A 70566-nucleotide genomic window follows, 5' to 3' on the forward strand; every position below is an offset into this window, starting at 1 on the left:
CCTCCTCCAACTAGGACCCAAGGCCTTTGGCTTCTCCAACTCCAGTCCGTGGCGCTTTTGCTCCAAGCAGCCCGGTCAGAGGCGCCCTCTATCCCTGGAGAAGGCGCATTGGGCGGGTTCCCTTCCCCCGGGGCACGTTACTAAGGGGGACAGGCACTGCATGCTCGTTCCAGCGCCCTCTGGGACTGGGTTCGGTACCTCCAGCCCCAGGGCCCTGACATTTGCACCTAGTTAGAAGACCTGCCCACCTCCCAGAGCTGGGGCTACTGGGTACTCCTGACCTCACCACCTCCTTCCCTTTGAGCCCAAGGCAGAGAGCTGGAGCTGTTGCCATCTATAGACGGGGTCAGGTGTGGCTGGGGGTAGGTCTGGATAGCTGCCTGTTAGGCCAAGCCCTCTGAGATTTGATGAGGGGGCCAGATAGACTCTTCAGAAAGTTGGAAGTACTAAGGCACCAGCCCCCCGCCCCCCGCCCCCCCTGCATCTTCCTAAAGACCGCCCTCAGAGAACCCTGGGGGCCTGAACATCCCAGGCTAAAGTGGTGGGCTGGGCAGAAGGGGAAGGGGGCTGTAACAACACCAATTAGGGAACCAAAGTTGCACTCTCTGGGCCCAAAATGTCTGGTTGGCAAGAGCAAAGTTTCCGTTGATGAAGACAAATGTCCCATAAAACCCGAGTTTTCTGTGCTACATGTGCAATATTTGTTATGAATGTTATCACAAGTCATTCATCAAACTATCTTTATAATCATTGTAGCTAGATGTTTCATGTCCATTCAAGTGACTTTTATTCCGAGTGCAATATTTCAATAGCCTTGTAGTGATAACTAGTGTTGCTTTTGTTTTAGACGATCTATGTGCAGGGCAATGCAATGAAGTTGAAAACCCTTGTAAATAGGAGAGGTTGCAAACCAAATCAAGATTATTTATTACTATTATTAGGCCTGCCTTTAATTTTCAGTGTGTTTCAGTATTCTGCATTCTGCCTCAGTATTGATCTTGTGTTCTTTGTGCCAATACGGAAAGGAGCGCGTTGGTTCTTTCCTTTATTGTTGAATGCTCCCATTTAATGCTTTACAGCTTTTACTGTATTTTTTAGACTCCCGTCTGCACAAAATGCAATAAAAATAATTTTATTATACCCTTCACAGCCTGAGGTGTGTTGTTTGGACACTCGAGGGGAAAGGGTGAGTAGGTGGGAAGAGGGGTGGCTCTTCAGGAGCCTCGCCACCTCATCAAACCCTGTCACTGGCAGAAGGGGGCTGGGCTGGTCCTCAAGGTTTGGCCGCGTGGGCTGTGTTCCGGCAGCTGTGGGGCCCTGTCGTGGACAGCGCTGCCATCATCCTGAGAACAAGCACTCAACAGGTCAGGCTCAGCGCTGTCCCCAGCCCACTGGAGGCCTCGTGCCAGTCACTTCGCCGCACCCGCCTGGCGGGTCTGGCTATTCAACGCTCCTCCAGGCTCCCACAGCTTCTATGACTCTGTGGTTCTGCCAGCTCCTCACATAACGGGGCAGAACAGAGGGTGGCAACGGGGACGAAATCAAAACAGAAGAGTGCCCCACTCCCCTGGCTAGTGGCCAGCAATGACTCCTCAGGGTCCCGGTTTCTTTCCCTCGAGTAAGAGGGTAAGCCTGCCGCCACACTGAGTACCGCGAACACGGATGTGTAACACGGCATCCTGAGCCGGCGCTCTGAAGCTCTGCACTGTTATCACAGCTCCTAAGCAGGTGGGATGCATGAGGAAAGCCCAGGGTTAGGTCTTCAGGCCTGACCACAGGAGGACAAGAGGGGGCAGACCTCACGGCAGTCCGAAAGCAGTCAAGGCTCCATCAGGGACCCTCACCTTCTGACCTTGGGAGGGGACGCCCCTGCAGACACTCACACCCCAGAAAGACAACACAGGTTTTACTTTTTCATTTTAATTAAAAAGTAATCATCTCATCTTATTAACAACACAGAATTCCAAAGAGGAAAAAAAACACTCTATAACACAAACAGGTCAGAACATAAAACGCTGCCGCCTGGGGACCTTGAATTTTTGAAATCATTGTTTGCTCAGCCACTGGCAGGGACTCAGCCAAGTCACTGCGCTCCCTCGTCCCTGCCAGCGGCCCCTTGAGACTGCGATCCACAGGGCTCTAACGAGCACCATCCCTAGGGAGAGGGCAGCTTCCTTTGGCTCCATTTAGAGCAGCAGCCAGAAGTCCTCCCTCTAATAATTTCACTCTGGCTCAAAAGTTATCAACAGCCACCTGTATCAAGGATATGTCCAGCTACCAGAAGTCTGACATCAAAATGGTCCCTACCTCCTGCTTCTCAGAAAACAGAGTAAGAATCCAGATGAAAATAACCTGATTTCTGAGCCAAAAGCTCAAAACAATCACTGAAAGAAATGGGTGTCCCGTGCCAGAGTCTGGAGCTGCCTTCTCAGAGCCTCCATGAAACTGGCCTGGAGAGGGAGAGGCTGACAGAAATGTTAAGGGGGTGAGAGTGGTCAGGGTCCAGATTCACAGTTCTTGTTGAACTGCTGGTGACTGGAGCTGTTCAGCCCATTGGAGATCCTCCAATGAAATGAAGAAAAAAAAAAAGAAAAAAAAGAAAAGAAAAGAAAGCCCTAAACCAACAATCCTGGATGCTGCAGAAAAGTGCATGCTTCTGTGGCTGCCACGGATACTTCTCGACAACTCCAGAGCAGCTGATCTATGAATCCTCAAGCAGATGCCATACATGTGGGATGGGAGGCACGACGACGGCACCGTGCTGGCCAAGCCCACGCTGGTCCTCTGCAACCCTAGGCAGGAGCTGCAGACCGGAGCTTGAGCGAAGCTGGAACACCTTGGTAGATTCACAATGAACAAAGGCGGTGGCGAATGACACGAAAGTGCCGTTCCAAACTCAGCCGATCGGGCTTGGCTTCCTCCTGCCCCCCCCCACCCCCAGATCCAGCGGACAGAGAGACCAGAGAAACCCGTGACATATAAATTGAGCCCAGACACCTATACTGCCCAAGTGACCCCAGAGATATTTATTTCCTACAAAACAAAAACCAGAAACAACAGAAAAAGATACACCCCCAAATGCAGTATAAATTCTGACTCTGGAAGGAATAAGCAACACAGCCTCGGGCAGAAGAGAGAGCAGGTGGTAGAAACATTCGATGTAGACCTGGAGAGGCGCAGAGAACATCTTCCAAATAACTCTATCTGAACGCAGTAGGTGGGAGGCCAGGGGATGACGGGACTGGGGACAGTTGAGAGACTGAGCCTCAGTAATGCCTCTGATAAGATCCCATCGGGGCCGGGGGCCGCCCCACCTGTGCTGTGGTTTGGCTAACCAGGTGGGAGAGAGCAGGGCCACTCTGGATCAGGGTGTCCAGAGCCTTCTGTACACTTGGATTGTCAAAGTTGATACCTGTGGAAGACACAGGCCTCTGGCTAACCATGTTGCTGGCAGATGCCAGGCGACTGGAAGGTTGGCCAAAGAGCCCTTGGGAAGGAGCCCCAGGCCTGGGGCCCATGTTCCGAGCAGATCCCGCCTGTCCCAAAATGTTTGGAGGCTGATTGCCAGAGGCCTGTGATCTTTGCTGAGGCTGGCTGTTCGGTGCTGTGGAAAAATTCTGGTTCTGGGTGTTTCCGGCAACAACTGAGGGGGACGCAGAGCTGCTATTGGCCATAACCGTACCACTATTGAAGAGGCTGAGGATTTTGGCCTGAAGCTCTTGCTGGGAGGTGGGGGGTGCAGCTGGATTGGGTGTAGCAGAGGGGAGCACTTGGCCGCTCTGGAGCGGTTGGGAGCTTGGCTGTGTCTTCAGCGAGGCACCCGAGGTCGCCCCGAGTGGTTGGCGGGAAATCGGGCCTAAAAGACAGAAGGCGGAGGTATGCAGTTGAAAGTACCCTCCGTGGGCAGGCGGCTTAGCAGCCAGGGAAGAACAACAATCACTGATCACATCAATCACATAATGCACAGACTATAACATCAATCTCCCAGGGAGCTACTTCACGGTATGTGCTGTCTCCAGGAAACAGCTTGGGTGCCCCAGAGAACAACTTAAGGACAAAAGGGCATCATCCATCTGCGTTACCAGGTGGCCAGCAACCCCAGCCCACCCATCACCACGTTCGCTACAGGGACTGGAAATCAGTACCCAAATCTTAAGTTATCATTACATCAGCAAGGACAGCCCGTGGGAGAACCCAGGGCGTGGGCTCGCTCCCCTTACCCCTCAAAGAGCCTGGGCCTGCCACCCTCCCAACAGAGCCTGGGGGTTAGAGAAATGCAGAGTCAGAACTTCACCTCGGCCCTGCCACGTAGCTCACCAGGCAGAGAGTCGGCGCTGCTCCTCATGAGGCGCTCCTTCCGCTCTCGCAGGTAGTCGATGATCTTGTCGGTCTCCTCGGCAGTGAGGTACCTATTATCTGCCAGGAGGTTGAGGAGGCTTTGGATGGCCGGAGGGTGCCCCCCGCGCACCCCTTCCTCGGGGCCTCCGCGCTCCCTTTCTTGCAGGATGGCTTCATCGGCCATCTTGGCTGCCTGTCTGGCAATCTCCTCACGTTCCTTCTCCCGACACTCGTTCTTGTAGCGCTCATAATTTCGGGCCACCAGCACCATGGCGTCTGCCTGGGGCATGTTGCGATGCTCTACAGGAGAGAACGACAGGAGTTATTTTCTCCCCTGACACACCGGAGTGCCCACCTGCTGGACTCTACCAGGCCTTTCCTATCCTCAAACCCACAAGAAAACCATTTTGGTGACAAAAAGCCTTGGGATGGGGGGGGGCGGAGATGAAGGCTGGGAAGATAAGTGAATAGATTTCTTTGGTGGGGAACACACACCTCTCACAGAGCTGGTTCTTTGGGGGAATTCCTAGATCACAGACTTGTAGCAAAAATCAAAGAAACATGATAGTCTCCCACAGATTCAAAAAGACCACATAGGGAATAACCATGGGAGGCAGGCCGCAGGGGGCCAAAAAAGGCCTTCTGTAAAGCCTGGCTCTCCACTGGGATGCTGGGGATAGAGCCGGCCTACTGTTTGTGAATTCACCAGTTCGAAGGTCATGGACTAAGATCAAATGTAACCCTAAATAACCTCCTCTCCTCGCTTGTGGGCAACATGACTTATGGGGGGTGAGAAGCCTCAGAACTTTACATAAATGTCCTCACACATCCTGAGAACTATTCCTCAGAAAGACAAACGACCAAATGACCTGGCGGAAAGCCTCATGTAGCTTATGATTATGGGTCCAACTGTCAGGCAAAGAGATTCCGTGTGTGGCGGGAAAAGGGAAAAGTCTGCACCGGAGGAGCAACGACCAGGACATCAGTTGGCCGAGTCCCAACATTCTGAGTGCGAAGTGCTAAAAGCGACTCCAGGGAAGGGCTTCGAGGACTTCCAGGGCCTCCTCCCTGCTCTCCTGCCCCTTCTACTTCTCTAGCACACTTGCAGATAGTATCCTCATCGCCTGCCGTGTTCTCTGTCCCTTATCACGAAGTCTGGCGAGAGCCAGGACTACACTGCACTCAGGGCAGTGCACCCCAGAGATGCGCCAGCACCTGTTTTCAGGGCGAGAGCCGATGGTGGCCTCTCTTCTGAAGTGACTTCATGCTGGTGGCTTGAAATAGGACACAGTGGGAGCATTTACACCATGGCGATCAGCAAATGCTGTAAACCACACTGCCTCCTGCCCCCTCCCCAGAACTAGTTGTTCAATATCCGCCAGCATCCCACTGTCTCTACCTACGGGCTAAACACGTCTTCTATACAGCAGGCCCAGAACCGTACCCACTGAAAGTATCGGACAAGAAAGTGACCGTGCAAATCTCCTCCAGTGTGCTTAGAAAAGGGCCCTGCCATTTTTGAGCTGACCAATAAGTCATTTGCCCAAACCTGCTTCTTCTGAGTAAGGCATGAAAAGAATTAATGGGGGGCATCTGGGTGGCTCAGCTGGTTAAGCGTCTGCTTTCGGCTCAGGTCATGATCCTGGGGTTCTGGGATCGAGCCCCACATCGGGCTCCCTGCTCATTGGGGAGACTGCTTCTCCCTCTGCCCCTCCCCCTACTTGTGCGTGGGCGTGCGTGCTCTCTCTCTCTCTCGCTTTGCATTCTCTCTGTCAAATAAAGAAATAAAATCTTTAAGAAAAGAAAGAAAGAAAGAATTAATGACTGCCTCTGGAAATCTGACCCACTCAGGCCTCTGTACCTTGTGGGGTTCCAAACATGATGTTGACTGTGCAGGAACGGTGAATCTGGTGCTGCTGGGTGATGACGATAGCAAAAGGAGATCCACCCCTGCTAACATCCTCCAAGGCTTGTGACAGTGACACCTCTGTGTTGAGGAAGATCAAGTCTACTACCATGCCTAGGTCTCGTACCTTCCGCCCCACAGATTCAGCATAATCTCTGTAAAACAAACAGTATCCAGGTAGTACTCCCTGACCAACACTCAGTCTGTACATTGCTGCACTCCAGCTACAGTGTGTGCTCCTAAGGGGAGTTCAAATCTTAGTGTATCCAGTGTCTCCCTAGTGCTCTCTTCAGACTCCAAGAATCTAGACCAATACCTTCTCTTTTACTAGTTCAGAATGGTTATGACTAGCTCAGAATGGTCACACATAAGTTGCCAACAGCACAGTACTTAGTACCCAGGTCCTTCTCTTGGTCCTGTAGTCCAGTGGTCCTTCCTTAGACACCATCCTGCTGCCTAAGACTTTGGCATGTATCTGTCTTTGGGGCGGCTGCATAATATAATGGAAAAAAACCATGGGCTTTAATGCTACAGAGATAAGTCTGGATACCAGCCTTATCATTTACTTACAAATCTGTGAAGATTTAAGCAAATTCCTTAACCTCTTACAAACTTGTTTCTTTACCAATAGAACAGGAAGATATGGCTCAGTTCATGTCATTCCCTTGACCTTCTCTCCAACCTAAATTAGATCCTTGATGTATTTCTTCTCCTAGGGCTCATCACCAATACATCCATTTTTGTCATCTGCCTGACTAGGCTGTAAGCTCCACGAAAGGAAGGGGCCCTGCGTGCATACTCACAATTACAGCCCCAGTACCTAGCTTCGCCATATGTAAAAGAGATGAACTGAATGAATATACACGTAACATGATGAGTGTGAGATTAAAAATAATTTAAGTAAAGTGCCTAGCAAAGGGTGGTAGAGTAGGTGCTCAGAGAACGACAGCTATTCTCACGTGTCAGGAAAAAAAAGCTATCTACAGTTAAAGCAGTATCTATTTCTAAACAAGGCAGCCCAGAGCCTGGGAACTCTGCCTGCTGCTTGGTGTCTCAACACCTATTTCCCTAGTCTCTGCCTTGAAATTAGCTCTTTAACCCCAAACTGCTAGAAAACACATGAAGTTATTTGCTAACCACCTGGGGAAAGGGAACACAGCTAGTGCCAAGCCTGCATGCTGCTATGATCCCTTCAGCCTTTCCGCTCAGTCTTCAGGAAAGGTGAAAACAGGCGCGCAAAAAGGTACTGTGAACTCTGGATTGGCCAGAATGGTCTCTTAACAGTTCTGCAAGATCATGCACCTTCACAAAGAAGGCTTGGCTGACAAATGCAGAGACACGTGCCTCCCAAAGCACTGGGGACTTGGGGTTTTTCCATTAAGGGGGATCTACTGCTCTACATGACCACCATATAGTCCCTCTTCCATCTTCCTTCGGGAAAGCACCCTTCTACGCAGTCCACATGATTCCACAGGCCTCATTCCACCTTTAGCTCTAGGAATGGGTACATAACCCAGCCCTCGTCAGTCAACACAATGCTGCTGGCTCAGGGATCAGTCCAGCGAGAAATAATTCCAGGCCTTTAGGTGGAAGGACTGGGAAAGAAGCTTCTGCTAAGATAAACATCTAGGGTTAGTGCCCTTCTGCCTTTTCAAGTAGAAAGCACGCCTGAGAATGAAGGTGACACAGAGACCAAGTCTTGATGACATGGTTTGACCCAGGATGTGGCCATACCCAAAGTTCCCAGTCAAGCAAACTGAAAATTTCCCTTTGGGGCCTAAGCCAGTTTGCAAGAGCTTTTTTGTCAAGCCACAACTGACAAAACTCTGGCTAAACACAGGAGAGCAATGCTAGAACACACAGCCCAAATTCAGTGGGTAGAGCTGCCAAAGGAAGTCTTAATTTCTCTTCTAAACTTTCTCCTTACTCAGGAGAAATAGCCAAAGGATTCTTACTTAGTCTGCTTGTTGACCACAATCACTGAACAATCAACAGGCCTCTCAGCGTCAAAACGTCTCTGGATTTCCTCAAAATATTGACGATAAAGTTCTTCTCTACGCCGTTCCTCACGTTTCAAACGCTCTGTAAGACACCAACAAGGAAAACTGAAATATGGACTGTGACTTTCTATAAAAATAAGTCACATTTATTTTGTGACTATTGTGAATCCCAAACTACTTGTAGGCCAAGGTCATAACATACACATACTCTCTCTCTGAATTACTCTTCTGGACTACCTCCTAAAAATAGCCAGTATTATTGTTTCTTACTATTATAAATTCACTGAAATGGAATGGTTGGATTAGAGGGCATGGGCACTTTAGTGTGTCATCTGATACACACTACACCGAGGCTGTTACTCTAGAGAGGCTGTTCCTGACTTATTCCTTCACAGGGGTGGATCACCCAGTGCTATTTCTCCACATCTTAGTCAACACTGGGTATTCTCATTTTTGAAAATTCCTGCCAAATTGGTAGGTAAAAGATGGTATTTTGTTATTATTCTAATTTATACTTTGAGGACAACTATTGAAGACCCTTATTGACAGGTATTTGTAATTTGTTCTGAAAAAAAAAGAAATCATTCAGTAAAGTTTTATTACAAATTAAAAATGAGATTCTTCATTCAACTATGAAATAATTTAAGAAGTCTTTAAAGATGTACCGAGAAAAATGAGGCTTTGAAAAAAATGTTCGTCTTTATCTAAAAAAGAGATACTGTTAGATGAAAATTCTATATAAAACAGAAAACCCACATGATGCACAGACAGTGTAAACAGTTGTAGTTATTTTGTTAACAGGCAAAAAGCAAGCACTTAACCCTCTTTAGCTCCAATCTTTTGTTCATTTCTTACTGCTGGAATCTCATAATCATTTCTTCTTGTTACATGACTAAACCAGATGACGGTATTAATTTGCATTTTATAAATAATTTTCAAGCTGAATTTCCCTACATATTAGCAGGGTATTTGTATTTCTTCTTTTTGTGGACTGCTTCATCAAGACATTAGTCCCTTTCCAGTTGGTTTTATGTTTTCTGTTTCATTTGTCAAGTCTTTCACTAGTAACAGAAATAAACTGCTGCTTTACCTTTTGCACGAGACTGAGTTTCTGGGCCTGGAGGGCCTCGTCCATCAAAGCTATCTCTGTAGCGGTCAAAGTAAGCGTCCTCCTTCCTCCTGCAATAGTCATCCATTCGCAGGTATCGGTCATAAGAGCTTTCTCTCCTGAAAAGTGAAAGAGATTCGCACAAAGTTGAAACTCACTTATGCTGCAAAACTCAGATACAGAGAATTCTTCAACACCCACTCCTCTGTGAGGAAGCAGCACAGTAAGGCAGGACTTTGGAATTAGACAAATGAGGTTTGTTTCTGAGATTCACCGCTTAGCAGCTCTGTGGCTGTGGCGATGTTAGCCTGCTTCGCAAAATGACTGGGGGGATGTGCAGAAAGCTCTCTGAACAGTCCTTGGCTTAAAGTAAATGCAAAATAACTGATCGTAACTACTGATATTAATTTTGATGCTTCCCCATCTCCTTTGCCTGTGTTTTTTAAAAAAACTATGGTTTAAAATACATACATACATATAAATACTTCATTTAAATACACAAATAAATTTCTCATCACCTTGAATGGAACACCCAAAACAGAAACTCTGTACCCTTCAAGCAGGAACTCTTCACTTCCCTCCCTGTAACCGCTAATCTATTTTCTGTCTCCATGAATTTGCCTTCTCTAGATATTTCATGTCAGTGGAATTATACAGTATTTGTTCTTTTGAGTCTGTCTGGGTTATTTCATTTAGCATTATGTTTTCAAAGTCCATCCTTGGTGTAGCAGGTGTCAGAATTACCTTCCATTTTATGGCTGAATAACAGTCTACTGTGTGGATGTATCACTTTTTTTATTCATTCATCTTTTGATGGACATTTGGATTTTGTCCACCTTTCAGCTACTGTGAAGAGTGCTGCTATGCACATTTACATACAAGTATCTGTTTGAGTCCCTCTTTTCAGTTCTCTTGGGTGTATACCGGGGAGTGGAACTGATGGGTCCGAGTAATTCTGCTGCATTTAATGTTTTGAGGAACCTCCCACCAACCATTCTTCACAGCAGCCACAATATTTTACATGACTACCAACAATGTATGAGGGTTCTTTCTCTCCATACCTTGCCAATACTTGTTACTTTCTTTTGTTGTTTTCCTTAATAAATGATTACAGCCAACCTAGCAGGTATGACGGGGTAGCCCACTGGGGCTTTGATTTGCATTTTCCTTTTGACTAGTGATGCCGAGTGTTTTTTCCGGACCTACTGGCCATGTGTACATTTTCCCTGTTTCTGCACTGCCAAAACAATTCCATCTTTTTTTCCCATTTGCACAATGCTGCCTTTCACAGGTCACATGGAGAGATCCAGATTCATTCGCTAAGCATAATTCATCAAACATTCACACATGCAGCAAATATTTATTGAGTAGCACATCTGCCACTTGCTAGACATCGGACATATAAGGCTGATAAAGTCACTGCCCTTACAGAGCCTTCAATTAGTTCAGCAGAACACCCATAAAAAAGACTGTCATAAAAAAACCAACAAAAATCCAAGCAGATAGCTGTATATGTACCTGTACATGGGCTCTCGGGAATCTCTCATATCTCTGTATCTGTCGTACATGGGGTCCCGGTGATCTCGAAAATCCCTAGAGTCTCTTAGATCACGAAAGTCTCTAAGGTCTCTCATGTCCCGAGCATCACGCATACTTCTGCTGTCTCTGTGATCCCGAATGTCTCTGCTATCTCTGTGGTCCCGCAAGTCTCGGGGGTCTCGCATGGCTCTGCTATCACGGGCATCCCGGCCATTTCTGCCATCCCTGGGCTCTCTCCTTGGACTTCCTCGGATTGGGGATCTATCACGTCTTGTATCTCGACCGTCTCCAAAGCCATATGGATCTCTGTGGGAGGTAGCAAGGAGGAGCTAAGACAAAGAAATTGAAGGTAGCCAACCCTTCAGCTCTTTATTGGAGGAAGTCCCCACCCTCTCCAAGCATTTTTCCCTAAACCACGGCAGCCAAACAGTGAGAACATGACTAAAATTTTAGACAGTCATCCATCTGGTCAGCAAATAAAGACTAGTAGGTTCCAGGATCCCAAAAGATTAGGACATCAAAAGAAGAATGTATGACCCAAAGCCAAAGGTTTTGACTGGGGTCACAGTATTTGTCAGGGAGTAACGGTATTCTTCACGCATGCCACGCTATCATCTCAATCTCCACAGGTTTTCAAAGTGGAAGTATCTTTCCCCTAGAACCTGTTTTCTCCCACCAAACATGTTTGAAAGAGATTTTAAAAGGGGGGAAAGTTGGAGGGACCAGTAAGGGACAAGACTCATGAAGAAAAAAAAGGAGCAAATGCACAATCTCATACAAAGTAACAGTGATCATCGTTGTTCCGAAGTACAGAAAACCTCACTTAAAATATCTAGCAGGATTATCAAATTAAGGGAAAAAAAAGAAAAAGTACAATATGACACACACAGTAAAGTATAAGAACACTCAGCCTCTCTGTCTTCTCAACCTAGTTATTGAGTAGTGGTCTTTCTCAATCCGAGTTTAATGCAGAACCCGTTTTTCTTTTTTTTTGAACAGACAAGTTTGGGCTGCTTTCATTCAATATTCTTCATGAAATATTCCATCCCATTGGAAACTAAACCTCAACATATCTAAAATTAAACTTATTCAACCCACTTTTTAGTCCCATTCCTGACTTTTTCACTTCTGCCGAAAATCATCTTCCTAGTTGCCAAGGTTTAAGTTCTTGAAAGCTAACGTTGATTCTTCCTTTCCTTTCCCCATTAAGTCACTTGAATCCTGTTCACTTTTCTTTTTCATTCCTACTGGATTCACAAGTTTAATCCAAACCCTTATTTTTATGCTTGATACCAACAAATTTCCAAAACAAAGCAAAACCAAACCAAACCAAAAACCAATCTTCCACATTTCAATTCATTCAACACATAAACATTAACCATTCAAATTTCCACCTGTTACCAATTGCAGCTTGACAATCACATTTCTAGGTACCCCTCCCTAACAAATCTGGACCCTTCCCAACTACTACTGCTCCCCCATTCCTTGATCTTATGACTTAACTCACATGATCCTATCTGCTTCAGGATTTCTGTTCACAGGGTTTTTCAACTTAGAATATTTTTCCTGCACTAATGCAAGTATCACCCAATCCTCATAGGAAAGTTCATGTCCCAAATCTTCAAAGAGATCTTCTCTAATATCCCTAATAACTGTTGATCTTTCCTGCTGCTCAGCTCCTAGAGCACTTACTGTTTCTATTACTCATCTCTATCTGATATTTACCTTTTCACAACAGTGTCTTCTTGTTTGACCTACTTTAAGGATTACCACCTCCATAAAATCTGCCCTGAACTCTTGAACTTCCCCAACAAATATGCTCCTCCTCCAGCCCTTTCCATCTCAATAAATGGCACACCTACCTACTCAGTTGCTCAAGCCAGGAAAGTGAATGTCATCTTTTCCAAAGCCCCATCCGCTCTTCAATCACATTTTCAAATTCTGTTCATTCTTTCTCTGTAATTAGTATCACTTCTGTCCATGGTTCTTTATTTCCGTTAGTACTGCTGAAGGCCAACCCATAATGACCTTTCCCTAAAACCACAGCAAGAGACTTCTACCATGGGGAAAGACTTCCCCCGTTTCTGCTCTCGCCTCTTTTCTAATCTTTCTCCGTATTATTCTAATCTCTCACATACATATAAAAAAATCTTTCACTGGTTTCCCACAGTTTTCAGAATTCAATCCAAAATCTCCAGTAAGGCTAGTCAGGTGCTGCATGGTCCTGTCTTCTCCAACCTCACCCCCTCCCCTCTGAAGTTCACCACTATCTTGCCACGCTGGCCTTTCCGCTGTAACTAGCCGAGGCTTTTCCTGATGCCTCTACTTGAGCAGCAAGAACAGATCCATACTCATTCTCTATGTCTCAGCATATGTGTCTCTTACCCCTGATTCTAAGAGTCTAAAAGTTTATTTTCTGCCCTTAAATCCTGGCCACATTTTCTCACAGCCCTGTTTTTACTTGTCATTTATCACAATTTGCCATACCTATTTACTTGTGTATAACATCTGTCTGCTCTACTAGACTGTGAGCCTATGAGGACAAGGACTGTCAGCTTGACTCTCCACTATAAACCCACCATGTAGGTTTATAATGTCTGGCATGCAGCAGATGCTCCTGCATCTGTACGTATTTCTATCACTGCACTTATCACACAGTTCCGTAATTATCTCTTTACATGGCTTCTCTACTCAAGAGTAAGCTCTCCTGAAGTCTTTGGATCCCTAGGACAACAGCATGGAGTTCAGTAAATGTTTAATGAATCGAATTATTCAACCAAACTATAAGCCTCTTATGAGCAGGTGTCATATCTTGCTTAAACTTTTATCATCTACCATGATTACCCATATTAGGCGGCCATCACAATGCCATCAAGCCTGGGGGAAAGCCTCAATTTTACTTCATCCACATGGGCACAGCAAAAATAATTTAAATGCCAATTCTGCATCTATGAAAAGTCCCTGTCATATATTTTAAGGCTCACAAGTACTCTTGATTTGTGGGAGCAATCATATGGGAGATCAGAGAGTTTAAATGAGGAGGCGCTAAACATTTTTCCTATTAAAGTGCAGACTAGCCAAGATTCTTTGTTTTTTCTTATTATGTCATATAATCTTCCTCACATGTGTAACATTTGATACAGTATATAATGTGGGCAAGCAGTCAGGATCCTATGGGAAGAGACAACTCTAAGTATTTTTGGACTAATGACTGGCAGATAAACCTGCCTTGGGGAGAAGTCAGAAGTAGTCGTTAGAGGTAGAATCAGATTTCAAGTGTTCTTGGCAGTCAGGGATGAGAGATACCATGAACCTGATAAGACCACAGACCACACACAAAGCCTTCGGGTGGTGGAAATGAGGGATGGGGATATGGCTAAGAACACCGAGTCACAGCGCGTTATTCACAGCCTCAGGATGATTACGAATGCCATATTGTTCTCATTCTTTTGAATCCACTGAAATACCTTACTTACCTGTTAAGAGTCCATCCCTGGAGGCTGACCATAACCCTAGATTCCCAAAGTCTCGGTTCATGCTTCCAGTGTGAGAAGGCAAGCATTCCCTTTCCCTCAATGAATCTAAAGTCCATGTGCAACAAAACTACCAATTCCCTCAATTGCCTTCTGGGTAAAATGTAGAAAAGGTGATATTCACAAGGGGGAAAGACCAAAGGAACGGTGGAAGTAGGAACAGAGAAGATAATAATATGAAAAGGCAAAGCTTGTCTCCTTTCTCCAAAAGATGAGCAGTATGGCAGAAGCTGTTCTTCTAGAGACAAAAACAAAAAACCTTTTAGGTTCACTTTAGGACCCAAACAAAGATCTCCTCAGAACAGAAGGGCTCCTGCTGCTGGCCCCAACATCTTTCTCAAAACAAGAACCAGCTAACAAAAGGGAGGTACAGGGTGCAGGATTCAGAGTGCACAAGGAGGAAGACTCTGAATGAGATGCTTGACCTTAGGTAACAAGTGGGTTAAAAGCAAGTTTCTGGAGCATAATACGGTTCACAATTTCATCCCATGGCACGAGAGTGTTTTACGGGAGACCCAATGCAGTGTACCCTCAGGTACCAGGTCACTAGAAGTTAAAAAGAAACTGAACCTTTTAAACTGAACCAGTTAAATAAATTTCAGCACTGGAGTCCACAAACGGAAGGCAGATGACAAACATCACTAGAATTGTTATAAATTTCTCATCTATTCAGCTGGGGGGAAAAAGCCAAATGCTCTTTGCCTTGAGAGAAATACAGTCATATCATTTGGAAACATTTGAGAGGTAAGAGAAGGGTGGGTGAAGGGAAAAGCCACGGCTCAGGTGGTAAGTGATGTGCTTCTGGCAGAACAGCTTCTCTTCCGGGGACCAGACATGTGCAGAGCACGAGGCGTTTGAGAGCCTACAGAGTAAGAACTGACAGATGATCGTCTTGGAAGTCTGTGATGGACTTTGAGCTCCTCCTCCTCCAGAGACTGAAACTTCAAGCCCAGGATGGTGTTCTTTGGCCTTGGCTCTACAGAATGTCAGGCAGGAAGGCCTCTGTCCTTTTTTGTCAGCATCTCCTTTCCATTCACTGGAATATTTTCCTTGGAAGGGCCAGCTTTCCCCCCCCCTCCTGAAAAAAAAATCTTCAATAGCTGTTGGTACTTCTGTTCTGTCACAGATACTGTCCACAAATATCATGATCTAAAGTGGCTGGCTGCTGTGTGATGTTGATCCCCCACCATGATGGCTCCATGTGCTACTGTGAGAAACAGAGACAACAGACTTGTGCAGAATTTTGCCATTAGGTGCTGGTAGGATATGGGGTGCAATGAGGTATCACACTTCACAGATCCAAATTTTGTAAGTGTCCATGCTTCTCCCTAGGAAGCACGCTGATGATTTTCTCAAGCACAAATAGGACTTTTCTGTTGGTAGAGGTGGCACTTTTGAGAACCGACGGCTGTTCTTCAAGTGTTAGTGTGGAGGTAATCACAGCCTGGAATCTTAACTTGTGAGGCCCACCTAGAGCTAGCGCTGTCTCATACCCGAGGAACAGTGGTTATCAAAGGAATTAGTACCGGTAGATAGAAGTGATCTTGAGCCACATAAGAAACTTGTCTACAGCTAGGATATTTCTGATGAGTCAATCCCCAGTGACTTTCACCAAAGAGGCACCAAGCCTAACATCTTTAACAAATACACGGGGAAAATTCTCTGCAGAGCTTTTGATGTAGACAAATTAGTTCTATTTGCTCTTTTTAATGTCAGACAGGAAGGTGTAGGAAATAGAGTTTCACTTGGAGGCCACATCTGTGTAGGGGTATGCTCCAAGATCCGGATTGCCAGGGTGTTGAGCTGAAGATAGAAACTGAGAACATCTGAGGTACAACCAGAATCACGGTCCAGTCTCTGAAGAAGGTAAGGTCCAGTGCCTAGCACCAATGCTAGACAACTTACATGGCAACTAAGCGATGTACTCAAGAGTCCAATGAAGTGGTCCAAGGGTTAAATGATGAGAGTTCAGGCCGAAATTTGATCCAGAGCAGGGATCCCTGATGTAGAGTTCTGTGCTTGGCTGGACCAATATTGTCAGAATTACACACTGACAGCTGGAGTCATTAGGGAGGCACATTACTGAACAGAGAGCAATGCCAGCAGAACTGTGGCTTACAGAGACATCTGAAGAGGTGATAATCCTGTGAAAACTCCCAAAGATACTTAGGCGTTTTGACACTCAAGGTTAACGTCCAGCAAAACAAAGTGTTACAAAGGTCTTGCCAGCACGCTTAGAAACAATTTAATTAAAAGGAGCAGCAGTGAAGACATAAAAGTACAACTTAAGGAAAATATTTGCCACAAATACACTCCCCCCCGCCCATGAACAATGCATTCCCTATGGCTGGGGACACATAACTGATTAGGGTTGCCAAATGAAGGCAGTTTGGCAGTTGTCAACAGACTGGTATATTTGGAATTACTTCAAGGCTCTGACTGGAAGTATGTACTCAAAGAGTGATATCCAGTGCTCACCCTTAGAAAAATGATTAGCCTCTTCCAGGCTAACTATTCATCCATCTTGCCTACTTATTCCATTTTCCTTCTGCCCTATTGGTATACCATAAGAGACAATACATGATCAGTGTGATGATCAGAATGTTAAGTGTTCTGTTTTGAATATAATATTCAAATTGGTCTGGCTTTAGAGTTTTTAAATTTTTACTCTTAAAGGTAAAAAACTGGGACTCTGCTCAGGTTAGATGGGGCTCAGAACAGATCTTACTAAACGTGAACATCCTTCTTCCCTGAACCTTATTAAGCATAACTGTACGACACTTCATCACGTTAAATAACATGCTGAGGAACCCAGTTAGGGACACAGCACCAACGGGGAAGAATGATTCTTGATGGAAATTAAATTAGCCCAAACTGTGCCTCCTATTATTGTAAAAAAAAGCAGGAAGCTAGTGCCCTATCCACATCCCAAACAACCTCACTTTAGAAATGGTTTCTGAGGAAGGTGATATTTAACTTTTTAAGAAAAGATTTTATTGAGAGAGCGCGAGAGCGTGCATGTGAGCACGAGCAGGGTGGAGGGGCAGAGGGAGCGGGAGAAGCAGACTCCCTGCTGACTACGGAGCCTGACTAGACTGGGGGTCCTCGGGGTCGATCCCAGGACCCTGGGATCATGACCTGAGCCAAAGGCAGGTGCTTAACAGACTGAGCCACCCAGGCGCCCTGGGGAAGGTGATATTTCAAAAGGTATATAAAAGTGACATATTTGTATTTATGTCTCTGGTAGGGAGAACATTTTAAAAGCCCCCTCCAACATTGTTTGTATGCTTTTTTCAAGGGGGGTCTACTATTAAAAAAAAAGAAGAAAAGCATACAGCTATTTCTTCCATTACAGATGTAATTATAGAGTTGCATTTTAAGTTGGGATGAAATTAATCTTTTTAATTAAATGTCCTGGCAATAAGTATATTGGATTTCAAGCAGGGGAGATGGTTATTTCCTCAACATGGCCAATGTCTGTTGAATACCTATCATCAATTGGAAATGTTAAAAGCATTTAGCTAAGTATCATTAATAAGATGACATAAATCAAGAGAACAGGAACTACTCTGTATTCTGCAATGTGCCTTGTTTTTTGTTGTCTTTTAATTTTTTTTGGGGGGGAGGTGCCTGCAAAAACACACAGACATTATCCAGAGATTATAAGCATCATGGGGACAAGAGAGGGGAGAGGATTTTACTAGGGGAGCCAATGTCATTATAGTTACAAATTCCATACTCCTCCTGGTAAGTTACCTAGTTCAGAAACACACGCATTAGAGCTCCACGGGTACTGGATACACACTGTACCTCCTTCCAAGCCACTTGGAAACCGCAGCTTCCAATGGACGCCCTCTAATTCTGACCATTAGATGTAAACTTTTAGCCCTCAGTATTCCATGTGTACTGGGGCAATGAGAAGCAACACAGATGGGACTTCCCAACATTTACAACATGGTTTGATGCAGCATAATGGAAGCAGACATTATATGGAACTGCTGAAGTTCTGCAGGATTCATTTAAGCTCTTCAGGATACTCACACATACCCACAAAATCAACACAGTATTTACCTGTAAGCTACAGGCATTCCTTATGGTGTTAAGAGAGGACAGACAGAATACCAATGTATATGGTCACTTCTGCAGCGAGACCAATGGACAGCCAGGGCATCCACCCGACAGCTGTAGTGTAGCTGTAGTCGTGGCGTCAGATTGAGCTCCTCTGCACCGGCAGAGTGCTCAAAGAACCCCACTGAAATCACCACCTTGCTGCTACAGACTGCCTGAACTCTGCAGAGCAGTCAGCTCTCGTCTATTCCTGGTAGCTCAGAAATACGCACTCCTCACATCCAAGTGCGGGCAACATATACCAGACATACAGCAGCCATTCTTTCCTATAAGTGGGGAACAAAATATAGGTGTTTTTGTCTCGAAAGACAGCTGTATGTTACGTGTAAGTTAGTTGGGTATATCCCAGGTGACCTGCGGAGCTACCAGTACAGACCAGGATTCATTGTACTCAGCAGTGTTCAGTTCATTGTAGGAAACGTAGTCTACCACGGTACGTAGTTTAGGTATGTAGTTTATTGTGGAAAAGTGATATTTTTACTTAGAGGCAAAAGCAAAATCCATACTGAGTATCCATTTGGGCCACGAAGAGACACCAGATATGAAATAGATCATATCTGTCTGCATTCCACACAAAAGTGCACACACTGCATCCACTTGTGTACTGTTAGGGGCTGGTTTGGATACCGCATCTTTAGTGTAAATGGTAACATTAATAAGGCTCTTCATTGAGAGAAGGGGCCAACTTAATGCATGTCTCATGGGTATACACCAGGACTATCTCTTTTGTAGATACTGGAAGAAAGAATATATTAGGGAAATGCCTTTTGTTTCCAGAAAAGCTAAGAAAAAGGGAGACTTTTGAGAGCTGGAGTGTTTTTGCCCTTTTTATTTCCCCTCAAACGGTAACCCAAGCATGCGAGCAAACAGGGGATCTGCAGCACAGGCACGGCAGCAATCTCTCAAGCAGCACTTTCCATAAACCTGGTTAACATCTGGACCGGCAGCCATTTGGAATGAAGAGTCGAATCTCTGCTGCCCACTGCAGTGCGGCATGGCACATGCCAACGACCCTGGGGCACTCCTCCTGCTCTGGAGGCTCCCAGGGACACGTGAGCTGGGGACAGACAGAGGTTTATCCTCTTCCAATCGCCTGCAACTCATGTTGCAAGCTGAACTTGCTGGGTTTGTCAACGAAAACGCAAAGCTTCTCTGCATCTCCTGATGTACGTTTTAAAAAAAAGCAGCAAGGCCCTTCACACAAAGTTCATGTTCTTATTGTTTGCTTGAGCGTTTCTGATTTGTTGGGGGAAGAAAAGACCCTTGATGTACGAAGTTGGGCTTAACTCCCCAGAGCCCAACTCTCCCAAGGTAACTCACTGCTTCAGGGTACTTTACCTTCGTGTGGGGCTGGGTCTTGATGGAGCCGTATTCATATTTCTTCTTTCCGCTGCCTTATTAATATCTGAAAAGAATAATCAACCCATCTGTTCAATGCTACGGAATAAAAACAAAATCATCAGCACATTTCAAATGAAAGCAACAACAAAAAAACTACAATGACAGCCAGATGGTGTAAGAAAATCCATTCGGCAGACACACTGTCACTTGGGCAATTTTTATTAAGTTACGGCAGTACATTGTCATGGCTTGGTAAGGAATGTCCCTCAGTTTTCTACAACAACTGCCCCCTCCAAAAGTAGACAAGGTTGCCTTCTAAACTCTTGGAGTGCCAGCTGTAAGATTCTTTTTTGAGGGCAGGAGAGTGGGAGAAAGGAGATACAGAGTTTAAAAAAAAAAAAAAGAGCAAAGGCAAATAATTCCATCTTATGTTACAAAGAACAGCTGGGCTCTGTTGTCTTAAAATGTCCAATATGCCATGAAGCAGGCCCTACTTTTAATGTGCTTTGTGTTGCATTCCATTGGATAGAATGTTCCAGAATGAGACGTAGGAAAGAAATTTTTTTTTTCTAAACAAAGTATATTACATGTTAGCAACTATAATCCTCACAGTTAAGTACTTAAGAATAAGAATTGGCATTTGATTAGGTAGTAAAACACTCCACATAAGTTTTCATTAGAGAAGCATGGCATTTACAACTAGGTACGGGAGAACAGTGGAATCACACAAACTTATGGAAAAGCCAACTTGTGCAATTAAAGCCTGCTTGCTAAAAACAAAACAAATCTGCATTGCAAAAACTGAAGTGAATAATAAAAACACTGTGTATAAGTGAGAACTGATGAAATACCTAAAGAAATGTACTAATCTATGTCCAAAGATAACACAGGACAATTTTTATATGATTTGAAGATTAATAAATGTGAATGAAGAAATGAAACTGTCCTGCTGCACTGTAGTTTTGTTCCCCAGTTCCATATTAAGAAATTAGTAGTGTATCTAATGACATTAAATGGTATTAAGCATTCATATAATTAGAGTGTTTTAAAATAGTAATTATGTATTTTAAAAATTCCAACCGGAGTCCTATGGTGTGAGAGATCACAGTAATAACAAAAAACTTAAGAGGTCTGGCACAGACTTTACGCTGCTATGTTGTCAACTTTTGAGTTCCTATTCAACTGACGATGATCTTCAGTTCCATTTTAAGTCAGAGTTTCTATTGCATCCAGAAGAATGACTTTTGATAAACTAAAGGTAACATAAATCTAAACAGTTGGAGAAGCATATTTCACCCTAAGTTGCCTCTCACATTTTCAGTTAAGTAGACACAATGCTATCATCCCTCTATTTTAAAAAATTCAGAAAATAAGGTCTATACAGGACTTGGCCAGTAATATCTGACCATGGCTTTGGTATGGCAAGTAGCACTTTCACTTACAACCCTAAAAGTTCAGCAACATCTGAACTGCACATTATATAATGATAAGCCTTATAGGTAATAAATTCTTTTACATGTTATTGTGAAGAATATCAGTTCAGGTTTAGAAGGGCCTACTGACCTAGTCTACTCACTGTGTACTGCTCTCTAATATGGGGTGACTATGATTCAGAAAGAAATGTCATCTCTTTGAATGTTTAAGTAGTTTTCAAAGTATCTCTGGAATACACTAAGGGTGGTAGAGGTGCGAAGATTTCTTTAAATAAGCACCATTTCTCCCAGCAGGATTCCATATATTATTGAATGGTCTTGTGAATAAAGAAATCTTCTCTAAACATTGACTTGACCCGAACATTTAGATTAGAGTACAGAACATATGGTACCATTTTAGTTGGCAAGTTTCTATTAATGTTATATAATTCACTCATATGACACGAAAAGGACTATTACACTACCTAATTATATCCATTTCTGTGAGCACCTACATATAGGACTGGGGAGACCAAAGCAGTCATGTATTACACACCTTGGGGGCAAAGCTGGTTCCAGTTAGAATGAAGGAGGTAAATATTTTACTTTGAAGTCAGTGAAATTTTTTTGCAATTATTTGAAAGATTATTTAAAATTCAAGATTATTTTATCTTTAAGTCATTTTTATTATAATTTGCCTCCTGACATCTATTTTCATTAAATAGTCTACAGCAATTATATTTGGATGGTATGGCTTATGTTTCTTCTTTAAAATTTAAAGAGAACTCTCAGACCATTTTAATTTTTTTCTTAAATGCCAAGTATTTGTTTATTCACCTCTATTTAAGAGTTCCTTATACCTCCATCTTAGGTGAGATATGGAGAAAATGAGACCTGGAAATTTTTGATAGTTTCATTGCCACCCCAGAGGGCTGCTCAGGTTAGAGGAGGGTTGGGGGTGGGTGTCAATGAGAGTTATGAACACAAAACTGTCATCACCACCAATCCTGATACACAAAAAAATCCTAACACATGGTCACACAGAACTTGTGGAAAACCTATGAGTTCAGAAATACAGGAAGAACAGAGAAGCTACCAAAAGTACAAATAACTTCAGGGAACTAATCACAAAGTATAATAAAGAGTTAAAGAGTCAAGGGGAAAAAACCCTTGCCCTGTCCCAATTTTTTGTTTGTTTGTTTGGTTTTGGTCACGTAATTTAATAACCCATCAACTGGGAGGTTGGAGGTTTGTTTGAAAATAAAAATATTGTGACTGGTAAAAGGGGCTTTTGTATTAATTAGTTAAATTGGATTTTTTCCTTCTTAAATCCTTACAGAGATATATAATCTATGCCAAGGAAATAGAAATAATGTTAATGTAAAGGAAAAGAAAAAAAAGATGGAAAGACAATTTGGGCACCTTTCTGGACATCACGTAGGGAGCCATAATTGGAGAGAATTTAACCAACAAGAGGGTAGTGGGAGCTCTAATGTTTCTTTCCCCTCCTGCTCTATCTCATCCTGGCCAAATGCCCTTAAGACCTGAAGTCAGTCTCTCAGTGTCTCTTTCACCTCTGCTTGGATGGTACCTCCATACTTTGTTAGCTACATTAGCAATGTGAATGCCATTCAAAATCATCATCACTACAGGGTACCTTGGCCTGAATATCTTCTAAGTGGTCTTCTGAAAATAGTTAAAAGTACTTTTCAGGTTAAGGATTTTTAGACAAGAAAAATAAACCAACTGATGGGATCTATATAAAAGGAAAAAGACCAGAAAATAATCTAGAAAACATGATGTCACACAGGAAGTGGCAGAGCTGTTTTAAGTCACAAGAGATTGGGGTAAAGACATTTCAAAGAATGACACAATGCCTAATGTACAATTTTATTTTAGACTAATATGCTAGACAGGGTTCACACAATGGTCTTTGTATAATGCTATAAATAAAAATGCATGTTTCATTCATAGTACCAAGAACTGCTTTGTTCTATTTTTTAATTGTACCATCATAAAAACTCTTTTCACCTTAAAATCAATTTTTATCACAAGCTATCACAATGGAAAACCGTAAGGACTATTCTAAACAAAGTGCAGCATCGCTGCACTTAGTGACAGTACCACTGGTGGACTGGTGGTTGTTGAAAGAATCCAGAAGCCTATACAATTTCGATGTGATTATAAATGAAATAAAATTCTCCAAAGGCTTAGTTGAGAACCAACTAACGATCAGTAATTACTAAATTGGAAATATGTGATGATAAAGATAAGGCCACTTGAGAAACCGTACTGACAAGAGATTATCACACATTAAACTCCCCAAATTAGGAGGGAAAAGGATTGGACTTCTCAAACTATATGAAGATAACCTTAATGGTAATACTGTAACATCAGGGATATGTAATGAGTTATACTGTAATGAGTCAGGGATAAGAGAATGCTCTGCTTGTGGTTTCTAAATCAATCCTTTAAGCTTACTTTAAAAACTATGCATTCCCTCATATTGGATTATCTCTTTCATTCTCTAATTAAAATAACGATTATATCTTTAACTGTATTAGATTATTATCCCTAGGTACAGGAATAGGGGAAACAATGATAACTTAGATTTACAGAATGCTTACTCTGTCCCAGAGCCTGTACTAAGGACATTATGTGCATTATCTCACTCAATTCTTTCTTCAACTCTTGGAGTTACGTACTATTATGATCTCTATTTTGCGAATAAGGAAATTTGAGACTTAGAGAAATTAAATGACTTATTTTAGGTAACATGATGGTCGAGGCAGAGCTAGGATTCAAATCCAGATCTGTCTGACACCAAAGTGCTTCACTATTATGCTATACTGCCCCAACAGGGAATGGAAAAACATGGTTTCCATTATGAACGCTTGCTAAAGACTCCGTGATCAAAATGACTGAACCTGGTAAAGGCCCAGTCTATGTCAGTCACACCAGTGTTTAGGTGCCCCAGACACCCAGCAGGGCAGAGCCTACTTATTCAATTACCACTTCAATTTCTATCATCTCAAACTACGTTGACCCTTGAACAATGCAGGGGTTAGGAGTGCTGCTCCCACACAGCCAAAAAACTTGACTACCTAAAAACTTAACAATAGCCTACTGTGCACAGGAAGCCTTACTGATAACATGAACAGCTGATTAACACATTTTTGTATGTTATATGTATTATATACTGTATTCTTACAATAAAGTAAGCTAGAGAAAAGAAAATGTTAGGATTTCACAGTACTTTAAAAAAAATTCACATATGAGGGGACTTGTGCAGTTCAAACCCACGTTGTTCAAGGGTCAACTGTACAATGTTTCTGGCTTTGCTACTGATATTCTATTCAACACTTCAAACAAAAATTCTCTATCAACATTTAATTTCCTGCCTTTTTTACTTCTTTCGAGGAAAGAGAGGTTGCCTGATCAGCGTATCTGAGTTCTAGTCCTAATGGGGGCAGGGGATGGTTAGTCAAGTCATTTGAGTCCTCTGAACCTGAAGAAATGGATATTCTACCTGTGTTGGTTATGCTGATTCAAGGAGAACATCAGCTAAGAAAAAAACTCACTAATTCGGATTCACAACGATGGAGCTCATCTAAACTAGTAAAACAGCCCAAGCTACAAAAAATGTAAAATACAGGTTTCTTTAACACAGGTAAAATTTCAACTAAACTGTACAAGTAGAGATCCTTACAGAACTAAATTAACACACTTGAAAGGTTAGTTTACAATCAGCTCATCAGATGCCTCTAGGCCTACTATGTGTCACGCTTTGTACTACACCTTAGACATACGGAAACAAGGCTAAAGTCTCTGCTTTAAAGGAGTTCACTGTTTAATAAAAGAGAGCGGGACATACACACGGAAAATCACAATCTGAAGTGGGTTTACGGCAGAGATAATGAAGGCCTAATTGTGTATGTATGTGTGACAGGGGAGAGGAACAGGACAGAGAGGAGACTGGAAAGAATAAGGGGTAGGAGGGACATGGAGGAGGCAGGGATGGCCTAAAAGAAACAATCCTGAAGGACGAATAGTTTACCAGAAAGACAGAAGTCATTCCAGCACATGTAAAGGTGAAAGAATGGTGAGAAGAACATAATTAAAGATACTATAGGGAGTTTAGTGTAGGGAATAGGGGGAGAGGAAGAAGAGAGGAATTACAGATGCAAGCCACAGGTAGAAAAAGGTCACAAAAAACTTTGCTACTGAAAAGGAAAAAACTGGTGGCAAGAGGGCCTGTATAACTGAGCTACCATAATAGAGCCTCAGTGAAGCTAAATTAATGAAGCCTTCCTGTATGTATATTATCCAAAACAGCGGGGCAGGAGTATTTAAACCTGAGACATTCAAAACATTAACTACAGTAATGTTTTTCGAGGATCACTGGTTTGATAATGAAGGGAACAGGAATGAGAAAAATATTTAAAAGGTTATGACTTTACCTTCAGTAAAGGAATATAAAATAAACTTAGGGCCAGAATCAGTAATAACCAACAGTATTAGTTTAACCCACTGTTCAGGAAGAAAATAGACAACCAAGCACCCTTCCTTAGTTTTTCCTAATATCTTTTTAAAAAAGATTAGTGTGATAAAAAGACGCATAACATACAATTTATCATATTAACTATTATTTTTTTAAAGTAAGCTCTATACCTAACAGTCTTGAACTCACGACCCAGAGATCAAGAGTAGCATACTTTACTGACTGAACCAGCCAGGTGCCCCTCATACAAACTATTTTTAAGTGGACAGTTTAGTACATTGAGTATATTCACACTGTTGTACAACAGATCTTCAGAACTTTTTCATCTTGCAAAACTAAAATTCTTTATACCCATTAAACAGTTTCCCATGTCCCCTCTCCTCATTTATATATATATGCATTTTTCATTCTTCACGTCGCATTCCTTTAATGAAGATATATCAGCACCACCCAAGAAGATGGTTAAACGTTATTCTCAGACCCCATCTCAAACTTTAAGAATCTGAGTATGAAGCCTAGGAATCTGTATTTTAACAAGCTTCTCAGGTGTTTCTTGGCAAGTATTTGAGAACTGAATTATCCATTTATCCCTTTAGCTTATGCACAACATATACTTAGATCCTCCATTTAGAAACCTCTTTAAACTCCTGTATTCAAGGAGTAATAAGCCATAAACATAATGTTACAAAGAAAATGCCATGACCATGGCAAAAATCTGTCAAAGTATAACCCCTGAAAACAGTATAGAAAACATAATCACACAGCTACCTCCAAAGGAAATGGAATCATCAACCCAAGTTTCCATTGTACTAAAGCTAATAATAATATCCAATTATAAGGTCAGGGCCCCGCCCCCAAGGAGGAATGTGCACCAACAACTTCTCTTCAATTTCATCTGATCATTTAAAAAGTATCCTGAAAACTTAAGATTCTTTTCCCAATTACCTAGTTTTAAAATAGCAAGAAAAACATTAACCACTGAGCTTGTCACTTTTTGATAGCATATTATCCACTTCTTTGGCTAATAAATGGCAAGCTGCCAACTAAAGTTCTCTGAATTCTGCCAACCAGACTTGTTGATATTGTTTTGCTGGCAGGGGCTAAAACTCCTGCTTTTTCTGAGGCATTTAGTTTTCTTATCTAAATGCGTCTCTTTGCAAGAAGAGAAAAATGGTCACAATACCATTTCACATCCATGCCACTAAAAGCAAAGTGGAGGAAATCTACATTTAATAAGCAGACCATGGAATTTTGGTAGGTCTGCTTTCTTTGTTCTCAAGAAGGTAAAAGCATCCTATGGATGTGAATGGAAGGAATTAAAATACTGAAAACTCTACAGATATTCTAACTATTGCTACTACCTCTAGTTCAAACTATGAAGCCAAAGAACATTTTATAAATTACAGTTTTGCTTAAAATGTATACCCAACCATAAACCAGAGTTGCCAATTCCTATTAGTAATCTAGGATATGAGTAGATTAGTACTAGAATCTGCTTCAATCTTCTATTTCCAGTGAAAACTCATTTTTCAAAGTCTAAATCAGGGGTTCTCAAAACTTTAATGTACATAAAAACTGCAGGGCTTGCTTCTAAAAGGCAGATTCCCCAGCCCCTACCTCCAGAGACTGGTCAGATGGAAGGGCTGGGGAGCTGTATACAGATTTGTATTTTCAACAAGCTGTTCTAGTGACTGATGCTGTCTGAAAGTAAGTTTTCCAAAGAAAGGCTCAGTTTATAATCTTAAGTTTTTGTACTGAAAGAAATCATATTTTTCCTATTTTTTTTCTTTTGGGTATCAAGAATAGTTTTTGAGGAGACATTTAAAAATAAATTTCTTGTATCATCTCTGATAGTAAATACATGTTATTACTATCTCAATCTCCAATTGCATAATTAAGTATACTCACTTAAAGCCAAATTACTCATAATGTAAAGTTTTCCAAAGCTTGCTCACTACCTGCAGGATCAACCTAATCTTTAGTAATTCAATCATTCTAGATCCAAACCAGGGGACCACTTAAGATAGTTAAGTTAAAGTTACAGGACATTCTGCTTTATAAATGTTCTCCAATGCAACTCAACTTGCCCTGATCCTTGCCTAAAGTTGTCGGTCTTTACGTAGGTCAACAACAATAAATGTTGTTGTTTTGAATAGGAAATAAATGGAAAAGAGTCTTACGGTCTGCAAAAGTTCTGATTCTTTGAGGGGAATTATTTTCTTAACATAAAAGAAATTGATAATGAACACTGGGTGTTTTGTACAACTGATGAATCACTGCACTCTACCTCTGAAACTAATAATACATTGTATGTTCATTAATTGAATTTAAATTAAAAAGAAGAAAAAAATTGGTCCAGTTGACCTATTATCTCTTGTTTTTTGTTTTGGTTTTTTTTTAGTGATAGGATAAAGAATGAAAATGACCATCCCTATAAATATTCATATCTGTGGTAATAAAACCACCATTTAAAAAGCAGCAGGCATGCTGGTATTATATATTTAGCTGTCAGTATACTTCATATTTCTCTAATGTGCTGCTGCTTCAGACATTGGCCTTACCCTGATCCTTTCATTACTGCTTCTCATTAATACAAGTAGCATAGAGGGTGATTTTCTGTTGGTCACTGCCCTTTTTAACTTCTTGATAGTTTAACTCTGCTTAAGCCAATAGTTTAGACAAATGTGTATGCTATTCACAGGACAAATCTTCTGGCACACACAAAAACGCTGAGCTTTAAAAGCACTTGTCTCAAGACACATGGTAATCATTAATAAACCACAAGGTATAGACAGGAAACAGAGTGTAGCAGAAAGAGTAGTCAGTTTGGGAAAACACTAGGACCTAAACATGTATATAGGAGGATAGCAAGAGAAAGATACCAATGATATCTTCCTCTCTTGGACCTCTACAGTGCACATGTTTAGCCTATCAAAGTTCTGGAATGAGGACACCTCTTTATCTCATTATTTCCCAATTCTGCTTGACCACAAAATCTTTCTATCTTCAATAGTATCTTGAATATGTTCTACTAAGTATATGATTAAAGCAAAAAAAAAATCTAACTTCTCTATGCCATTATTTCCTCATAAGCAAAAAAGATTTAATAATATCAGCCTACCTATCTCATAAGATGACTGGAGGGAGCAAATGAGTTGGTACTGTAAACTTGCTTTGTAAATCATATGCAATGATGGTTGTATGTTATCATTACCATTAAGAGTAATAGTGAGTTTAGAAATAGACATTTCATCCTTTATGTGGGGACTCAAAAACAAAGAAACAATGATAGTTGAAGGGAGTAAAATATTAAATACATTTCCTCCACAGGTTTCTCATTCTTAAAAGCACAACTGAATTCCAATACTTCTCACAGTAGTAACAAGCCATACAAAGGCACTGCCATCTGCAGGCCATAGGGATGGAATGCTTGCAATGGTTATTGAGAATGAAGTTTCAAACCACGAGGCACTTTTTTTTTTTTTTTTTTTTATCACACTTCTAAAACCTCTCCAAAGGACTTAGCTGTTGAGCACTGGTAGACTGAAGCTCCATTTGCTGAAGTTCTGAAACAGACCTGAGTAAAAAATTCTCATTTCTTCTCTAAACGGACTGATGCTGAGAAATGTGAAGAAAATTACCTTAGCCTTATGTAAGTTCTACACTTTGCTCTTACCAAGGTAACCCCAAGGAATGTGGATTTTTTTTTTTTTAAACAGCTTTTTAGGAAACACCTGAATGGCCTGAGCAGACTTTTCTGAGTTTCCTTTCAATGAATTAAAATAAATCTACTCTCTCACAAACAAAAACAGTTTATGAACGGACTACAAACAGAACAGACTGTTTACATAAATAAGTTAATCTGTCAATGCCTCCCTTTCTTTTTGAAAGACCTAATTAGTTTTATTCAACAATTCACCAACTGGCAGCATCTGATCTAGCAAGGAGAAAGGAGCTCCTAATGCTTTCTTTAAATGTGTGGTGTGCACCGGCATGCGATATTGAATAACCTGCACCTAGAAAAATTCCTTCCTGGGCCTTGAAATATGGTTTCTCCAGCACATTCCACAAGGAAAACCACAGTTTCTATGTTTTAGGTTAAAAGAACATGTCAGAGGTTTCAAAGAGTACCTGGAGGGTGACAGATGAGCTAAAAGAAAGGCAAAGAAACTAGAATATAAGAAACAGATGTTAAATAGCCAAGTGATCTCCAATACCCACAATGCAAAAGCTTGGGCTTTACTGGTTGGAAAAAGGCAACATGAAAGTTAGTCTTCACACCCAGACTGACTCACACAGAAAACATTAAATCTAGAGTTGTCAAAAACCAAAACTGCTCCATCGTCGTATGCAGAAACTGTCAGGTGGTTACCATGCCACAACGCAACAAGAAAACTGAGGCGGCACACCGGGCGCACTTGAGCTGACAGTTCCTGCAGTTCCCTGGGACTATTGCTTGTAAGTCAATAATGAGAACAGTTTACAACGAAGAAGCCTTATAATATCATCATCCCCGAAGATCCTGGGGCATTTCTTGGAATCCGCTATGCCTCAGGGAAAAATTCTGTGCACAGAGCGAAAGCCAGGACGACAATTAACCCCATACTCCTAGGGCAGCGTTTCCCAAAGCGTGGAACGCAGAATAACTTCAGGAGGAACAAGGACGCACTGTTTATTTTAATAGACAGGTATTTATTTTTTATGAGCATTAGAAAAATAACTGGCTTTCCATTATACGGCTTATGATTTACGTTTCCACCTTAAACAAATGTATTTAAGAAGGAAAAAGAAGTCACTTTAAAGAAAAAAAATTAACATTTGGTAAATAAATAACAGCACAGAAGGTACACAGACAGAAAGGTGCAACGCGAGAGACTGAAATTTGGGAAACGCCGTCCTAAAAAAAGCCCCCGGCCGGTCGTCGGGAGCGCCGAGTGCTCTGGGTCAGGAGACAGAAGAGCCAGCAGGTTGGGGCGCTGGCTCTGACGCTAGTTTCCGCGGTAACCTCGGACACAGTTTCTTTCCCCATCCTCGGGGCCTGGGGTCCGCGTTATAAAATGAGTGGGGGTATCACGCGACAAGGAGACAGACGCCTCGAAGATGCTGTCAAGGGGCCGCGGGGCGGCGGCGACGGGGGGAGGCAGCGCTCGGTTCGCCGCACGGCGCTGCACGCCCAGTAGAACGCCCAGAGAGGGCGGGACGCCTCGCTCCGAGTTCGAATCCGCCTGCGCCACCGACTCGCTGGGGACCCGCGGGCGAGCGACTTCACCATTTAGAGAAAGGGACGCGGGTGTGCAGGCCTACCCTACAGACAAGCTTGGAGGACTATTGTCGGCGGTTCGCGCACAGACAGGCGGCCGCGGTCTGGCGCCGCCCGGACTCGAGCCCACCCCGGGCCGCCCCAGCTGGCCGGGCCTGGGCTTGACGGGAGCCAGAGGCCGCGCCCCGCACCGGGCATGCGCAGCTCCGCGCGCACCCAGCGAGGAGCCGAGGCCGCGGTTACAGCCGCGCGTCGAGCGGGCCCTCCCGCCTCAGCCTCCCCATCCGGCCCGGGCCCCCTCAACCGCCTGCCGTGAGCCCCACTCCTCGGCGGACGGCCACCGCTTCCCGGCACTCACCGCTACCAGCGCGGCGGGCTCCCGGCCGCTCCTTCGCCTCAGGCCCGCCCCTGCCGCCTCCGCCTCAGCCCACTTGCCCGCCGTAGGACAAAGGCGCCACCAACCGACCGGCGCGGGCACGAGGCAATGGCGGCCGGGGCGGAGAGTGGGGGCAGAGGGCGCGCACGCAGCGGCAGGCGCGGCAATGTCGCAAGAGCGCGTGGGTTTACGGCAGGGCTGAGTTGGGCGTCGATCTCCTTAGCAATGAGGGCGGGGAAGTGGCTCCCAGGCGGCCGTTGAGGACGCTAGGGGTTGCCTAGTAACGGCGTCCGCGGCTAAGGATGGGTTCTGGCTTGGTCCCCCCACCCCAAAGGCTTCGCCTTTCTTCTGATTTTCGGAGCGCCTTCCTTCCATTCAAACTGTGGAAATAGATCATTCAAATCCTAAAATACTTTTATTTAGTTTTTCATAAAACGCAACAGAAAACAAAACACCTTTGGATGTGTGTGTGTTGGAGAATAGTGTATATATTCCTGTAACTTCCGGATCCCAAGGAACAAAGAGAGCAGAGAGGTAGAAAAAACGTTTTATTTAAATTTACATTTAAATAGGCTGTGTGCCCTATTCGTTTCGCTGACAAGGGGCAAAAGGCTTCTGGTGATATAGTCACAGGTTCTTTTCGAGTTATTTCTTCCTGGAATGTTTATTCAATGTCAGAAATAAATTTCGCAGAATGTAACTGTTGATTATGAAGCATGCAAAATGCTGTATTGTTCATTTAATCTCTAGAATAATTTGTCAGAGGGAATGGAATTTGCTCACACAATTGTAAATACACTTTATTAATCACAGCTATCGCTATATGAATCAGGTAGGCTTTTTTATTAGTTAGGAAATGCCTCAGACCCGGCGGGAGTCTAGCTTTTCTCCTTGTGAATAGTGCATGCCAAGAAAAAATGGTGGCTGTGGAATCGGAATGCATGGGAAGTCAGATTTCTTTGACAACCACTCATTTGCTCACCCCTTCACTCATTTGCTCACCCCTTCACTCATTTGCTCACTGAATGTTTATTATACACCTACTAGGTGGCCCTATGATTTATACACCTACTTTCCAAGCACTGTCATGAGCAAATGCAGACCCATCTCTGTTATCTTGGAGATTACTTTCTAGTGGAGAGAGAGAATTAGGTGAATAATCACACTTGAGTGTGGAATTACAAACAGGGAAATACTTGAAGGAAAGAAACAGAGACACACAGTATTGTTTGGTTTGTCTCACCTGTGATGAGTGCAGGGTGTGCCTGATGCCTGTGGACAAATATGCATGGCTTTCAGGTCCTTAATAATTTATAATTCATCATGGCACCTGTGAAAATGGAAGCCGGGTGGTTTCTCCCACCTCTGCTGAGAGCTCCCAGAGGCAGATAGGGACGTCTACGCCCAGGGATTTTTTTCTTTACTTTTCCCCAGTTAATTAATTCTCTTAATTAAATTTCTGGTATCTTTTAACTTATTTTTATTATTATTTTTTTTCTGGTTAGATATGCAGGGACAGAGATTTTGTGGCCCAACTTCATCTTTCTATCTTTTCCCACCCAGAAAGTTTCACATTATATCAGTTGTTGTTCACTCCCATCCATGAGATATAGATGCTATGTAATTTGAACTTCAACAATTCCTTAACATTTCAAACATACATTAAAAGTACATAAAATAATATAATACATACCCTCCTACTCGCTGCTAAAACTCTCTTCCCATTTCCTTCCTCTCCCTTCCCAGAGGTAATCACTCTCCTGAAATACATTCCCACATATATTTTGTACTTTTATTTTAAAGGTATATCTGTATCTCAATATCTCTCCAATTTGTATACTATTGTTTAATGTATCTAGATATATATTTTATGTATCCTTTCCCAACTTGCTTTTATCTTTTTAACTCTGCTAGGTTTTCAAAATTTAACTGTGCTGAAACTTACAACTACTTTTGTGGTCCCTGGACCAGCAAGCAGTGTCAGTAACACCGGAGAACTTGTTAGAAATGCAGAATTTCAGCCCTATGCAAGACTCATTGAATCAGAAACTCCGAGGGTAGACCCAGCCATTTGTCCTTTCCCAAGCCCTCCTTGGTGATTCTGATACATGCTAAAGTCTGAGAACTACTGCTCTAATGTAATCATTTTATTTGCTGTATAGTGTCTTATTGTTTTAATCAGCCACAGTTTGTGTCTCTGTACTAAGAAATAGATTTTCTTTCTACTACAGAGTGGCCTGCACTGAACATTAGTACATATCTCCTTGGGTACACATCTAGGATACACATTTAGGAGTGGAATTGCTGACTTTCTAGTATATATCACATCTCGAACTTTAGGAGGTTAGCCAGACTGCTCTCCAAAGAAGTATGTATGATGTATTGATGTATACTTCCACCAGCAATGTATAAGTACCATTTCTAGATACCCTTATCAACTTTGGATATTTTCAGACTTTATTCATCTACTTATTTTTTGCTTATGACTATAGGTATGCAACAATATCTCTGTTGTTTTAGTTTGAATTCTCCTGAATTGGTAATATTGAGCATCTTTTCTTACAGGCCATTCAAGTTTCTTCCTTTATGAACTGCTTGTTGATATTTCTAGACCATTTTCTCATTGGGTTTACTTTTGTTTTTCTTATCGATCCGTAGGCGTTGTTTACATATTCTGGGTACTGATCTCATGTTAGGGTTAGGTCTTCTCTCTGCAGTTGGTCGTTTTCCTTTGTTAATGGTGTCTTGTCATTCACAAGTTTTACAGTTTAATGTAGTCATATGTTTCAACCTTCCCCTGTATGATTTGTGGTGGTCTGTGAATCCCTTCTCCTTCCTAATGTCATATAGATAGTCTCCTTGGTAAATACTGTTATTTTGTCGGTTTTACAGGCGAGCCAGTGAGGCAGAGAGCTTATATAGCTTGCCTAAGGTCACAGAGCACTGGAGGTGAACTACTTGGGCTCTTGAACTCCGAGCTGCACTGCCCTCCATGGTTTAGGAACTTCTTGACGTCTTGCTCTGCTAGTTGTCTCATGAGAATGCTTCTCAGCCTTTCTGTAGACACAAAGGGCGTGCAGAGCTCAGATGTGCTGCCAGTTAAGGCAATTCTCATTCACTACATAATGAAGCACTGTGGCTCTAGACGTCAAGATTTCTAAAAATATTTTTTAAATGTTCAAATAATTTCAGATATACAGAAAAGTTGCAAAAAAATAGTACAAAGAGTTCCTGAATGTCCTTTCCCCAGATTCCCCAAATATTGAACATTTTACCTTGTTTGCTCTGTCACTGTCTCTGTGTTTGTTTCTCTTCCTCTGTGTTATCTCTGTGTCATCTAATCCACAGGCCTAATTTGAATTTCACCAGTTGTTCCACTAATGTTCTTGAGAGCAAAAGAAACAATTTGTTTTCTGGTGGGGGACCCAGTTTAGGGTTACATGTTGCCTTTGTTTTCATCTTTTGGGTTTCCTTTGATCTGTGACAGTCCTTCAGTCTGTCTTTGTCCTTCATGACCTTGACATTTCTGAAGAGTACAGGCCACTTATTTTATAGAATGGCCCTCACTGGGGCTTGTCTGATGTTTCTCCATTGTTAGATCCAGGTTCTACATTTTTGGCAGGAAGACACAGAAGTGATGCTGTGTCCTTCTCAGCCAGCAATTTTCTTTTGACTAGAACCCTCTGCAAAATTATGTACATAAATGAATTTTCCAGGCAAAGCGATTAATATCTCTTCTTTCCAGTTCCCAAAGGGTTCACATGACCTAACAGAGGCCAAGAAATTCATTTCTCCATGCTGGTCTTGGAGGGATGCCTTGCCAATAGGAGACAGGGGAGGAGAGAGGCATTGAGAGTGGGGGTGACTCCAGCCTGCCTGGGACCTGCCTGTTCGGCCCTGGGCATCGTCCTGGTGCACCATGAACACAGACCTCCAACGCTCCAGCTTTCTTGGTTCAAGCCTATTGAGAGAACTTACAATGTATGAAATCTCCGTAGATTAGAACATAGGCTGTAGAATCAGACCTGCCTATGTTCACAACTCTGCTCTACCACTAGAGCTGGCAGATTTGGGCCTGTTCTTTAACCTCCCATGACTCCTCTTCTTCATCTGTAAAATGGGAATGAGAATAGTATGTGCCTCATAAGGTCAATATGAAGTAAGTTAAATGAGGTAGCACGTATCACGCATAAAGCATTTAGAATCAGGCCTGACTCATCATGCAGGCTCAATGGCTCGTAGATGCCTTATGACACCATGGTTTGTGTCTTTCTATAGATTTGTTTGTGCTGGGGCGCCTGGGTGGCACAGTGGTTAAGTGTCTGCCTTCGGCTCAGGGCGTGATCCCAGCGTTCTGGGATCGAGCCCCACATCGGGCTCCTCTGCTGGGAGCCTGCTTCTTCCTCTCCCACTCCCCCTGCTTGTGTTCCCTCTCTCGCTGGCTGTCTCTATCTCTGTCGAATAAATAAAATCTTAAAAAAAAAAAAAAGATTTGTTTGTGCTCACAGTTTGTTAGACATCCCTAGAAGACAGAGGCCGTTGGGTTTTCACGGTCTACTTGGTTCACAAGTGGAATAACAGAATAAACATCGGTGGGAGTTGATCAATAAATCCTTGTTCCGGGGCGCCTGCGTGGCACAGCGGTTAAGCGTCTGCCTTCGGCTCAGGGCGTGATCCCGGCGTTATGGGATCGAGCCCCACATCAGGCTCTTCTGCTATGAGCCTGCTTCTTCCTCTCCCACTCTCCCTGCTTGTGTTCCCTCTCTCGCTGGCTGTCTCTATCTCTGTCAAATAAATAAATAAAATCTTTAAAAAAAAATTAAAAAAAAAATCCTTGTTCCCCAGGACATTGGGGTGGGGGTGGAAGGGACTTTGTTGTGATATTAAGTTCCTGGTGAACCCCCACTGAATTAATGGCTCCTCAGAGTAAGATCCTGCCAACAAGGTGGGTCAGAACGGGACGGCTCCCACTTGGCAGGTTCTGTTGTATGTTGAAAGGAGTGGCTCAGGGAACTGCAGAATGGCCGCCCTAAAATCCCACCCCGCCGTCAGGGAGACCAGCCTTTATGACACACCCATCGGTGTCAGTATAGTCTGTACTACTGTGGAAGTCAGAGTAATGACCTCCTAAAGATATCCATATCCTAACCTCTAGAACCCGTGAATATATCACCTTACAATGGGAGCTTTGCAAATGTCATTAGGTTAAGGATCTCGAGATGGGGAGATAATCCTGGATTGTCATTAGGTTAAGGATCTCGAGATGGGGAGATAATCCTGGATTGTCCAGTGGGCCCAATGTAATGTAATCCCTAGGGTCCTTATAAGAGGGGGTTTGGGAGGGTCAGCGTCAGACAAGGAGATGTGATAATGGAAGTGGGGGTTGGGAGTAGGGTGGGAGGTGGCGGGGAGAGGGAGAGGGAGATAGTGGAAGATATTAATACATGGCTGGCTTTGAAGGTAGAGGATGGGGCCATGAGCCAAGGAACACAGGAGGTCTCTAGAAGCTGGAAAAGGCAGGAAAACAGATTTTCCTGTAGAGCCTCTAGAAGAAATACAGCTTTGCTGACTCATTTTTAACGTTTGAGTTTCTACCCTCCAGAAAACTTAATAAATATACATTTTCCTTTTCTAATGTTACCATGGCTTACTTTTCCCCTTTCAATAACTGACTGTTTAATTCAATTAATATTGATTTTGATGTATGATGTCACAGGTAGGAACAATTAGATTCCCTCTTCCAAGAAGCCATTTCAACACCAAATAACACCCCCAAACCATTTTTGTATCTCTTCTTTATCATATAATATGCTTTTTTATAGGAGGATTAAATTTAGGGCTTTTCATTAATTTTGTACCATTTCCTATTTTTTAAAATTTGTTTTTTTAGAAAATAAAAACCCATCATGGGGCTTAAACTCATGGCCCTGAGATCAAGAGTTACTCACTACTCTGACTGAGCCATCCAGGTGCCCTACTCTTTATTGATTCTATAATATCTCTTTCTTTTTGGGGCAATTCACATTGTTTCAATTATTATTACTCTAGATGGAACATATTGTTTTATTTCCAGAGCTATGTGAAATATACTTATGAAAATGTTTAAAGAGAATTACCTTTGATGCAGGTAAGTAAATCTTATCTGTGCTACTCAGCTCACCAACGCAATCTGATTAATACCTCACTTCCCTTGAAATTCTCAAAGGATCCATCTCCAAATTTGCCTACATATGTTGGGGTATAGAAATAGAATATAAGTATAATCATCATAAAAATGGTTAAAGATGGTGTCAGAGAGTAGGACAGGTGAGCCAATTCCTGGGTCACCCTTTCCTGGTGATTCTGATTCAGCGAGTCTAGGGTAGGACTTGAGAATATTAAAAAAACAAAAAAACAAAAAAACCTCTCCTCCCAGGTTGACAAACCTCTGGACTTGATGATTACAGAGATAACATACCTAAAAGTCATTTACCATGTTTCAGGATCTCTCACAAATTACCCAAACTGAGAATGTTAAATCTCTTCCCTGAGGGTTGGAACTGGAAAACTGGCCAAGTCAGTAGAGACAGAATCTGAAGGATGAATGTTCCAGATTCAAAACTTAGTGATGTGAAGCAAGCATTTTATTCTTGTTCATGGTTTCTGGGAACCAGGAACCCGGGAAGGGTTTGGTTGGGCATTTCTGGCTCGAGGTTCGTCAGACAGTGGCTGCAGCTGGAACAGCAGGGGGCTGGAGCAGCTGGAGGCTGACTGGACATCTTTCTGTCATCACATGGCCTCTCTGCACGGGCTAGTCTGGGCTTCCTCACAGCATGGTGGCTTCAGAGCAGTTGCGCTGCTTACATGGAGCTCCGGGCCCTGGGAGAGCGGCTGCAAGAACCAGGCAGGAGCTCTATTATCCTCTCTGACTTAGCCATGGAAGTGATATGCCTAAGGCTAGCCAGATTCCAGGCCCCCTCTCAACAGGAGGAATGGCAAGGGCTCACTGACTGTGGATGAGACAAAGCTGTGGCCATGGCCACCTGTGGGGAATACAGTCGGCCGCAGAGTTCTCCCTAGTCCCCATATCTGGTAAACTAGATCCTTCCCCCTAATATTTCTCAAATCGGTCCTCCCTGGCCACCACCTAGTCCAAGCTATTGTCACCCCTAGCTTGCACTGCTTTGCTTGTCTCCAAACCAGGCTCTTTGCTTTCACCTTTTCTTCTCACCTGTCCTTTTTCTTCTATAGAATGATGTTTTTGTATAACAGATCTGATTGTCACTCCCCAAGGTCCTTGGGATAATGATCGAGCTACCTTCAAGTCCCTGTGAGATCTGGAATTTTGCCATCCAGACTTAACATTTTGCTACTGTCCCCCTTGCTCTCCAATCTGCAGCCCCATTGGTATCATTTCGGGCCCTACATTCACCACATTCTTTCCAGCTCAGGGCCTTTATACCTCCTGTGCCCTCTGCTTAAATACTCTCCTAACCCTTTTCCTTCATCTCCATCCCCCCCTTCCTTTCTCTGCCCCCTCTTTAGTTAAGTCCTATTCATCCTTAAGGTTGTGAAAGTTCATAAAGGGAAACCTCACTTAGGGTGGAGTCGGGAAGCCCCGAAGGGGAAGTTCTCACCCACAAACTTTCCAGTGCAGCTTGTTTCACATTCCTAGGCAGGAAGAAGTTCACTTGACTACCCAGCAGATGGAAGGCAGATTTTCTCCTCGCCTAGCAACAGCCCAGCCCATGAAAAACTGCCATAATTCAGCCAATAAGGAGCCACCACCACCCTGAGCTCCCGCTTTCCTCCAAGGGACTTTCGTTCAGAGTGGCCCCTTCCAACTTTCTCCTTTTTCTCCATAGAGTAATGCTCCTCTGCTTTGTGCTTCAGACTTGCCTGTGGTTTGCCATAGCCCGCATGTCTCAGATGGCAATTATTCCTCAATTCCCAAATAAACTCATTTTGTTGGTAAAATACCTGGGTATTTTACATTTAAGCTTAACAAGATGTTCTTTTAAATCTGACTCCCCATCCTCACTCGGAATAGAAAGATAGCATAGCCTGGTAGCTAGGAGCACAGACCATGGATTCAGACTACCTGAGTACAAATTCTGGCTCCACTATTTACTCACAGTGTGACTTTGGGCATGTCACCTAACCTCTCTGTGCCTTATTTTTCTCCTCTGTAAAACAGGCATAGTAATAGGGCCTCTCTGAAAGGATTATTGTGAATGTTGCTGAGTTAACATCTATAAAACACTTAGACCACTTAGTGCCTACCGTGTACTGCCCAGTAAGCATTAGCTAGCTGGTAGTGGTTTGTCAGCCTGGCACACACTTTTGTGGGACTATGCTCTTCCATCTTGAAATTACTCTTCCAATCAAAGGCCATTTAATGGAATGTGAGGGGAATCTTGGGGGTACCCCCTAATCTGTCACTTTGGATCCACAGCTGAGGATAAAGGGGTGCTAAATATTTTCTTAAGCAGAGGGATTTAACCCGGGGTTCATGAACTTGGATGGGAAAAACTTGCTTCCTTATTCTCATTTACCTCTCACTGAAATTAAGGATTTCTTTCCATTATGAACGTAAGCAACAGTGGTATTAGCAGAGCCTGCTACATTGTCTCCAGTAGAAATCATGGATATTTCATATCACATTACAGTTATTGCGGATGTCTTGAATTACCGTTTACACTCAACATTACTTTGAAATTATGGAAATCTTAGACTTGCCACTAGATCTTATTATGTAATCCATTAATGAAGAAACACATAGAGCGCTACAGCACCCAGTTGTCTTTTTACCATTTTGATGACTGTATTTCCATATAATTGGTTTTCTTTGTACCTCTATCATATTCTATGTATTCACAAATATTTTTCTAAGAAGGGTCCAAAGGCTTCTATGTATGGTCAGAGGACTTGGCAACACACACACACACACACACACACACACACACACACACACTTAAGAATCCTGCTCTAAAGAAAGTGTTAATGCCTGGGATGAGAAGCTCTCCTTAGGACAAACTAAAAGGTGAATGCTTTCTTGGAGTCAGTCACTCTCCGAGGACTTTATATATACATCCTTATTTAATCCTCCCAACACCCTAAGAGGTAGGCATTATTATTGTCCCCAGTATGTAGGCAAGAACATTGAAGCTCAGAGAGGTTGGGTAAATTACCCAAGGTCACAGAGCAGTACTCTAGTTGTAGAGTTAGTGCTTCTTTTTTTTTTTTTAAGATTTTATTTATTTATTTGACAGTGAGAAAGGGAACACAAGCAGGGGGAGTGGGAGAGGGAGAAGCAGGCTTCCCGCTGAGCAGGGAGCCTGATGCGGGGCTCAATCCCAGGACCCTGGGATCATGACCTGAGCCAAAGGCAGACGCTTAACGACTGAGCCACCCAGGCGCCCTGAGTTCGTGATTTTAATGCCAACATCCTGCTTTCCATATAAATCTAGTCCTTCCACTATCCTGCAAAGTAATTATCCCATTCCACCATTTTGCAGATGTGGAAACTGAGTCTCAAAGAGGGTAGGTTATTTTTCCTCACAGTTAAGCAACATAGAATTCAAACTGACATCTGTCAGCCTCCAGAGCCCCCCGGGTCCCCCTGTGCCCTGCAGAGTTAACTAAGGTGCCGTGGAAATCTAGCCTGGCTGAGCTGATGGTTTACCAGATCTCTGACTCAGGCAGACCTTTCCATGCCATCTGTCAGGATTAGACGGTTTGGAAAGAAATGACTGCTTTTACTGCTCTTGTTGTGGGGTTACAGAGTAGTGTGGGGTGCGTCTTCATGGATGTGAAATACACACTGGCATTTGGAAAACTCCATTAGTCATTATTGTCTAGACAGAGAGTTAAAGAGGGAAGCAGGAGATGTAAGAATACACGAGTAGGAAGTTCTGTGCCGGGCTCACACTAAAGCGGAAAGAACCATTATTCTGAAGCCATTAAAGATGAAGTTGGTAAGGATCAGCGTGGTCTTGTGACCTGTAAATCTAATGAGATGAAAATGAGGTAATGGTATGTTTTATAACTATTGAGGGTCTGAGAAGCTGGAAATTATCTCAGCGTGAATACTATAAGGGAACAGGGAACAATGGAAGCCATCTAGAAAAGGATCTTTATTCAGCTTTATTTATAGCAGGTATTCGTCTTGTCTTTCAACACCGGGACCACAAAAGAGCTTGTTTCACCTTGCTGGATGTATGAAAATACAACCGTTGTCACAGTCCCTGTGCTTCCTGCCATAGAACCCAGCATGTTCAAAGGAGGGAAAGGTGGAGGGTGCTACAAAGGGGGTGCTGACTAGCTGGTGCTGGGAGACGGGGCGGGAGGCAAGGGAGGAGAGGAGGAGAGAAGAAGAGAACTTAAGAGATTCTTCTCATCGTTGCCCAACCCCCGTTCTCCAGACCTGAGCTATGTAACTAGCTGTGTGTGACTATTTACATGTATCAAGAGTAAATGAAATAAAAAACCCACTTCCTTGGTTGCACTGACCATATTCCAAGTGCTTAATTGGCCCATGTAGTTTAGCTAGTGGTCCTCACATAGCTAGATATAGAGTGCTTCCATCAGCACAGGAAGTTCTGTTGGACAGCATTACTAAATACCCAATTCCTCCTGTAAGTCTAGGGGTATTCAAAGTCCAGGACAAGTGGAACCCGATGACTGTAACAACTCTGGCCCATGGGAACAGAGAGGGTTAGGGTCTTCTGAAATGACACATGAGTCCCACGTTCCTGTGTGACCTTAGGTGAGCTACTTGTACTCTCTAGGAGGCCGTGTTCTTATATTTCTAATATTAATGATTAATATAATTTTCTACTGGATATTATGAGGAAATGACTTAATTAATGTAATCCTTATAATTACCATGTGAGCTATTAGGCCTATTTTAGAGAGGAGGAACCAGAGATTAAGAATGCACTCAAGACCACAGTCGGGAGGAGAACCAGGCTTCGGATCCAGACCTCTGACTTCAGAGGCCACGTTCTTACCCATCAAGCTACACCACTTCCACTGCTGGTTCCGCATCTGCAAACCAAAGGGGCTTAGTTGAAGTCTCGCAGAAACAGAAATTGAGAGGATTTGAGTGCAAGTGGTTAATTTGGAAGATAACCCCACGAGTCATCTCAGCTCCAGTGGGGAAGTGAAACAGGGAGGGAAGGAAGCCATTGCGGGGTGGGTTCGTATGCTGGTGACATGGTGGACAACTGAGGCTTCCTCTTGAGGGGGGAGATAGTATAGAACACACACCTCTGAGTTATCCCACCTAAGGGAGGAGGGAACTGGGGTATTCACTCACCAGCTCTTTGTCTGTCATTGGTAGAAGGCCACTCTCAGGGACATTCCCCCGGGCACTTCTGTCTTGCACCCCTCAAAGGCTAATTATGCTCTTGTGGCCATAAAAGGCCCTTCAGGAGAAGGTCACATGTGCTTGAAGGAGGGACAGAAACAGTGAATACGAGGGTATAAAAGTGGGGTACCAGCAAGGTGCTCTTTCTGTTCTAACAAACTAATGGCTAGTGGTGCTTAGTATTAGGTATTTTACATCATAAAATCTGAAACTATAAAGATTAGCAGTCTTCTAGAGCACGGGTATGGGGGGAGCCTGGAGGTACAATTAGACATCTGAGCTGATTTCCAAGATGGGTGACATAGTAAAGGGTTAATTTGAAACCATACAAAGAGCTCTTCATTAGGGTTGGAACTTGTGTGGTTCAATACTATAACCCTAACAGGTGACCTATAGTGAAATGCTTGATGAATATTTGTTGAAAGAATACATGGATGAATGAAAAAGATAGGAAAAAGACATTTGGTAAAACAATGGACAAAGGATATACACAGTTAGTTCATGAAAGAGGAAACCCAAATGGTTAATAAGCATTTGAGAGGATGCTCGATTAATTGGGAAATAATTGAGAAGATATAAATTAAAGCAATGAGCTATCTCTCTTCACCCATTAACTGTCTGATATTAAAATGGATGATAACATCTAATGATAGAGTGCAAAGTAAAGGTCCCTTCATACATGTGAATTTCCCAAGTCTTTTGTAATTACTGTTCCCATTTACCATATATGTACCTACATATTCCACTTCTAGAAATCTACTCTATAGAAACTGAAGCACAAATGCCTAAGCATATGGGTACAAGTATGTGTTGTTACAGCATGCTGTGCAGTGGTAAAACCTGGATGCAGCCTGAATGTGTATCAACAGAAGAACCATTGAATCAGTTGTGACAAGCCCACATCATGGAACATTACACAGCTACTAAAAAAGGAATGTGTCAGATCTGCTAACCTGGAATGATTTCCATGATAGAGTTAAATGAGAAAAGGGCAGAAAAATGACAAAGGTTCCTTTTCTTATGAAATGAACAAACATATTCTTTTTTAAAAAATATTTTGTTTATTTATTTGAGAGAGAGAGAGAGAATGCTAGAGAAAGAGAGAGAGAGTGTGCGTGCCTGTGCATGACCCGGGGGAGGGGCAGGGGGAGGGGCAGGGGGAGGGGGAAAAGCAGGCTTCCCCTGAGGAGGCAGCCCGATAGGACACGGGGCTCAACCCCAGGACCCTGGGGTCATGACCTGGGCCAAAGGCAGATGCTTAACCAACCGTGCCACCCAGATGCCCCTGAACAAACATATTTTTAAATATGTAGAAGGATCCCGACTGAGCTGTGATTAGGAGGGGAGTATAAAGAGAAAGAAAAAAAATGGATATTTACAAAAGTGGAAATAATACATAGGATTTAATGTTACAGCAAAACATAAAACAGGAAATCTCTCTAGGATATACTCAGGAAAGAAAAATCTGAAGGTACATATAGACAACGATGATAAAGTGACACGTACAAATAAAACATTGATTTAATTTTGGGATGGACCACGGCTAAATTTTTGGTCTGTTTTAAAGTATCTGTTTCATACATATATCTTGAGCGGGAAAGCTTTGATTATTCATTGGGCTTTGGCTATACGAAAAGACGCAGAACTGTATCTTTTGATCCTGATTCCCAAATTTTCTTTTCTTTTTCCCCCTTAATCCACTGAAAGGAGTTTGCCCTGAGGTTTCCTCAGGGTCTGGCACTCTTAAAGCACTCAGACTTTTGACTTTTGAGGATATTTCCCCTATACTATTGGGCCAAGAGAGTATCTGCTTTCTTTAGTTCTGGGGCCTTGCCGTGTGCCCAAAATTAAGAGGAGGAGGGAAAAGGAGAAAAAGGCCATCCTGCACAGAGAACTATGACTAGTGGTAATGTTGTGATGGAACATTGCACTACAGACGGATTGCTTGGACCGTTTAGCATATGAGCATCCCTCCTACTTGACAAGAATGGTGGGGGGCAGGACCCACCAGGGGCCAGGAAGGCACAGATAGTTCTTCCTATCCCCTGTCAGCCAGAATATGGGGTGTGAGCCAAGCATGGCCACTCTGAGGTCCTTTCCCAAGATCCTGCACCTGGAGGGAACGGTGCTCGAGTTCAGGGTCACTTACTGATTGTATTGTTGTGTGTTATATTTTGCTGTGTAAGAAATTACCCTAAAACTTAGTGACTTGAAATAACAAAACATTTATGAGCTCACAAGACAGCAGTCAAGGTGTCAGCTGGGTTGCACTTAGCTGAGGCTTGACTGGGGCTGGAGGGTCCACTCCTCTTACATGGCCAATGGCCAGAAGCTTCGGATCCTCGCCAGGTGGGTTTTTCTATAGACTGCTGAAGTGTTCTCCTGACAGGACAGCTGGCTTCCCCAGTGGGCCTGACAAGAGAAGGAAGAAGAGAGGGGAGGGGAAGGGAGAGAGGGAGGGAGAGAGGGAGGGAAACAGGAAAGGGGGAAGGTGAGGGAGAGAGAGAATATTCTACAGAACACGCAGGCCTGAAATCTCAGTTTTATGACCTGATCTTGGAAGTGACAGGCCATTGCTTCTCCTTGATTCTATTGGTTATGCAGACCAACGATGGTACAGTGACTGGGGGGGGGGGAGGAACCACAGGAAGGTATATAGACCAAGAGGTGGGGTCACTGGGGGTCACCTTGGGGGTTGGCTAACACAGAGCTGGTTGGTAAGACCTGTTCTGTAGCAGAGTCTTGACTATGTCCTGCTTCCTGTGGTTGCTGCTGGAGTTGGGTCCTTCAGCCTTTCCATCATTTCTATGACCCACCTGACACCCTCCAACAATGTTCTCTTATTAAGTTCACCAGCTCTGTCTTGTCTTGCTTGCAATGACGACCCTGACTAGAACAGGTGCCGTGAGAAAGGGCAGCAGCGGGGAAGGCGGGTTGCAGCAGAGGAACTCACTTTAGATAAAGTTATTAGAGAAGGCCTCACTGAGGAAGTGCCATTTGCCCAGAGACCTGAACCGTGAGGAAGAGTCAACAGAGGAAGAGTGGGAGAAGGGGCCTCTCAGGAAGTGGGAGCAGCACAGACAAAGGCTCTGAGGTGCGAACTGAGAGGCCTGGATGACTGGGGTATAGGCAGCAAGTGGGTGAGTGGAGGGAGTGGTCAGCAGAAGCCAGATCATGCAAGATCTTGAGGCCATGGTAAAGAATTTGGATCCCCTCCCCCAACCAAAGCCATCTCTTGTTTCAGACATCAGAGCCTGAGATGGCTGAGGACCAGACCCAAGGTCTAGGAATCAGGATCAGCCAAATCAGTAAGCGGCTTTGACCAGATCATGGTAAAGAATGTCTACACTGTGTTAACTCACCCATCTATTTTGCTGGCTCTTGGATTTTCTTAATTTATGTTTGGGGTTCTTTTCTGAGTTTCTTAGCTCCTTTGATAAACCCCAACCCAACTATGCTGAGCTGAGAGAAGAGATTTTTGTTTACAGTTGGGCCTGGGAATCCTAGCTAGAGAGCCTGGTCATCTGGTGAAGCTGAGCAACTCCCCCAACAGTGTGAGAACAAGCAAGTCGATCCTGATGGATCCCTGCAGCCTCATTACTTTATAGTCCCACATTCACTCAACAAACGCTTGGCAGGTGCCTGGGCTCTGTGTGGGCATCAGGCTACAAAGATCTTCCTCTCCAAGAATCAAGTTGGGTATGAAGGATGGGCCAATCCAAAGGTTATTGAGTGGGAACTCCTCATTACTTAGGAACTGTACTATGTCCCACAGCCAAAGCAAACAGGCCCTGTGTACCCTGCATTCTAAATGGAACCAGATGCATTCCCTGCAAGGTTTACTAAAGGGGGCAGAACTGGCCCTATATCCCCTAGCTAAAAGCTCACTTTCCTTTTCCTTGCCCAATAATAATATCAGGGAGGGAGGAGTTCTTTGGTTATATTGAAGAGTATAGTATTTACGGTGAAAGGTAATTCCCTTCTCTTCCCTCTTCAATTGAGAGTCCCTTCTGGTGATTGAGGGGTGACTGCAAGAAGGGGATACTGGGATGCTGTTCCCCAATGGGGGTCTCCTTGGCAGTGGACTTGCTGCTGTCCCCCTGTGCCTATCTGAGCAGGGGAAAAGAGAGGTGGAGAGAGGAGTCACTGTGGAGCAGCTGGCCAGGATGTGTGAATTTCTCTGAGTCAAGTAGACCCTGCAGTAGTTACCTAAGCTCTCTGGCATTCCCACCCAACAGGGCTGATTGCTGAGCAACAGGGTCCCACCAGAGGCAGAAATTGCCCCTAGGTGGTGGGGCAAGGTAGGGAAGCTCAAGCCTGAGCTGAATGGCCACTGTCAGAAAACTACACAGTGGAGAAGCTCACAAGAAATACACTCATATGGCCCCTGAGAAACCATTTATGAACACTTGCCACTCCAGGCTAGGGAAGCAGGGCCAACCAACAGGAAGGGGGCTATCGCAGAGCTATTTGCATTCCCTCCTCCCAATTTCAATAAGGGGGAGGGTGCTAGGGCATGTTTCCCAACCAGGCAATGTCCCCCCTCTCCCACTTTTTATTCAACCAGGGAGGATCCTGGCTCAAGTCAACCTTAGGATGAATAACAGAGAAGACAAAATGAGATTTAAATTGAGTTTGAGAATAAAGCTTTCAAGGATGGAGGTTTAACAACAGAAAGTGATCCAAAAGTAATACAATCTGCCCAAGATGTCATTAAGGGATGGAAAAGAGAAATTCAACACAGCATGGCTGAAGGTAGAGATTAGGGGGAAAAACTTCATTATTATGCCCCATCAAGTTGAGTCACCTCAGTACACTGGTTCCATGAGTAAACAGAATAATTGAAATACAGTGTGGTAGGCTGGAGTCTTGCTTAGGTAAGCAGCCACAGGATTCTGAGAGGGCACGGGGAGGTAGGTGTGCACATTCCAGGTGGTTGTTCCAGAGGGGTATCCAGAGAAGGGCCACCTGAGTTGAAAGATGAAAAGGGGTTGATCTGAAGAAAGGAGAGCAGAGAAGAGCTTTCTGGCAGGGGTCGCAGCACAGCCTGGAGCAGAAAGCTGAAGGCAGGAGGATAGTTAGAGATGCAGCTCAGGGAGCCTATGGCCTGGAGGCCCCATGAGCTTAAGGAGCGAGGGCTCTGGGGAGTTGCTTCAAACCTAAGAGCAACACCATGGGATTTGTGTATTAGAATCATCTGCTCACCAGATTCTGGCTGGGCTGTGGACTTGACCTCCAGGCCTGCTTCTTACCCATCCACGTGGCCCTGGGACCCCCATTCCCCTGCAAAGGCCATTTCCTGTTATTCCAAAATCCTAGGTCCCCACTCTTTGAAATGTCCTTTGCCGTATTCCTATCACTGAGCCCCCCTCCCCATAAATCATCTTTTCTCTGTCCTCTTCCAGCGTACTCTGCTCAGCCCAGGAAGATTCTATGCCTTCTCTTGGCCTGTCCCCGCCAGCACATGTCTCCTTTGGATATGCATATACTAAAATATCTTCCCTTTATCTTATCTGGTCTTCACCCCATGGGGCAACCCTAAGGCTACTATTTATTCTTTCACACATTAATTTAAGCTGCTTTAATTGCGGCTATGATACGTTTTATATAATATAATTAATGTTTTAACTCTGTGTACTGGCTTCCCAAGGCAGTTTTGTGAAGGGCCCAATTTTGGAATCAAGCAAATAAAGAGTAAGTAATGGCTGAAGTTATTATAGTAACGCCCTCCCCCCTCCCAAAGGAATTAAAACTGTACTTGCTTTTCGAAGTGGATTAAAAAGGGAAAAGATAGTTTAATGTTCTCTTTATCCCAGGCATGTTTGGGTGGCTCATGAGGAGTCCTCTGGACTCTGATTTCAAGTGTTCCTGGCTTATTGGTGTCTGACCACCGGCTTGAGGTGTGTTGTGACTACCAACCAGCTTTGCACCTTCTGTCCCCACATCCTTCTTGATGGAGGGTGTGCTGGGAATGAGAAGCTGCTGAACCCACTTACTCATTTATTCGTTCTGTGAATATGTATTTGTGTCCTATTCCATGCCCAGGACTGGGATGAATCCCATCCTGTCCTCAAGATGCACCCAGTCCAGTGGGGCCAGACAGATGGGGTTCGAGTCCAGCATGCTAATGCTGCAGAGACCCAGGGGGAGGGATAAGGTTGGGTGGAGCAACTCTCTCTGTCTCAGGGAGTTAAGTGGAGGCTTAACTGAAAAGGAAGCGAAATTTAAACTGGTTCCAGGAAGGAGAGGGGAAAGAAGGAAACAGCAAGACACTGTAAGAAGAAAAGACTGTTTGAAATGGGGAGAAGGAGAGTATGGTGGAAGCCAGTGTGCATGGGAGGTCATGGCAGGGAGTGAACGTGGGCAGACAGGTGGGGGTAGAGTGCAGAAGGGCTTTCTAGGTCGTGAGAGGGAGTTTGGACCATCCTGAGGATGGGGAGCCCAAAGAGGTTTTTCACCAGGGAAATGTCCTAATCAGATCAGATCCGGGGTTTGCAAAGAAAACTGCAACAGGATGAACAACAGGGGCAGGGGAGTTAGTTGGGAGTTGTATGGCCCATAGTAGGGGCTCAACAGGTACCTAGTGAGTGAGTGAGGCCATTGGGACAACCCTGGTGAGAGATGATGAACTTCTGAATTAGTGGCATGTGTTGGAAAGGAGGGTGCCTTTTGCAGCAGAAGCCAGGAGGGTGGGGTTAGCAGCGCCTTCCTCTCCCATCATCCCCTATCTACGCAGCCTGGCCCAGAAATGCAGAACTTGGAGGGTCATCACCCCAACGACTATCTAGTTCAAGCTCCTCAGGTTCCACTGGGGATAACTGAGGTTCAAGGAAGAGCAACCCATCAGAGGAGGAGCTTAGAACAGAATTCAGGTGTTCCATGCTGCGGAGTAGAGAGTGTTAACATTGGTTGAAGAATGGCTGGGAGGGCCAGACACAGGGAAATGTAGGCACAAGGGTGTGGGGGTTTCTGCAGAACGAGAGGGTCCCGAGTCCCCTGAGATACTCGTGGGGTCCCACGATCGCACGAAAGGCTGATATCCTACTCTAATCGCCCATCTCCAGCCTCCGGACGGGAACGGGGATGGAATAGACGCATGGCTGCATGGATGGTTGGATGGGGAGGCTGGGACGCTGCGCCCACTCGAGGGAGCTGGAAAACTCTTTTCCTTGAAACGTCCTCCTCGTCCCCACACCCCAGCTGTGGCCTTCCCGTTTTCAGGGATGGGGGGAACTTCCTCAGGCCTCTCCATCCGCGGTGGGGACACTTTCGGTTCTGCCGGAATTCCCGGAGGCTGCAGGGGAGAACCGTGGGGGGTTCCTGGGGAGTCTTCCCAGAATGTGGGTATCTCTCTTCTCTCCTTTAGCTCTCCGGGAAGACTGCTAGCTCCCTGCCCTCTTCAGCTTGGCCTCTGAGCCCCAGGGGCGAGGAGGAAGTGCTCTTCCTGGGACCACGCGCCCTCCCCAGTGCCAGAAGCGCGTCCCTAAACTCCGGGAGAATTAGACTCCTAGGAATGCCCGGGGGGAAATCCCGGCGCTAAGAGTCTTCAAGAGCTCCACCCCCCCAACGAAGCTGACCGCGATTGGTCCCAGAAGACCCCGCCCATTTCCTCGGCGGGGCCGGGGGCACCGGCTGGGGGAGTTACTAGAGGCCCAGTCCCAGCGCCACTACTCCGCTGCCTGGTATTCAGCTCGCCATGGTTCTTCTGCCTCTGCGCTGTCTCTTCTGGGGCTCCTTGTTGACCGCCGTGAGTTGAGTTTCTGCTCTGACCCGACAAGGGATTTGGGGATTTGAGAGTGGGGAGTGGGAAGAGAAGCAGTATTTCGGGGAAGGGACCTTCCTAGCTGATTTTGGGACGACAGACAGGTGGGTAGAAAATCTAGGTAAGGTACCCCGCGTCCTGGCTGAACGAGGTAGGCTGCCTCTGTCTTCTTCCAGATTGGGGTCCCATGTAGCCCACAGAGGGCGCGTAGTGGGGGCACTGCAAAAAATCGTGCACCTATGGCGTGGATGGGGTTGGGATTTGGGGAGCCTCAAGCCTTTATTTGGTCAAAAGGCTGCAGTCTGGGTTTGCTGTAGAGGCTGGCCGCACGGGGACTGGTGAGGGGTTTCAGAGGCGAGAAGAGAGGCCGGGCAAGGGAAGAGGCGGGTCTGGTCGGTTTCCTGTCCCTTCGCAATTGTGGACAGATGCCAGCCTCTCTGAGTGGTTATCATATCCTGGCCACCTGGGGCTGCCTTCTTCCAGGGCATCTTGTGGGAACAAGGGTGGGTGCAGAGGCCCAGGTACTTTTTCGAGAAGGCAAGGAGCTTTTAACTCTCCCACCCCCTCCCCCAAATCCTGGGTGATCCAACTTAGGAGGAATACCCAAGGCTGTGTCTCTGTCTTCTGAATTTAAGATGATATAGGGGACCTCTGGGGGGAGATGAATAGTTCATGGGACTCAAGAAAGGGCTAGGAGACCAGCAGGGGTTTCTCCAGGCACCAGTAAGTCTCAGTTATGCCCAACCAAGCATGTCTCCGGGATTTTCAGTAGCCCACACTTGACTCACTTTTTGTTTAAATGTATTTTTGTAGTTCCTCATTCTGGAGGCTGGGAATCCCCCAAGTACCTGACCCTCTCATCCCAACCCCTTTGGCCTCCCCCTACTTTCAAGGTCTGTGGTTTCTGGCATAAAGTCTGAGTAGGAAAGACCCACGGAGGGTTTGGGGAGGGGAGTCAGCAGCAGGGGAGAAGAGTCAGTGGGGAAGCTGCTTTGGTCCCAGAACTTTCATTTTCACTCTAAGCAATGGTTCTTAGGGAGAAAGGAGCCAGGAAGAAGGTGGAGCTAGAGGGAGGAGGAGGACTCTTGTAGGAGGTATTGGAGGAAGAGCCAGGGGAGGTAGCATGAAGGATGATCTGGGCTTCTCAAGAGCATACTGCCAGTTTTGGCTCCAGGTAGAGACTGGGTGGTGACAAAAATAGCAGGGGCTATTTGTCAGAGCTTCCCATGTGTCAGCCTCTGAGCAAAATGCTTTACAGGCATTCTTGATCTGATTTTTTTCAACTCCCCCATTATACAGACAAACAAACTGAGGCTCAGAGAGAGGCAATAACCTGCCAAAGTTCTCACAGCTAGGTGGAACCTGGATATAAATCTACGTCTGCCTGATTCCAAAGCCTGCTTCTCTGAGCCTTGGTCCTGAGCTTCTTTGTGTCAGAAGGACTGGAGCTATGGAGTGGGAACTGGGGATTGACAAACTTTCAGAGAAGGAGCTGTATTTCTCTTGGGTTTGAAAATGGCACAAAGGACGTTCATTGCTCTGGGCCTCTGGTGGGAAAGGTCCACAGGGTTGCAGGAAGAACATTCACAGGACGTGTTAGTGGAAGGAACAGACCTTTTTATTTCCGTCCCCATTTGGAATAAGATGCTTCTCTGTAAGTAATTTTCTCACCCAAACTGAATGAGAGCCACCAATTAGGGCAGAGTCCAGGGTGTTAGTCATCCCAATGGATATTCACAAATATGTATGATAATTAAAACTGCCATTTAATGAGCCCTTACTATGTGCTAGCTTCTGTGCTGGGCTGTACACATCTATTCATTCTGATTTTCACAACCTTGTCTGTGGAGTGGGCACTCCTCCCGTTTTAGAGATGAGGAAACTGAGGCTAAGAGAAACAAAAATAACTAGTATGCATTACAGAGGCAAGATTGGAGCCTTAAGCTGTTCGACTCTCAAGCCTGTGCTCTTTTCACTGGCTGTACCCGAAGTGTGGCATGATTTTAGGCAACACTCGAATATAGAACTAAACAACAAAAATTCACTTTACACTTCTATTAAAATCCTTCTCTTTTTTTCAAGGAGGAAGTCTCTGGAGCTAGGATAGAGTTAAGACCTCTCCAGCACTTGCTAATCCTCCTTTTTAAACAAAAACCAAGAACAGACCTGGAGAGGAGGGCTGTCAGCAAGCAGATCAACCAGCTGGGTTTTTAATAGCAGCGCTGCACTTCTGTTGAATTTATTTTTAGGGTTACCTTTTATTTATGAGAAGTGATACTGGCTCTCCTCTCATGGCAATGATATAAGGTTTACATTTAAAATCAATGTATTTGAAATTAATGAGAAGTAATGAATAGCGCGGGTGGTACCTGGATGGAGTAATAATAGCACGGGCAGGACCTAAGTTGATGGAGAGGGGGCAGCATTGAGACCCGAGTTCTCATCGGATTCTGGCGCTGTGTGACTCTGGGCAAGTGCCCCAGCTCCCTGGTCCTTTGGCTAACCATTTGTCAAGCAAAAGCATTGGATTTTAATCCTTCCAGCTTCACAGTCTTGGCATTTCGTGAGGGAGGGGTTGGATGATCAGATGATGAGGGTTTGGAGAGGGGAAAGGGATGGAGAGCCGAAGAATAGAAGGAAGCGGCCAAGTGCTAAATATAGCCCCAGCCAGAACGAGGACCAGCTGAAGCCAGCCAGCCTCAGGGCTCCAGGGGAGGTGCTGGAGCCCTCCTGTGCTTCTGGATCTTTGGGAGGAGGAACGACTCAGGAGCCAAGCCAAAAGGCAGATCTGTTTAGTTCAGAGACTATTGCTATGTTCCAGCGCCATCACTTTGTAAAATGCCAGACCGATCCTCTGGGTCCTTTTATAATCACATCAGTTGGCAGTTTAGTTAAAAACAAACACACCAAGTAATATGCAGGCTCTATTTTTCTGCTCTGGACTTCACTCCAGTTCTAACCTCTGTCCTGGCTGATTTCCACCTCCCTGCCATAGAGGCTGTAGCAGAGATTCCAAGATCCCCTCAAATCACCCCATTCTGTTTTTAGGTCCACCCAGAACGCATTGTATGCAGAGAAAAGCAATACCTAATAAACAGTCAATGCTGTAATTTGTGTCCTCCAGGTGAGCCGCCGACCCCCTGGCCCCATAGTGGGACCCTTCTTGGTTTGCTGGCAGACGCAGACCCCATGTGTCAGCTGGAGTCTTAAATGACCCTTGGGATTCTTCCCATCCCTGCCCTGCTGTCAGAAATGTTCTGGGTTCCCTCTCTGCCTACCCAGCACTAGGGTTCCTATCTCTCCCATGGCCCCCACCAGACTATGAAGTCTAGAAGGGTCCGAGACAGTCGTCTTGGAACACCCTCCCCTCCTGCCCTAAACCCCAGCCTGCTCAGTTTTTGATAAGTGTCTGACTCATTGAGCTGGCTGGAGCCGTCTCATTTCCCGATGTTTTCCAGGAGAGAAACTGGTGAATGACTGCACAGAGATCACCGACACAGAATGCATTCGTTGCAAAGAAGGCGAATTCCTAGGCACTTGGAACACAGAGAGACACTGTCACCAGCACAAATACTGCGACCCCAGTGCGTGGGCTGCTGGGGAAGGGGTGATCGGGAGCTAGGCTGATAGTCTAGCTCATTCCTGACAATGCAGCCATTGCTTTTTTTTTTTTTTTTATAGCCATGGTCTGTTCTGATTGGTTGCAGTCTGGGTTGTACTGGTTGTTAAATAATTTGATCCTCATCCCTACTTGGAAGAGGATCTAAGAAAATAAAAGCAGGACGTGTGAGGAGCAGATCCCCCGAGCATGGCTGATAAGGGGTCCCTCTCCTTCCTGCCGTCTCTGTTCAGACCTAGGGCTCCGGGTCCAGAGGGAGGGCACCTCAGAAACAGACACCATTTGCACATGCGATAAAGGTCTCCACTGTACCAACGATGCCTGTGAAAGCTGCACCCTGCACAGCCTGTGCCTCCCTGGCCTGGGAGTCAGGCAGATTGGTACGTGGCCTGTCTGGGACTCAGCTCTGCAGGGAGGAGAGAGGAGCTGAGGCTCCAGGTGAGGGGGTGGGCAGTGGGCACTCAGCCTCGACCAACCTGCATTGGGATGTCTGCTTGGTGAGCAGGAAACGGAACCTTTCTCAACCTGCCTCCAGCCCTGGGTATCTCCGTTGGGAGGGCGGTGGGAGGAGGCTTCCTCCGGGCTGTGGCAGTCGGGGAAGCTCTGTGCTGGGGGACAGTTCTCCCTGCCCTGCCCTGCCTATCCGCCAGTTCCCTTGAGAGCTGGCCAGGTGGTCGGTCCACTGTGATGACGAATGCTGCCTCCTTCCTTCCAGCTACAGGGGTCTCTGATACGGTCTGTGATCCCTGCCCCGTCGGCTTCTTCTCCAATGTGTCATCTGCTTTGGAAAAGTGTCACCCTTGGACAAGGTACAAGGATCCATCCCTTGTGTTTCCAGCCCTACGAGGGGCGTGGGACCACTTCCATTCTACCTGGCCACCTGTCCTGCAGCCCCTGCTCCCCATGTCCACACACTTGTGCACTTAGAGAACTTTTAGAGTGTCCTCATGGCTGACCAAAAGGCCACTGTTCAGCATTTTTTTTGCCTGCTCTGTCTCAGTGGTAACAGATGTTGCTGATCTCTCAATCTTCATCAGATTCCATTCTTGGGGCACCGTGACACCTCTCTTGCTTTCCTTCTACCCCTCCTCTGCTCCTCCTACCTGGTTTCCTTGGCCTTAGTTCTAAGCTATACTCCCTAATCGCTTTGCCCACCTCCCCTGAGCATCTCATCTATACCCCTGGTTCCCAGACAACATTTCCTGTCTAGGTCTGTCTTCTGGGTCCCAGACAGTCATATGCCACCACTGAGGGTCCACCTCCATGCAGGTGACCCAAGGGCACCAAATGGGCTCGCTTGCCCGCCCCTCATCCTCTGGGAAGACACCTCCATGGGTCTGGGCACTTGTCCCACAGTCCCTCCCAAATCAGTCACCACATTCTGTCCATCTGGCTTTCCAGATGTTTTGGGATTCCTTCTCATTATCTTCACAGTCATCGCTGTGGTCTGGATGGTGCCTTTACCTCCTCACCGGCCTCCCTGCCTCTGCCCACTCCCCCCACCCTCTTCCCACAGTGAGCTTTCTACAGTGTATTTCGGATCATGGCACTCCCTATGTAAAATCCTTCATGGCTCTCTGTGCCTTTAGGACGAGACCCAGACTCCTTCGCATGGGCCCCCAACCTTCCAGCTCCATTTCCCGACTTCTTCCCCTATGCTACTTGCAATCCCCTCAGTGCACGCTTCATTCTCTTGCATCCACCTCTCCTGCCGGGAATACCCTTCAACGCCTGCTCGATGGACCTTTTACATTTAATTTTTTAAAAATGGGCGAGACAGGCTCGTGGGACACAAGGCACAAGAGGCCTATGGTGATAAGTCTTCTTTCACCCTGTTCCTCAGCCACTCAGTCCTCCCTGGAGGCAGCTACTGTTCCTCGCGTGTCCTTCCAGAGATTCTATGGACAAACAAATCCACGCACGCACATGCAAACACGTATTTTCCAAATACTAGCATTCCACACAATACGTTGTTATTTGTTTCCTGTCTGCCTTGCTCCAGTAGACTTCAAATTCCTTCCATGTGGAGACTTGGCCTTTTTTTTCCCCCCTTCCAACGATGCATTCCTTTTACCTAGATCAATGCCCAGTGCACAGTAGGTGCTCAATAAATCTTTATAATAAATGTTGAAAGATAACCAGGGGCAGCTGGACTACTAGTATCAGAGCACTGGGTTCTGGCCTCTGCAGCTTAGAAAGGATGTGACCCCACATAAGTGTGTGACCCTCCTCTGAGCCCCCGTGCGTGCCCTCATTTGGAAAATGGGGATGACCTTCACCTCATAAGGCATGAGGAAAAGACACGTGGGGGTGTCGTGTAGACGCCTAAGCATTCTTATGTATGTGCTTTCTCTGTAGTGTCTCACCTTTCCCCCCCCACTTTAGATGTATTATTTTTGGCCATGTTCTCTTCTGTCCAATCCTCCCCGCTCCTCCTGGAACCACGTCTTCATCATCCCCTATTGAGATGCCTGCACGGGCCTCCACTTGTCCGTCATTTCTCCTCCTGGGAGCTCTGTGGCCCCGCGTCCTGTCATTGCGTGGTCATCTGGTTGGACGCTGACCCACACACCTGCTGAATCCGGTTGGAACCTTCATGGCTGATTACCAGTGATCTGGTTCTACAGCCCAGTTTTCCATAGTTCCCTCCCACCATCTGGCATGCCCCCCACCGAATCCCTCAAATCACACTGTCCTGCTTCAGCTAGAATGTACTGCTGCTCTGAATTTACACCCTTCAAGGCCACTCAGCTCTCCCTTCCCCGGTCTTTCTGGATGACCCCTCACCAGAGGTTCTCAGCTGAGCAATTTTTCTCCCCAGGGGACATCTGGCAATGTCTGGAGAGATTTTGGTTGTCGCAACTGGAGAGGGGCTGCTATGGGATCTAGCGGGTGGGGGCCAGGGGTGTGGCTCAGCACCCCACGGTGCGCACGACAGCCCTGCAACAGACTTAGGGGGCCCCAAATGGCAGCAGTGCTGAGGCTGACGAGCCCTGCCTTAGACTGAACCCATCATCCCTCTCTTCCAACCATGGCGGGCTTGGTCTCCCCTTCTCTGAATGATTCCCGTTCACTTCAGCCTATGTGACAAAGCGTGGCGTTCCGTAGAGACTCTCCGGTTATTCCTCCTTCGAGATGTGCAACAATTTTTTCTGTGCACTCATGAGTTCCATAAGAGTCTGTGTCTTTCCCGTGATAACCAGCATAGAAGGCTCCCCAGCATACGTGCTCGGTGAACCTGAACTTGTTGGTTTTGACGGTCTCCCTCTGGGGTTGGAAATCTTACGGTTGGGGAAATTTCATGTCTCTTTCTCTCTCTCTCTCTCTGTGTCTGTGCTGTGTGTGTGTCTGTGCCGTGTGTGTGTGTGTCTGTGCCGTGTGTGTGTGCGCGTGTGTCTGTGTGTCTGTGCCGTGTGTGTCTGTGTGTCTGTGCGTGCGCGTGTGTCTGTGTGTCTGTGCCGTGTGTGTCTGTGTGTCTGTGCCGTGTGTGTGTGTGCGCGTGTGTCTGTGCTGTGTGTGTCTCTGTGTGTGTGTGTGCGTGTCTGTGTGTCTGTGCTGTGTGTGTGTGTCTGTGCCGTGTCTGTGTGTGTGTGCGTGTCTGTGTGTCTGTGCCGTGTGTGTGTCTGTGTGTGTGTGCATGTCTGTGCCGTGTGTGTGTGTCTGTGTGTCTGTGCTGTGTGTGTCTCTGTGTGTGTGTGTGCGTGTCTGTGTGTCTGTGCTGTGTGTGTGTGTCTGTGCTGTGTGTGTGTGTGTGTGCGTGTCTGTGTGTCTGTGCCGTGTGTGTGTCTGTGTGTGTGTGCGTGTCTGTGCCGTGTGTGTGTGCGTGTCTGTCTGTGCTGTGTGTGTCTCTGTGTGTGTGTGTGCGTGTCTGTGTGTGTGCTGTGTGTGTCTCCGTGTGTGTGTGTGTGCGTGTCTGTGTGTGTGTGCGTGTCTGTGTGTCTGTGCTGTGTGTGTCTCTGTGTGTGTGTGTGTGTGCATGTCTGTGTGTCTGGGCCATGTGTGTGTGCGTGTGCGTGTGCGCACATGCGTACTTCTGTCTGCACAGCTGCGAGACCAAAGGCCTGATGGAGATTGAGGCGGGGACTAACAAGACGGATGCCGTCTGTGGTGAGTCTTGGAGAATGGGCCCTGTCAGCAGGCTTGGGGGGCGGGGAGCTCAAAGGGAACTCAGCAGCACACAGAGACAACCCGGGGTGGGGGTGGGGAGAGAGAGAGCAGGTGAAGTGAGAGGAAGAGGCAGTTTTTTGGGGTTGAGGCATCCCAGCTTTACCACTTTCCTGTGGAGCCTGGGTAAGTCACTGCCCCACTCTGAGCCTCAGTGTCTTCATCTGTGAAATGGGATAATAACAGCAGCTCCCTTAGCAGCTCAGGGGAAGTGCCTGGCATGGGTTCTCGCACTTTTGAGGTGCTCCAGCAATGCTCTTCTGCCACCCTGCATTTCAAGCACCAGCACGGTGGGTCACTCACCTGTTCATCTCAGGGCCTCGGCTTTAATTTTGGAACGAAGAGGTTGGCCTACAGCACATATCACAGACTCACATAACTGCAAGTACCAGGCAGGTCAAGTTGTGGAATTGAAAAGTCACGGCTAAGACTAAGACACTCTCTCTTGTTTTTCTTAAGACCCACTTTCCTCTTGGCAGGGCTGGGACTGGAGTGAGGTGAGCGAAACACCTGCCTTGGACACAGTATTAAAGGGGGTGCCGGAAAAATACAGTCATCAAGATAAATAACATTTGATACGTTAAAAAAAAAGCTAATGTAAAAAAAAGTCCATAATGAACAAAATATCAAAGTTGACATAAAAACGTGATCCAGCCCTGCCTCACTTGCCTCAGCCTAATCCCAGCCCTGGTTCCAATAAAACTTTATTTAAAAAACAGGCAGCCAGGGGTGCCTGGGTGGCTCAGTCAATTAAGCGTCCGGCTCCTGATTTTGGCTCAAGTCATGATCTCAATTTCAGCTCAGGTCATGATCTCAGGGTCTTGAAATCGAGTCCCGCGTTAGGCTCCCCACTCAGTGGAGAGTCTGCCTGAGATTGTCTCCATTTCCCTCTGCCCCTCCCCCCACTCATGCTCTCCCTCTCTCTCCCAAATAAATAAATAAATAAATAAATAAATAAATCTTTAAAAAAAAGAAGAGGCAGCCAGCCTGTAGGCTATAGTTTGTTGATATGATTTTTTAAAACGTGACATTTAAATATTATTTTTCTTGATTACTGAGTTTTTTGGTGTCCCCTTAAATTTTTGTCCTAAGGTGAGTGCTTCACTTGCCTTCCCCTGGTCCCTGCCATGCATCTTTCATTTTCCCATTTAGGATAGAGACTTAGGTCCAAAAATACTTTACTTTTCCCTCCATGCTTCTATAACCAAGGCAACAGTGCAGACATGAATGCTGATGGACCTCAGCATTGGGCAGAGAGTGGGGAGGGATGGGGCATGTGGGTAGCCAGTCCTCAGTTCTAGTGAGGGGTGCCAGGTGGGGCTGCTGGCCTGCTGCGGCTGGATCTTCCAAACTTCTAAGAGAAACCAGATATCCTGATACTAAATATGCCATCTCCCAATTTTAAAAAGTTGGCAAATATTTCAAGAATTCTTTTTTTTTTCAAAGATTTTATTTATTTATTGGACAGAGAGAGACACAGCAAGAGAGGGAACACTAGTGGGGGTTGGTGTGAGAGAGGGAGAAGCAGGCTTCCCGCTGAGCAGGGAGCCTGATGTGGGGCTGGATCCCAGGACCCTGAGATCATGACCCGAGCTGAAGGCAGACGCTTAACGACTGAGCCACCCAGGCGCCCCTCAAGAATTCTTTTTTAATGTGTTGGTCACACTAAGCACATCCGGCCACATTCTCCTAGGGCCACTTGTTTGAATCCTTGGATTTTATTTTTTTATTTTTATTTTTTTTTAAGAATTTATTTATTTATTTGACAGAGAGAGACAGCCAGTGCAAGAGGGAACACAAGCAGGGAAAGTGGGAGAGGAAGAAGCAGGCTCCCAGTGGAGCATGGAGCCCGATGTGGGGCTCGATCCCAGAACACTGGGATCACGCCCTGGGCCGAAGGCAGACGCTTAATGACTGAGCCACCCAGGTGCCCCAGAATCCTTGGATTTTAGATGAGCTCAGCCATTGAAGGATTTTAGAGTCCAGCAAGGTGCAGCAGCCTTAGGCATGGGGGTAGGGGGGGTGCCGCTGGTGGGGAGCCGTCATTGAAGTCTTGATTTCTCCAGGTTCCCCACCTCGGATAAGAGCCTTGGTGGTGATCCCCATCACGATGGGGATCCTGCTTGCTGTCCTGTTGGTGTCTGCCTGTATCAGTGAGTGCCCAGGTGGGGAGGCGATGAGGGAAGGAGGGAGGGAGGAGAAGGTATAGATGTGACCACCTGTTTCCTGATCTGGCTTCACCAACTCCCAATCCCTTTTTTTTCCCTCTCTCTCTAGGAAAGGTGGCCAAGGAGCCAGAGAATAAGGTAGGTCAGCCCCGGGGACCGGCTCAGGGTTTTGGCAAACTGGAGAGAAAGCCTGACTCACTGTTGACTGTCTGGCAGGAAAACCGATCGATTCAAGGTCTACCCCTGTGGTGGGCGGGAAGGCAGCAGAAGCAGCTCCTCTCACCCCCAGTGCTGGGCTGCAGGGAGGGCTCTTCCCGTTCACTCCCTGGCACCACCCACCTCTGTCCTCTCAGGGACCCCCTCCCCACAGAGCAGCCCTGGCATCCTTGGCAAGATCTGATGTTTCCTGGCATTTAGTACCTGGGGAACCATGTCTCTGGGGCCTTGGTGCCAGGTCACTCGGTGGGGGCTGGAGGGCAGCTCCTTGGATCTGAAAGCTTCTTGACACTCTCTGTGTGGCCAGCAGGGGGCAGGAGGCACCCATGGAATCAGCACCGACCCTGCCTTTGGGAAAGGGGAAGGGGCTTGTGTTTGGGGGAGGGGTGTCCTTCTGAGGGAAGGGCTACTCGGAGGTGTAGTGTTGCTGCGGGGGCGGGGGGTGTAACCTCACACCTTGGCTCCCCTAAGGTTATGTGTCAGGACCCCGTGGAGGACCCCGTGGAGGACCTGGAGGACTTTCCTGTCCCACCCCCCTCCATTGCTCCGGTGCAGGAGACCTTGCACGGGTGCCAGCCAGTCACGCAGGAGGACGGCAAAGAGAGCCGCATCTCTGTGCAGGAGAAAGTATGAGGCATGCGTGCCCAGGAGTGTGGCAGCCTGGGCAACCGGGCGCAGGCTGGAGAGCCTGGAGCTGCTGGGGCTGCTGCTGGGCACCAGGCGACGGGGCACACCCTGCCCGCACCCCTGCGTTGCAGAAACCGAGAACCTTCCACCGCAGCCCTGGAGCCCAGTGCATCTCCCAACTTGCTTTTAAAGACGGAGGCGAAACTTTTTGGCGGCCCTACAGTGATAGCCATCCACCAAACCGTCCAGCCCAGCAGTTCAGGGCCCAGAGATGGACCATGGTGGTTTCTACAAGCCCGGGCAGACCTATATGCGAATAGCCATTGCGGCCTTGTTTGTGATGTTTGTGACAGTGGACGACTAGAAGCCACTTAACTGTCCATTAGCAGGGGAGTGACTAAATAAAATTGTAATATATTTATACAACAGGATCCCAAAATTGTAATATATTTATACAACAGGATCTCAAAAACACTTGTGGAAAAAAAAAACAGGTTGCAGAATGATGGGTATGGAAACATCTTTTTTTTTTTTTAAGGATTTTATTTATTTATTTGACAGAGAGAGAGACAGCCAGCCAGAAAGGGAACACAGGCAGGGGGAGTGGGAGAGGAAGAAGCAGGCTCCCAGTGGAGGAGCCTGATGTGGGGCTCGATCCCAGGACTCTGGGATCACGCCCTGAGCCGAAGGCAGACGCTTAATGACTGAGCCACCCAGGCGCCCCTGGAAACATCTTAAAAAGATACCCCCAAACACATACCCCCAAGCACATACCCCCAAACAATATGATATGTCATCTACGGATACACGTATAAACATACCAGTGTATATGTAGATATGACAGGTGTTCTGGAAGGATACACAGAAAACACACATCTTCAAGAGTTGCCATGTCTGGGTTGGGAAAGAAGGGTTGGAGAGGGGTTAAACGAAGATTTGACTTCTTTTCCCCAAAAGAAGAGTGAGTTCATATCATGCTTATGTAATTAAAAAAGACATCAAACATGTATAAAGGAAAATGGGGGTGGAAATGCTGGGTGACATGAGCTGTTTAACTTGCGGCCAGGCTCACAGAATTAGGGCACTTTCTGTGGGATAAGAAGGAGGTCCCCAGGCTGCTGCCCTTCCCGGTTGCCATGTGTACTCACATTTGGCATTGTGTTTGCAAAGCACTCTCCTCATTTTATTCATGTTCATAAAAAACAGCCTTGAGGGCAGGCAGGGTCCAGATCCCTCCCTTTTTAACAGAGGTGAAAATAGGAGCCCAGAGAGGTGAAGGGACTTGGCTGTGGTCACACAGCAATTCTCAGTGGTGTCACTCAGAGCTCGCCACTCTTGGTCCTGTGGGGCTTCTTCCAGATCTTCCTGCTCTCTGGAGCCTACATCTATCGCTCCTTCCTGGGGAGCTCCTGGACCTCCCACTTCCTTCTGACCTCCCAACTGCTACAGGAGCTGCAGCTTCTTGGTCAGATGGTGCCCCCTCCCCCCCCCCAGCAGTATCTTAGGATAAAAATAAACCATCCTGTTCTCTTTTCCTGCTGTGCCAACTGAGGGGGAGCCTAGCCAGGAGGAGCAGCAGATGGAGTGGGAGCAGAGGGGAAGGGAGGGGAGGGGAGGAAAAGGGAGGGGAGGAAGGTTGTAGGACAAGGAGAGGGAAGAGCCAAACAAAGCCCCTGCACAAAGATTCATGGTGATGATGAGAGCAGGCTGGTTCAACCCAGGGATCTCAACCCTTCCCCCAGCAAGAAGCAGCTTTGGATTTCCTCGGTGTGTCCTGCTGGCTGGAGGGTGGGGGTGGAGAGGGCTTGCCCTGGATGGAGACAGAGGGCAGCTGTGAGCCAAGAGAAGGGCACCTGGCTTGGCAGGCTTCCCAGAAGAGCTTTAAGAACCATTTGGATGCACCAGGTGGAGACGTTTGGTTTAGAAAGCAGAACAAAGTGGTGGTTGTGGAGTGGAGGGGGAGGGGAGCTTTGGGACCGCACCCTTCCCCACTACTTAAAGTCCAAATCCTAGTGACACTTCTGTGCAGGGCAGTATGGTGGAAAGAGGCAAAAGACCTTCCTCTGTCACCTTTTGTCTGTGTGACCTTGGGTGTGTCATTTTCATCTCTGAGCAGCTCAGTTTTCTCACCTGGCAAATACAGACCATACCCGATACCAGTACTAGGTGGTATTGAGTCTTCCTTGTGTTCTCCTGGGTCAGAGGTTCTCAATCTCAAGCATGGGTCAGAACCACCTATCAGACTTACCAAAGATTGCTGGGCCCCACGGCCAGTGTTTGATTGAGTAGGTCTGGGATGGAGCTCAGCCATTTGCATTTTTAACAAGTTCCCTGAATGATGCTGATGCTGCTGGCCCAGAGACCTCACTTTAAGAACTACTGCCCTCCCTCGGCATTCATATTTCCAGATAAGCATGTGGTTTCCTATTACAAGCACTTGGGATCGATTGCCTTGGGGCTTTCCCTGGTCTCAAAAGCACACTTGGTGCCGGTGTGTGGAGGGTCAGCTGTACCCTGGAGAGTTACTGCCCCAGAATACTCTCAACCAAATAGGAATGAGAGCTGGTGGATAGATGCCCCAGCCTCCTTGCCCTTGGGAGGGACAGATCTGAAGGGCGGTGTAGGTTTTCCTAGGTTTCTGAGCGGGATCGAGCCCCAGGTGCCCCGCTGCCACTGGCTTCCTTCCCTCCCCTGTCTTCCCCACCCCCTATTTCCACACTGGTGCTTCTCGAGTTCAATCCCCCCCTCCCAATAAACTTACCTGCATTCTTTCCTTATCACAGAGTTGGTTTCTGGGAGGGGCTCCCCCCAGAGTCCGTGGAACTCATGCATGAGAAGGTACAAGTATATCTATCTCAGCGTCCCTGATAAAGGGACGGGGTTCTTGGCAGCTGTAGCCAGTTCTGGGTTCTAAATGGAACTCAGCCAGAAACTTTCTATGTGACCTTGGGAATGTTACTCTCTGGTTCTGGAAATTTTCCCTCCCGATGTGTGATGAAGGGCTGGTGCCCTAGAAGTTCTAAGGGTCCCGCCAATTCTAAAAATAAGTGAAGATCATCAACCCTCTGTAGGAGTCGCTCTGCCCTGTGGTTGGAGAGGAGGGGGTGGGTGGGTGTGAGGCCTGCATCAGCCAGTAGGTGGCGCCAACATAACGTGCGAAGACCCTGGCCGCTGGTTTTTGCGGACTTTGAAGCTACATCCCACCCTCACTTTGGAGAAGAGGACTTTCCTCTCTGGGGCCCCCTAGGCTTGAGCCTCCTGCTACCTGTACTCTGTATCTTCCTCCATTTCTGGCCGTTCAGAGGCCATCCTCTTCCCTGCCTCCTTCCTTGGACAGGCATCAACTGCACTTCTACTGCGGCCTCATCCGGGGCTAGAGCTGTGCACAGAGTTGCTGAGAGTGCTCACAGATCGAGAGCTTGCTATGTGCTCGGCACAGTGCTAAGAACTTCCTGCTCGATGTCTTAGTCCAGAGGACCACCGTCCATAATGCGCAGTCTTATAACACCCATTTTACAGATGAGGCTCAGAGGCTGAATGACTTGCCAAGGTCTGAGGGGTAGAACCAGGATTTGGGCCTACCTAGGCTGACCCTCAGCCTGGGGATTTTGCCCCGCCATGGAGCAGGGAAACAGGTACATGTCATTTCAGGGCCGTTAAGGGACAGCGTGTCTGTCCACCGCAGGGGGAAAGCCCAGCTAACCTCCAGGGCAGGGGTTGCAAAGTCCCCTGCGCAGGAGACAGAGTGAGGCGGACCCCGTGGGGGCAGGAAGAGTCAGGAAGGCAGAGCCTGCGACAAAGTGGGCAGGCTCTGCCTATCTTTGCGAGGGGGGCAGTGTCGATCAGTCCCTTTCCATGTTGCCCTGCAGGAATGGGAGCTGGATATGGCTTCGCATCCAGATTTCCATGTGAAATCTCCCAGTGTTGAAATGCTACTAATTCCAAGAAGTTAAAGGTAAGAACCCAAGAAAGCATGTCATCGAGGGTTGGAATTGAAAGAGACTGGGAACGTCATTGTGTCTGATCCTTTTGTTTTCTATGTACGGAAACTGAGGCCCTGGGAAGGTCCAGAACTGAGTTAGGCTGAGTGTCAGAGGCAGGCTGTCTCCTTCACCTGCATCCCAGCCTGGAGGCAGGAGAGAGCTCCTGGGGGCCCACATCTAAGGTATGAAGAGCTCTAGGACTGAGGAAATTGCCTTGGGACTGAGGTGGAGCTGGGTGTCTGTGTCCTTTTCATTCTGTGATACCCCGCTTCCTGCCCCCGCTGCCAGCCCACCTCCCCCCCAGGCAGGCACAAACCCTCCCCTGCAGACTGCAGGGCTTGCGGCGGATTCCTTGGGCAGCAGAAGTTATTAAAGACTCTGCCCCGAAGGATTTCTCTCCCCCAGAGTGATTCTGGAACAGAAAATTAAAAATCCACCGGCAGGGGTGGGGAGATACAGTTTTAATCTGTAAAAAAAAGGAAAAAAAACCCCAGCAACCATGCTGTGGTCCTGGGGACTGGGGGCTGGCGGAAGCTCAGGGGAAGCCTCCTCTGGGGCCCTGCAGCACTGTTNNNTGAAGGGGGGGGGGGCTCTGGGAGGGGCTCAGCTCAGCAAGGTCAGTGAGCAGCTTCTGCCCAGACAGATGGGGCCAGTGGGCGGGGAAAGCTTCTTCATTCCTGTCCCCCTTCCTATCCCTGGGCTCTCTGCCTCTCTCCCTGCAGACCTGCAAGTCCTGCTGGGCCTTGATGCCCAGCGACTTCCCTGCGGCTGCCTCCCTCCAGGACTCCGCCCACCCCACCCGCAGTCTCTGCCCATCCCTCCACCCACCTCCCTGCGGTCAGCCTGCTCCCTTCCCACCCACCTCCTTCCTTCTCCAGGCAATTCCATCTCCCCTGTTCTCTTTCAAACAAGTGGTATTTTGGCTAATTATGAAAATCATACCTGTGCATTGCACCGCCCCCATCTAAGCAATAAACAGGAAAATAAGACCACCTGTAAGCCTCCCCACCAGCCCCGCCGACTACGAGTTACAGGTCCTTCCAGACTTGTTTTCTGTGCCCAAAATATTTTTTTAACGTGGGCTATTATTACATACACTGTGTTGTAAGCAGCCTTCTTTGCCTGGCAGTATACGGTGGGCGTCTCTCCATGCCGATAACTGTAGATCGACAACATACTTTTTAAGCGCTGCATAGGGTTCCATGTAGGGCTGAACCTGCTTCAGGTAAGGACTCCATACAGATGGACACCTGCGTGGCTTCTCTCTTTCCCTTCATGCTTCCTCTCTTTCTCTCTGCCCCTCCTCTCCTGCCTTCACCCCCAGGGTTCCAGCCTCCTTTCTCACCTCCTGCCTCCTGTTCCCTCCAAGCCCTCACTCGGTGGAGGGGTGGGGGGTCACCGGTGTTTAACACCCGCTCCCCTGTGTCAGACAGGCACTGGCTCATTAGTGCGCCTGTCCCCCCAAGTGAGGCAGGCAGGAGCCACAGTGGCAGCGAGAGGCCTAATTGAATGTAACTAATTATTCACTCCTTTAAATGGGCCTGGGAGGGACAGAATTACTCACTCTGAACTGGGGAGACAGGGAACTGGCCGGCTGGCAAACAAATCCTGGAGCCTGCGGAGCCAGTTCTCCGTGGAATACTAATTAGTCAGGAACCACGGGATCCAACCGGGAACTGAGCGCCTCTCCTGTCCCCCTCCCACCTGGGAAGCTGGGGTCCGAGGACGATCCTTGGGTGAATCCGACAGGAGGCCTGGGCCTTCCTGGACCCCAGGGAAGGGTTAAGGTGGGGAGGAGGGCCTGGGAAATGAAATTCCGGGGCGAAGCAGGCGGGGTGGGGGGTGTTAATGTGTAATGTGGAGAGAGGCAGGAGAGCATAGCAGGTGGGGCGTGCAGGGGATGGGCTAGGCGGCAGGGAACCTCAGTCCCACCCAGAGCTGCGGGGACCCACTGGTTCCCAGGTCCTAACCCCTAGAGTGACCCAGGCCTCATCCCTGACCAACTACAGAATATGTCCATGGGCTGGGGGCGTGTGATGCTCCTTCAGGCATTGGTAATTTTTAAGAGCTTCCTGGTGATGCTAACAGTCCCCCTGGGACTGAAAACCAATGGCTTTGGCCTTAGTTCCCTATTGGAAACTCTGCTCCAAATTTTTTGCCGTTTGTGGCTTCCCTTCCTCCACTCACTTCTGTCCTCTCATCCTGCCCCTCCCATATGACCTCCAAGCCCTAGCCTTCCCTGTCACCCAGGAGCATGAAGGATGGGGGCAGGAGAGGCTGTGTGGCTTGGACTGATAAAGGTGACTTGGGTGGGAGAGGGAGGAGAGGGAACAGAGCCTGAACGTGGCCCCAGGGGGCTCTGAGCTGTGCCATTCTGGGCCATTCCTGGAGATCAGAGGTGAGAGGTCAGTTAGGAATTGTGCAGAAATGGAAAGAGGGGTGAATAAGGCTCCGGAGAGATGTAGAAAGAAGGTAGAGGCGAGCGTGCGTGCACACACGTGCGTGCATGCATGGGGGGGCATGGTAATCATGATTCTGCCTACTGCTTATGTGCCAGGCACTTCCCACACAGCACCTCATTTGATCCTAACAACAACCCTTGGAGGGAATATGGTTTATCCTTACAGCTGAACAAGGTGAAGCTCAGAGAGGTTGAGTTAGGGGTCCAAGGGAACACAGGACAGCCAGTATCCAATTTCTGGCTCTCCTAGATTCTGAGTCCCATACTCCTTTCTCCTACGCTGCTCCGATTTTGCTCCTGCGTTTGTAATCTCTTTCTAGCAGGTGTTGGTGTGGGCGTGCTACTATTCTGTGTGTGTGTGCATGCTTGTTAAATGTGTGTGTGCATGTGCTCTCCCTCCTGAAAGGGGCTAGCTTTCCACAAGCCTCCCACTCCCTCCCAGCACAGTGCCTCCTGCTGACCAGCGAGAGCAGGAAGGAGGGGGCAGCCGCCCCTGCTGCTTCTTGCCCCCTCTTTCCTCTGCCAGCTCAGTGCCCGCTCAGCAGGAGGAAGCCTCCCCTTGTGGTGGGGGGTGGGGGAGGCTGGAGAGGGGTGGAAGGAGGCAGGTCATCCTGCCAGTCAAGTGACAAATAGCCTTGTTTGTAACAAAGGTGGAGAGAGAACCCCACTGTTTCTAGGGCAGGGAAATTCCCCCTTTCCTATGCTTTCCTGCCATACTCCCCCTCCCAGGTGGCAGGGAGAGATGGACAGCAGTCACATTCACCCCTTCATCCACCCCCCACCAAATGCGGGACACTTCACAGGGGCGTCATAGAGGGGCAGCGAATTTATGAGCCCAACACAGATTCCCCAATCACCTTGCCGGGCAATCCATCTTTCCAGAGCCAGGGACGAAATGAAATTATCGTGAAATAAATCTGTATAGATGATGGAGGTACTGGTGGGGGCGGGGGAGGCCACGAGTGTGAGTGGCAGAGGAAGCTGGGGCTCAGGTGGGGGGCCATTGCTACTCCTCCTTGCCTGAGACCCAGAGAGAGGACTCTGCTGACTTTCCTCCCTTTCAGAGCTTCTGCTGGGGGGCTGGGTTCCATTTATGCCTCCGACTCTTCCTTGAAGCCCCCTGCCTAGTAAGACTCTTATCTGTGGGGCTGGATGCAGGACCCTCGGGCTTGTGATTGGGTCTGAGTCAGCCAGGCTTCCAGACTCCCAGAGTCAGAGAGAAGGGCAAGACAAACCGAACTGGGCAGCGGGGCCAGGGGAGGGGAAGGGAGGGATTGGGTCCAGAGTGAGGGGGTGGGAGGAACAGAGTCAGGGGCAGGCCCCTGGTCCTGGGTAACCCTCCACATCTTCAGTTTTTCACGTGCATGGAGGCATTAGCTCCTGAATTTCTGGGAAGGAGGGGAGAGCCCGGGAAGGGACCAGTGGGCTGGGACTACTTGGAGAGCTCGGGGCAGCACCCGATGGACAACATGGTAGAAGTGGTTCAGTTATTTTAACGTCCTCTACAGCAAGACTGGTGTGTTTCAGTTGAAAGACAGACTTGGAAAGGGCAAGGGTTGGGGTGGTGGATCCCAAAGGCCCTGGGGCCCCCTCTCCCTCCCTTTTGGCCTGCCGTGTCTGGGGCCCCTCTGCAAAGACCCTGTATGACCCCTCGGCTTCAGGCCAGGTGAATCAGGGGGATGGGCCTGGTGCCGAAGGGCACAAGGGGACTCGCCAAGCCCAGAGTGCCAGAGCCTTCCTGCCTCCCCCTCCCAGCTCCCGGGGGACCCCCGTCCACCCTGAGCACTGAGCTGGAAGTGGATGCAGCCAGCCGGCTGGGATGCAATCATTCGCCTTCTGAGCAAGGCCAGCCCCAGCCAGAGGGAAACAATGAGGGCTGAGGCCCTGCTGGGGTCACTGGGCAGGACAGGCTGTCCCCACCTTGGCCGGGTCTTGCCCTGGGACCCCCTTTGCCTCCTCTTCCCAGGAACACTTTGGGGGATGATGAGAGCCAGACAGCCAGACCATCAGCACTACGGATGTTGCAGGCTTGGTGGGGGGCTGGTTGTGAGTGCAGCCCTGAGGTACACGGTAGTGAGGGGGGTGGCAGCCAGACACTCGCTGGCTCTGGAAATGAGATTTGCCTTGTTATCTGTGCTCGCTCAGGCTGAGGGCCTTGGGCATTTACTAACCCATCCACAGAGTTAAGAAGTGAGGAGGGGCCAGAAGCAGAAGGGTGGGGGGAGCCAAAGTAGGCTGCAATGGATAGGATACCTGCTGGAGTGTGTGTGTGTGTGTGTGTGTGTGCATGCGTGTGCACCTGGGTGGTATGTTTTTGTCTCCTAAAGTGTGTATTGTCCTGGTTCGTGTGCATGTCCTTTAACAGAACGTGTGTAAGTGCTTTGCTTCCTGCCACGTGTGTTGGTATTTCTCTTTAGTGCGTGTGCGTACGGCCACACACTCCTGGTGCTTTTGTTTGTCCACACACCCTCACACTCCAGCCCCCTCAGAGGCCTACAGGCCCCGACATAGCCTAAGGGACAGAGCCAGGTGGGCTGGGCACCCAGAGGGCGGGCTGGGGTGAGCTGGGCCCTGGAGGTGGCACCGGCCTGGCAGGGAACAAAGGGGCAATCAGAGGAGAGGCCACAGGAGAGTGGAGAGTGCCGGCTGATTGAGGAAGGGGAATTAGTGAGGAGCCTTGGGGGGGGGGCGCCCTGCAGGGGGTGGGGGGCCCTGGCGTCTTGATTAGAGAGCAGGTGCAGCTGGGCTCACCGGAGCCACAGGAGGGCAGGCAG

At 46.6% G+C, this 70566-nt stretch overlaps 2 protein-coding genes across 7 annotated transcripts; one reads left to right on the forward strand and one right to left on the reverse strand.

Moving 5' to 3' along the window:
- Positions 1-1909: 1909 nt before the first annotated feature.
- NCOA5 (nuclear receptor coactivator 5) lies at positions 1910-31596 on the reverse strand. 4 transcript variants are annotated; one of them, XM_040638410.1, is made up of 8 exons: positions 31425-31594; positions 19891-19957; positions 10871-11197; positions 9335-9471; positions 8200-8326; positions 6200-6399; positions 4318-4638; positions 1910-3856 (listed from the first exon to the last, which is right to left on the reverse strand). In XM_040638410.1, exons 2-8 carry the CDS (start codon positions 19926-19928, stop codon positions 3267-3269), a joined length of 1740 nt encoding a protein of 579 aa, XP_040494344.1. In that variant the 5' UTR covers positions 19929-19957; positions 31425-31594; the 3' UTR covers positions 1910-3266. The 4 variants fall into 4 exon arrangements, with proteins under 4 accessions (XP_040494344.1, XP_040494345.1, XP_040494346.1 ...); XM_040638412.1 differs by having other exon boundaries at positions 3659-3856; positions 4295-4638; positions 31425-31593; XM_040638411.1 differs by lacking the exon at positions 19891-19957 and having other exon boundaries at positions 31425-31596.
- An 18527-nt stretch (positions 31597-50123) lies between these two features.
- On the forward strand, positions 50124-61779 carry CD40 (CD40 molecule). 3 transcript variants are annotated; one of them, XM_008698043.2, is made up of 9 exons: positions 50128-50539; positions 53603-53678; positions 54013-54138; positions 54407-54553; positions 54889-54982; positions 58219-58280; positions 60404-60502; positions 60615-60643; positions 61193-61779. In XM_008698043.2, exons 1-9 carry the CDS (start codon positions 50489-50491, stop codon positions 61352-61354), a joined length of 846 nt encoding a protein of 281 aa, XP_008696265.1. In that variant the 5' UTR covers positions 50128-50488; the 3' UTR covers positions 61355-61779. The 3 variants fall into 3 exon arrangements, with proteins under 3 accessions (XP_008696267.1, XP_008696265.1, XP_008696266.1); XM_008698044.2 differs by having other exon boundaries at positions 50132-50539; positions 60404-60490; XM_008698045.2 differs by lacking the exon at positions 60404-60502 and having other exon boundaries at positions 50124-50539.
- The last annotated feature ends 8787 nt before the right edge of the window (positions 61780-70566 follow it).

The sequence above is a fragment of the Ursus maritimus genome, unplaced genomic scaffold (genome assembly GCF_017311325.1).
Source record: "Ursus maritimus isolate PB19 unplaced genomic scaffold, ASM1731132v1 scaffold_22, whole genome shotgun sequence".
Classification (NCBI taxonomy): domain Eukaryota; kingdom Metazoa; phylum Chordata; class Mammalia; order Carnivora; family Ursidae; genus Ursus; species Ursus maritimus.

Excerpts from the sequence above, each read along its gene's own strand:
- NCOA5 (XM_040638410.1), bottom strand. The coding sequence starts at position 19,928 with ATGAATACGGCTCCATCAAGACCCAGCCCCACACGAAG. Across the intron at positions 6,400-8,199 it reads GTGGTCAACAAGCAGACTAA|AGATTATGCTGAATCTGTGG; the intron begins GTAAGAATCCTT and ends TTTGTTTTACAG. Across the intron at positions 3,857-4,317 it reads CAGCGCCGACTCTCTGCCTG|GCCCGATTTCCCGCCAACCA; the intron begins GTGAGCTACGTG and ends TCTGTCTTTTAG.
- CD40 (XM_008698043.2), top strand. The coding sequence starts at position 50,489 with ATGGTTCTTCTGCCTCTGCGCTGTCTCTTCTGGGGCTCCTTGTTGACC. Across the intron at positions 53,679-54,012 it reads CTGTAATTTGTGTCCTCCAG|GAGAGAAACTGGTGAATGAC; the intron begins GTGAGCCGCCGA and ends GATGTTTTCCAG. Across the intron at positions 54,139-54,406 it reads GCACAAATACTGCGACCCCA|ACCTAGGGCTCCGGGTCCAG; the intron begins GTGCGTGGGCTG and ends GTCTCTGTTCAG.